Raw genomic sequence first — 72,089 nt, forward strand, 5'->3', positions numbered from 1 at the left:
GGAAGGGAGGTCATTGATTATGTATCTGACAGTTCTTGAAGACTCAATGGGTTGTGTCCTTGGTCAGCAAGAGGAATCAGGAAAGAAAGAATATGATATTTACTACCTGAGTAAGAAGTTCACTGATTATGAGTCTCGATACTCAATGCTTGAGAAGACATGTTGTGTTTTGGCTTGGGCTGCTAAGCACTTACGCCAGTATATGTTGAATCATACAACTTGGTTGATATCCAAAATGGATCCAATCAAGTATATCTTTGAGAAGTTTGCTTTAACTGGGAGGATTTCCCGTTGGCAGATGTTGTTATCTGAGTATGATATTAAGTATCGAGCTCAGGAAGCTATTAAAGGTAGTATCTTGGCTGACCACTTGGCACATCAACCAATTGAGGATTATCAGTCAGTATAATATGACTTCCCATATGATGAGATTCTATATTTGAAAATGAAAGATTGCGATGAACCTACGCTCGATGAAGGGCCAGAGCCTGGTTCCCGATGGAGCATGGTGTTTGATGGCGCTATAAATCAATATGGAAATGGTATTGGGGCAGTCATTATTACTCCTCAGGGCACACATTTTCCTTTTACAGCAAGGGTAACTTTCAAATGCACGAATAATATGGCTGAGTATGAGGCCTGTATTATGGGATTGGAAGAATGTATTGATCTTAGGATCAAGCATCTTGACGTTTATGGTGATTCGGCCCTTGTTGTTAATTAGATTAAGGGTGAATGAGAGACAAATCAGCCTGGCCTCATCCCATATAGAGATTATGCGAGGAGGATTTCAACGTTCTTTATTGAAGTTGACTTCCATCATATTCCTCGAGATGAGAATCGGATGCCAGATGCTCTCGCTACACTTGCTTCAATGATTGTGGTTAGACTTTGGAATGAAGTTCCCAATATCACTTTGATGCGCTTGGACAGACCAGCTCATGTATTTGCAGTAGAGGAGGTGCAAGATGACAAGCCATGGTATTATGATATCAAGTGCTTTCTTCAGAGCCAGATTTACCCGCCTGGGGCATCTGTGAAAGATAGAAAGACTTTGAGGAGACTATCAGGCAGTTTCTACCTTAATGGCGATGTGCTTTACAAGAGGAATTTTGACATGGTTCTGCTCAGATGCGTGGATAGACACGAAGCAGACCTGTTAATGACTGAGGTCCATGAGGGTTCTTTTGGTACTCATTCCAATGGACATGCCATGGCTAGAAAGATGTTGAGAGCAGGCTACTATTGGCTGACAATGGAGTCTGACTGCTGCAAATATGTGAAGAAATGTCATAAGTGTCAGATTTATGCGGATAAGATTCATATTCCCCCGACACTTCTGAATGTGATTTCATCACCATGGCCTTTTTCCATGTGGGGGATTGACATGATTGGCATGATAGAGCCGAAAGCGTCCAACGGTCACAGGTTTATTCTTGTAGCAATTGATTACTTCACCAAGTGGGTTGAAGCGGCGTCATATGCAAATGTAACCAGGTAGGTTGTTGTGAAGTTTATCAAAAATCAACTCATATGCCGTTATGGTGTGCCGGACAAGATCATTACTGACAATGGATCTAACTTGAACAACAAGATGATGAAAGAGCTGTGTAGCGAGTTCAAGATAGCACATCATAATTCTTCTCCTTACAGACCCAAGATGAATGGGGCTGTTGAAGCTGCTAATAAGAATATCAAGAAGATCGTCCAAAAGATGGTTGTTACGTACAAAGATTGGCATGAGATGCTGCCATTTGCTTTGCATGGATATCGTACATCTGTCCGCACTTCAACAGGGGCAACCCCTTTCTCTCTTGTTTACTGGATGGAGGTTGTGCTCCCAGTAGAGGTGGAGATCCCATCAATGAGAGTCTTGATGGAAGCCAAGTTGACTGATGCTGAATGGGTTCAGAGTCGTTATGACCAACTGAATTTGATAGAAGAAAAGAGATTGACTGCCATGTGCCATGGTCAGTTATATCAGCATAGGATGAAGAAAGCCTTTGATAAAAAGGTCAAGCCTCGTGTGTTCCGAGAAGGTGACCTTGTGCTCAATAAAGTTTTGTCTTTCGCGCCCGATTCCAGGGGCAAGTGGACTCCAAACTATGAAGGTCCATATGTTGTTAAGAGAGGCTTTTCAGGCGGTGCTTTGATACTTACAACTATGGATAGGGAGGATTTCACTCGTCCTGTGAATTCAGATGCAGTCAAGAAATACTTCGCCTAAAAATAAAAACAGAATAGCTCGCTAAGTTGAAAACCTGAAAGGGCGACTTAGGCAAAAATGAGCGTCTCGGTGGATTTGAAAACCCGAAAGGGCGATCCAGGCAAAAGTTAAAGACATAAAAATTAATATGTATCCCGCTAGATTGAATACCTCACCCTGGGGAAATCTAGGCAAAAATTAGGGATTTGGCAAGTAATTGCATCCTGACAAGACTTTGTTCTACAAGCTGTCATCTATCAAAGATTCTCGCTCAGTCATCGTCAACTGAAGCTTCAAATACATCGGATTCAGAGTTGGTGGAGAAATGGTCATTATGTTCAATGTAGCCCTTTTCCAATATATATCACCAATTTCAAATTTGTAAAAATCTATTGAGTCTTGCCATTTGCAGACTACCATTCCATCAAATAAATTTGAGCCTTTATCCAAATGTCTTGCCATTTGCAGAAAAGTCATTGTTTTAAAATAAATTTTTCATAAAATGTTTTAAACAAAGTGAACATTCACAATGACAAAAGGATACTTGGGATGTCTTCAGTGCTCTCCCAAAGATGGTATGATTCCTAAAAGGGTAAGACATTTGTCCATATTCTCAGCATGCTTGTATCCTCTTCTTTTGCCTTTCAGGTTGTTTCCTCCGTTGGCACAAAAGAAAGTTGTACTCCCACCAAATCCCAGGAGGTTTGGGAGTTCTGAGTGTGATCTCAATCTTCTAGTTCCCCCATTGAGTCTGGATTTAGCATTTGTGTTATCAATCATATGGTTGTCATCCCTTATGTGGATTGACCTAAAATCCCTTATAGATTGATAAATTGAATATGCTAATCTTTCTGACGGAGTCAATTCCCCACTTCGAGTGAGAAATTCCCCTCCAGCAATTTCTCTCCTCGACCATCCTCAACAGGGTTAATCCCACTCTTACTCACCAGTATGGTTATCATCAGAGTATCTCCAGCATTTGCCTGGTCAGAGCCTGTTTGCGGTTTCCTCCCGAGCAGAGTGGTTGATGAAATGTTTATCTTTCCTTCAGCAAAGTAATGTCCCTTCCTCTTCAGCAGATGTGATTTCTTCAGTAGTACAATATAGGGTGACACGGGAACCTTTTGATTGTTGGTTGTTCCCCACAAAGTTCCATCTTCCCCTCTGATAATTTCCCTAGTAAATTTGTTTCCTACGGCGGATCTTATCCGTGTGTTGATCATGTCCCCAGCTGGAGTGGCTCATTCTCCTTACATACAGAGATCTTTGTTTCCTGGTATCTCTTGCCCCCATCAGATTGGATGTTCTTCAGCGGGCCTGGCTTTCTCTCTCGAGATGTAGTACCAGATGTTTGTCCTTTGATTTCTGGACTAGTTTGTGTTAGATATGTCTGTTTTGTCAGCATTCGTCATACATAAACCACGCATATATGCATAATTTTTAACATTCAAATATTCATGTCGCATTATTTGCCATAAATACCTTTGTTTGATGTCTCCTTCCATTCGGTGATACATATTTCACCTAGCAGATGTTTGTGTCTGATCTCCCCATGTAGAGTCAGCCCCATAACCAGAAAGTGTTTAATCTTTCCTCCATATTCCCCACTGAGTTATGTCCTCGTGGATGATTGTTGTTTCTGTTTCCTCCCAACACATATATTGGGATGGAGTCCCCCCTGAGTTATATCCTCATAAGGATGAGTCTTGTTTCATCGTGTCCCTCTAGTTTATTCCTAGATTGGCTTCTTGTGTTTTTCCCTACACTTCCCCGTAGTTTAGATGAATGATTGCTTAGTAACCAGTAATTGTCCATCTTTTCCCCGACGGAGTCTGTGGTTTTCTACCCTTATACCAGTAGTTGTAAACCCCATTTTTATCCCTTTGCAGAGTTAATCTTATTTTGTTCATCCTAACCGATGACGGACTCTTCCGTGGTTTTCTACCTAGTATTGGTAGATTTAATCCCCTCTTGGACGGTTATCTTTATCCAATATTCGGTATGGACAATCCTTCACCTTTTGAGTATATCTCCCAATAGCCGAGGATATATCTCTTGGGTAATTGCTCTGATAAAGAAATTTATCCCTAGCGAGTCATCTTTCATTTACCCCCTTGGTTGGTAATGATTGTTTCTCCCTTTGATTGGTCATCATTTTATACCTAGTATTCGGTATTCCATGCGAGTATGTTATCTACATTCTGACGGTAATAGATAATATATCTCATGCGCTCTTTGGTCGAAGTCTTTTGCTCTTCCCCAGTCGAGTAAGATTCGTACCCCCTTTTTTTTGTGGAGTCGAATGCCCATCCTGTAATTGAGTTTGCTTTTTAGCCCTCCTTTCGGATGATGAGTGTCTTGGAAATATTCCCCAATTCACGTTTGGTTGGTCACTTTTTATATGCCCAGTAACGGGTATCCCTGGTGTTCCTTCCCTTCTGCTCCCTATTATGACTTTTGTCCCCTGTGGAGTCAGATTTCCTGAGTCGAAATACACCTTTTCAGGTCTTCCTCAGATGTTTTGGATGTTTGATATCTCTCACCCTTAGACCGATCTTAGATATTCGTTCTCCCTGAGCGTGTTGTTCTCTCACCCTTATACTAGTGTTGCGATCACATGTCTCCTTGAGCTTATTACCTAGTAGTCGGTAATACCTCATCCTGTTGTTTCCTCATATGAGTCCTGTTGGTACACTCCCCAGCGAAATCCCTTAGTGGATTTTCCCCATCTGAGTCCGGATTGTCATCCGAAGTATCCTTTGTGGATAGTTTTACTGTATTGGCGTTCTCCCCGATACATGCATCTTTATTGTCAACTCGAGTCCTTCCATTGATTTATTTTCATGGAATTTTTCTCGTGTCTCCCACCAAGCCTTAAGTCGTTACCTGCTCACACATTTTATTCCCTTTCTTATCCCCACTAGAGTCCCCAGAGTCTCTGTCCCATGGAGTGTATTACTCATATGGATTGTCAGTTTCTCCTGATTTCTTTTCTCGTTGTGGACACATATCTCCACAGAATATTACCTTTTGAATACATACATTTGCATCATGAGGTCTCTTAGGGACCAAAATTCGTCTCTTTGTTATTATTTAAGCCCATTCTACCTCGTCGAGACGAAGATTTTAACCTTCATATCTCCGGCTAGAATGACCTTAAATAGGGGCATCTGTAAGACCCCAATTTTGACCCTAAGATCCCTCATGGCATCATAACATTGCATTTACATTGCCTCAAGGATCATAAGCATCTTAGCTCCTTACCTTTGGGGTGGGATCTCTTGTGAGTTGGTTTGAGATCACCAAGCATACTTGAATTGTATATTATTGCTTTTCTAACCAAAAGCACAAAATATGTCTCTAACATCTCTTGTTTGTAGTTTGAGCAATCACAAGGTCTAAAGCTTCTAGGAGATCCTATGTGCATTGATATGGCCAAGAGAAGATGAAAGCAAGCATGGAAATGGTTCCCAAATATCTCATCCATCAAATAGGCCTCCCAAGTATCTCAATTCATCATTTTGATCAAAGCAAATCAAAGGGCTTGAGGCTTGTTTCCCAAGGAAACTCTAATTCATCTGTTCATCAATTGTGCCTTGCTCATGAAGCAACCTCAACCCATGGTCAAATACAATCAAGGGAAGCTCTTTCAATCATAATTTCATGCATATTTCAACTTATTTGAGTGTCCTCAATCATCAATTCATCAAGATATGAGGGTTGAACTTGAGAAGTTGATCAGTCAATTCATCTGACTATTTTGAAATACACTGAAACCTAACATTTTATATGTTTGGCAAATGGAGGTGACCCCAAGAGAAAACATGTTCTTAAGGACTATATGAACAACTTTAATGTTCATCAAAAATTTATTTGAAGCTTGGAAGGTCATCATCCATTCCAAGACATTATAGGTCATTTTAACTGAAACCCTAATTTTGGGTCAACTTCCCAAGGACATAACTCCTTCATTTTTCATAATTTTGAGGTGAGATTAAATGCATTGGAAATCTTAAGATGTCTACTTCAAATGTTATGTTGAGAAAAATTTCAAAATCTCAAAATAAATACATGTGATAATGCAAAACATTATAGTTCACTTTGGACCAAATGCATTGAAATGTGAAAAAGTCCAACTTCAAGTGCCCATAACGTCTTCATCAAAAATCCAAATGATGCAAAATTTGAGTCAAAATTGATTGTCTTGAAAAGATATACAACTTTTATGTTGAATATTTTGTCATTTGGAGCTTGTGTCATTGACACAGAAGGGCTTGAACTTTGGCCAATTTTGAAAATCTCACATATGCATGTTTTGTACCATACACTTCATGACCAATTTTCATCAATTTCCAAGGCCCAAATGGAGTTTTGATCAACATAACAAATGATCCTTATGCAATAAGCTTTCCAACCATTACTCATGAGGTGGTGATCCTATTTTTAGCATGGCATTTTCGAAGGCTTGAATATTATAGTGCATTTTTTTAAAATCATTTAAATTGCCTTGCATGAGCTGCTACTACTAAATTTGCACGTCCATTTTGCTTGCATTATGCATTAGCTTTCAATTCCAGTTGGAATTGGGCCCTCCATGCGCCTGTACAAGCCCATGCATGGAGGCCCTTTCCATTCATGCAAACTTTTGTTCATGCATATCAGGTGATTTCTCCTATAAATACCATGCATATGCTCTTCATTTCTTCAACCTTAAGGCGCCTCAATTGCTGCTAAACTGAAATCCTAGCCATCACTAAAGGAACTAATTCATTTTTCTTCAAATTTTTCAGATCTGAATTTTGATTTCATTGATCAATTTTCAGATCTCAAAGATCCTAAACCTTCTCTCTTTGATCTATAGTATCAACTGTAAGCATTAGCATCCAGGATTGTGACTCAAAGCCTTGCAAATCAAAGGTTTACTTCAACTGTTATTTGCTTCGAATCAGCTTGCGTAGTGTTTGATTTTCATTATTGTTGTGTGATCTGAAGTCCTCTGCATAAAGGCAACATGGATATGCTTTCAATTTTTAAAAATCATGAAGTTCATATGAACACCAAAGATTTTCGACTTCTGATTTCTCTCAACATAGAGATCTAGAATGGATTTGAGTGGTACAGGGGTGATGTACATCACCCCAGCTTTCGATTGATGCTTGGATCGTGCCTTTTGGTTACCTTTTTTTCTCTGCAATTTTTGGACATGGCCAGAAGTTGGCGGGGAAGACGGTGGCGCTGGCCACCGTCTGGTCTCCAGATCAGATCAGAACCATCCATTGCTTTTTCCAGATTCAATCATACACGTCCATTGTTATGACTTATTTAATGGCTTGGTGTGTCACGTTTGACCAGCGTGTATGGTGAACACACACTTCTTAGTCGTGTGATGATCCACGTCAATTAATGAATCACCATCAGACGGCTCACGCTTTTTCCAATTTCTATTTTCTGTTTTTATTTTCATTTTTATTATTTTAATTGCATTTCATTTTAAAAATTCACATCTCTCTCATTATTGGTCCAAAAATTATGGGATCAATTTCATTCTTCTCGTTTTAATTTTTACTTTCTAAAAATGATTTTTAATTTTTTTAATTTTGTTATTTGATATTTTTTAGTAATTTTCTCTTTTCTGGTTATTTTTAATTCATTTAAAATAGTTTTTGATATTCAAAAAATACAAAAATATTTTTCTAACCTCTTTGAATGATGATAGATCTATGAAAATTATTCTCATTAATTTATTAATTGATTTGAGATTTATTTGAGATTTTAACTCAAGTAGGTTATTTTATTGCATTTTTAATTGATTTAAAATAGTTTCTGACTTTTAAAAATGCTGAAAATTTTTGTCAAACTTTGTTTGACCTTGTTGAACTTGTGATAATTCACTTGGACTTTTCAAAGTTAATTTGAAGTGAGTTTGAAGTTTGACCTTTCTTTATTATTTTAATTCAAGTTTTATTTTAATATTAAAAAATGTCAAAAATATTTTATTTGTTTCTTGACTTCTAATTTTCATTTTGCTTCTGTTTTCTATTGTTTGACCTTGATCTTCTCTATCTTTGGTCAATACTTGTTGATTAGTACATACCATTTCCATTAATGCACTTTAATTCTTCATCTTCTTCTTCTTCTTTTCTCTTTTTGATCAATGAGTTAAAGATTGGTGGTTAGCATTGATACATGGAGGTTTAATCTTCTTTGATTCAAATATAATTCATCTTGATCATGGATCAAGTGAATGGCTTTGCATTAAGGATAGGTTGCTGCCTTGCATCCCTAACCTTTCATAACTACCCATTTCACCAAAATAACACTTACATCCCCAGCAGCTGCCTTGCACGAAAGCTACTTTGTTCACCCTATATCTCAGTGAAGAATTTCTTCGTGACCTATCTTCAAATTTCATTTGTTCCCGGTGGGCAAATTTTTCGATATTTTAGTATTTAATCCTCTCCTAGCTTGAACGTCGGGAAGTTGTTACTATTCATACATTCAGGTTTAAGGAGATTAAATAGGGGCAGTTGTCATACCCCAAAATCCACCCTACCTGTCACAAGTTCATCTAGGTCACTAACCCTAAGCATTTGCATATCCTGATCATAACACACTCCATTTGCATTTGAAAAAGTATAATCATGATTCAAGGGTTTTTTATAACACATGGCATCAAATAGGTGGTATACATTTAAGATCGAGATTCATCTGGTCATTCATGGAGCTTCATCGGTTCGCCCAATTCATCAGAAGTCTACTGGTTCATCGGTTAAGACTCATTCAAGATGTAACAACTGCTTGATTAAGTATCATTTGGTTGACTTTAAATGATTGGACTTCAAGTCTTGGAACTTGGCATGTTTTATTTGGTTTAAGAACGTTGGGCTTCTCAGTCATATCCATATTCATTCCACAATAAAACCAACATTTCGACCTAAGTTGATTTTTGATCAACTGTTGACTTTTTGGTCAACCAATTGACCAAAGTCAACCTTCTAACCAAGATTCGTTTTTCATCATCTTCCTATTTTTTACGCCAATTCCTCTTTTTTGGTTTAAGCCCAATAGTCATTCAATTGTCCAATCTAATTTCAAACCCATTTGTTTCTAAACCCAATTAAATCCACATTTTAAATCTAATCAAGTTTTAATCCACATCCATAACAATTTTCCATTTTTTATCCACATCCATGTAGATATCCAATTGATATCCCATATCCGCATTGTAAATACCATATTTAATCCAATCCATACAAAATCCACTTCTAATTCATAACTAAATTACCCAAATCCAATCTTATTCATTTAAATCATTCACCATTCTAAACCTTGGTCATTAAGTTATTAGTCTCATATTTCCGTCTCATGCCTAAATCAATAAATCATCCATGTTCATTTTCAATACAAAAAAACCATTTTTAATACAAAACCATTTTGATACATAACTATTTGAAACCAATTTCCAAAACTCTCATTCCGTACATAAATCATACACCTAAAAAAGGTTCATTTCAAATTACATTGTTACGATCATTTTTAAACCAATATTGCATTTCAATTCCAACTTAATCATTTCATTTCCAGTTTATATACCCCAATTCCAAGCTACAATAAAATTACAACATTCATTCTCCCAAGGAATTCATCTCACGTACGCTTAATTGGGATACATAGGCAAATGATCTTGTTCTCAAATCTTCAATACAAACCATTAGTACATGAGTGTTACCACAAGAAATTAGTAAGGCATGTTGAAGGCGTAATTAATGAAAGAGCCTTATGGATTTAAGGATTATACCTCATCAAGGGGATGTTTGAAAGAAAAATTGAGTCCAAGATAAGCCAGAGTTGGGAAAACCACAAGTTACCAGAAGAGGAAATCGACGGAAGAAGCAAATTGGGTCAAAATCCGTTCTGTCGAGTAAACCAGAGATTGGGACTTAAGAAGTTCTTGATTGTATCGGACACATAGGGGATGGTGTCGACATAAGTACCTGAGGGGGATAAGTTTGAAATTCAAAATGACTAGCAGTTATAAGGAGAACGAGTGCCAAAGATATGGAGCGGTTTTTAGATCGTGTAGCACGACGTCTGTCTACAGACAGTTATTTTTGGAGTAGTTTTGCCTGTAGACAGTCTCTTTAGTTCATTATAAATAGGGGATCCCACAGAGGACTCCGGTGTGTTCACTTTGTACCAAAATCACTTGTAAAAAACTTCACATTCCAAGCGTGAGGAAGCAAGAGTTTTGAAGGGTGCTATGTACGTGAATCACCACATTTACTTCAATGCAATTTCCCTATTTTTCCATTGTTCCTGTTGAACGCTTTGTTTTAATTTCGTTTACGTTTGAATTGTCCTTTTATGTTGTCGTCTACGCCATCGACACTTATTCTATCACGATAATAGAATTCACCAAAAGCGTGTTCGTTGTGTATGTCTTTTGAAGGTTATAGTGTTGTCGGTCACGAATCACCCAGAGTCTATAGCATCATCATTTTGTGTGGAAAAACCTTTGCTTGTTCAATATTTTATCAGAAGCCGTTTCTCACAAAGTTAATAGTCCCCCGAATTGAACGAGTTACCTAATTACATTAGCACATATCTTAGGATCAACTGGTCGAGATCCTGCAAGTAACCCTTAGTTTTAGGCTTAGGGAGGACCAGCGATTGTTTACCAATTTCCACGGTAAATAATGAGCAAATGATACAACTTAAGGCAAAAAGTATGTACTTATTACTGGCTTGATTCAATTCTTGTGTGCTTATCATTGATTACATCGCAGGCCAAAATAGCACCATCCTAGTAATTTATCTAACAAGTGTTCTAGCTCACCACAAACAAAAGCAAGTTTTGCAAAATATAAGCCATATTTTGTCCAACATCTATAAAACTAATATTTCTATTCAAAATTACATACACCAACACATTCAATAACTACAAAATCACAATCACTTCACATTAGAGACAGATGGACATTCTTCTAACTCTGGACCTAAAGAGCCGGCGCCTGCTGCCAATTAAGCAATTAAGAATTTGTCCGATGAGTTTTTCCTCAATTAACATTGACAAAAGTACCTCAATTGAAAACCTGATATAGCCAAGCCATCAAAACCAAATAAGGAATTAATCCAATTGACTTTAACAGAAACTAACAATTTTTACTATAACAAACCAAATACACTTCCTACTAACTATAACTAATAATCATAACAGAATTAATAACCACCTGATTTGGCTTCTCCCAAAAGCATAACAGAACTATTTCTAACCGGCAACTGAGACATTTCCACGAACTGTTATAACAAAACTCCTCCAACCGAATTTTCAACTCCATTAAACTCTCTAAGAACCTTCACTTCATAACACAACCGGAATGAAGGAACTTCGACCTCCATATAACGAGTTCCATTCTTTCCTAGCAAGAACATAACAGAGTTTTCTAACTTCCTAAACCACCTTCCAAAACCGACATGGAACCGTAATGGAACTGGAACTGAGATCTTCGAATCGTCATCTCCAACAGAACCTTGATCAAAACCTTGAATCCAATCTCACCTAAAGAACTTCAAGAAGGACTTCCATCAACGGACTTCAATTCTGAACCACCCCTTTATAACCTTCAGACCCAACTCCTCAATCGATAACAGAATGGGAACCGGGATCCAATTTTCTAAGGCTGACAGTCACTAGCAGAACCGTCCAACAGAATCTTCCCCGAAACGGAATTCCCTTAACCACCCCAACTTCAACCTCATAAGAACTTCTCCCATCAACTCAATACCAAACCTGCATAGAAAGCTAGCATGTAACAGAAATCAGTTAGGAAGGATCCCAAAGCCTCCATCAGAATGAATATCCAACTTTCTAATAGAATTTTCTTAACAAACTCTAACTGAATAACTAACCTATAACAGAAAGGTAACAAACCTGACAGGATTTTCCCTCTAGCAGCATAACGGTAATAGGATGGAACCGAAACCACCATATGAGAACCATCCATAATCTTCAGGATTTCCTTCCAATCGCTTTTTTCACTCTGCATAAGAAATAACTTCTTCAACACCCTTCTTCGCTCTGCAACCTATATAAAGACCTGCAGAAAACCAACAAAGAGGATTTTTACTCAACCTTTCTCCACCCTCCTCTTCGTCCATAACAACCTTATTCACCCTTCATCACCTTTCACCCTGCAGAAAGGAATCTCCAACCATTAGCCCCAACCAGCATTCAACCACAATCACAACACATCAGCACAAAGAAAAATAAGAACACAGAAAGAGAAGCAGAGAAAGCTGCAAGTAGGACGCAGAAGGGAAGGAAGAAGAGGAAACACACCGGATTTCCAAGGAGAGGGTTCCGCGCGTCACCGTCGGTCATCACCGATACTTCGACGAACGCGATGTCTTCACGCCTCACCAGAGAACAACAACGACCATTCAATACTCCTCACGCATCAATAATAATCCGGCTCTCTTCAACCTTGAACACACGAACGAGTCAAGAACGCAACACCACACGACTCACGAAACTGGTAGGCCATTTCTTCCTTCTTGATTCTTTTTCATTTCACGCGCAAGCAAAATAGCATCGTTGAATTCTATTTATGTACCGATCACATCTCGATGTTGGATTTCTCTGTGGAGTCGGTTGCGTTTTTGGTTCTTCGATGAAGGGAGAAACCGAGGTCTTGGATTCTTCTTTGAGGTTCACGGTAGTGGGCGCGAAACTGAAGAGTGCGGGATCGAAATTCTTCGTGAGCTAATTTTCCGTTTTGACCTAAGGATTTTAATTGAGGGAGAAAGCATGGAGTCAGGCTTCGCTCATAGTCGCACGCGTATGGTTTTTGGTATCGGCATAACCGACGGAAACATGTGGAACCCGGTGGGCTCCGATTGATCCCAAAGAAAACGTTTGACCCAGTTTGCCAGAGACATCATTGTGGAGCTTGGGCCCATGGCCCAAGCGTTCCTCACCCTGTACCTCCCTTCAATCCGTTTTACCCCCAAGCTGGCCCATGTTCTTGCTAATTCCATTAAACTTTGATTAATCAGTACCTAATTATTTTTAAATCTAGTTTTTTGTTAACCTTAGCGTTGTTTGTTGATCTTGATAGAATTAGGATTGATTCTTAGTTATAGAGATTTAGGAACCAACATTTTAGTGATTAGTAGATTAACCCATGGTTAATTGTAGTTTAATTAGATTTAGAAATTAGCCTAATCTTCATTTAGATTTTAATTTCTTAATTTTTCAGAATTATTTCATGATCGATTAACCATACCATGATTAGAATTTTAGTCGTTAGGTTTTGATATTTCTTTTGTAGATTTTATGCAGATTTTATATGTTTAATGGTTGATTTTGCCATGATTAGACCTTAGGTTGAATTTTCATTCGATTGGACTATTGTGTGGTGATTTGTATGAACATAATCATTAGATTCGATTCTTGACTTAGATTGTGAATTTTCCATTTGATTGATTAGTAATTCCTAATTCGTGTTTAGGTAGCTTTTAGTGCTTAGAATTAATACTCACTTTAATTGTCCATTTAATCGTTTCTTTGGTTTATGATCATATTGTAAATTGAAAATCCTATTTCAATTAAGGGGATGAATACTTTGTATGTTTAATTTCATTTGCCATGATCATAGGATAGATCTTTGATTATTTTTCATTGATCGATCCATTACCTTTTGAATCAATTCTAACCATTGTATGTAATGACATATTGTCGCATCGTTGCATCGTTGCATCATTCGACTTTATCTCATGCTAATTCGTTTGTTACCTTGTGTTGCCACATATGACTTGGATATGCAAGCTCACTCTTAGCTAGCCATGCTACTAACCATTTCATTTTATTCAATAGCTTTGTATTGTTTGAAGTACCATGTCACTTGTATGCCTTAGGCATGGTACATAGCTCATAGTTTGTAACTTGTATTTTCCTTTCATGCCTTTAGGTTATATTGTGTAGGTCCCCCCACTATGGGTTAAATGTTCCCCCTCCCTTAACCATGTAATAACTTAGATTTATTGCTTTCTAGCTAGTTTAATATGCATGTTAATAACCAAGATAAAATACAAAACGATAAACAAAGTATTTCAAAAGAAACAAAAGATACTTGATTCAACGTCAAGTTGTTTTCCGAGTAACATTCACACCATTGCAACGTGGATACTTGATCAAATGTTAAGCATCCCCCATCCACTCCAAGATCCATTATCCACACCTCTTCCCCATTACCTCCTCAATCTTAATTCTATTTCTCACCTCCATTCTTCACTCACTATTTTCATAATCAATTCAAACGCTTGATCCAACGTCAAGTACCTTTTTCAAACATTTTCATAACAAATTGGAATGCAAATGGGGTGTATGTGTTTGTACACAACATTCAAGTAATTGGATTGTCGGTCGTACCTAGCCTGAGGACCCGACACTTGACTTTCCTTCTTAAAACATCTAATGATTCAAAAAAGTTAGATCTAGGTTCTAGGAGGATGAACAAGAATAGTTAGGACTTCATTATTCTCTCAATTCCCAAGTACTTTGATCGTTGACCGTACTTAGTCAAGGGTTAGAGACTTGTCTCCCTCTAAGTTCCAACAATTAAACTTGCCAAATTCCTTTCATAATTCAAATCTCTTTTGGACGAAAAAGAGTGGTTAGGATAATTTATCCTCTCAACTCCCGAGTTATTTGACCATTGACTGTATCTAGCAAAGGGTCTAATGCTTGTCTCCATGCAAAAAATCGACCCTAATAAATCAAATCATCTTTTGCCTTAGCGCACTCTCTTCAAAACCTTTCAATAAGGACGTGTTACTTCCGTTATACCGTGAACGAAGCTTAAGCCTCCATGTGCGAGCAAGTAATGTTTAACTGCTAGAGTGCGAACCAAGCGTATCCACTTTACCGCAAATTAGCAAATACTTTCCGCTCCCATGACAGAGTATACAAGCAAGTGAACAATAGCGCGCAAACATCAATACTGTTCATTAAAAACAACCAAACAAATACGTCATTTTTGAGCCGAACTACGAAGCTCTGATTTCCCTATTGCACGTATGGGGATACGTAGGCACAAGGGCCCAAATCCTTGGCGAGCACACTAAAGTAAAACTTATTTTCTCTCCCATCTTATTCTTTCATCTCATTCCCGATAGCAAGCAATTTACAGATAAATAAACATCCATACGCATTTGATACGAGCAAGTGGTTCCCATGGAGTACCATGCATGTGAGGGGTGCTAATATCTTCCCCTTGCATAATCAACTTCCGAATCCGCTCTTGGTTGTGAGATTGTTTCTCTCATTTGGGGTTTTATCGCTATTTTCCCTTCCTTTGGAATATATAAAATCCGGTGGCGACTTTGTATTTTTCGTGGCGCTTCAGGGAGATGGAATGTACAGTCCATCAATCCCCTAAATCCAATGATCTTAACCTAACAAAGTCAAATCAACCTTGACCAAGGCCCAATAACACAAGTAAAACTTATACAAACAATCAAAATGGCTCAACACAATTATTTGGAATTTATTCAATTTAAAAATACTAAAAATAATGCATTAAATTAAATATGGTTTATCAAATTCCTAAAATCTCATCAAAACACCAAAGAAATGGCCATGACATTTATCATAGGTCAAACAAGGTCAAAGGATCTTGGAGAAAAAATTTCAGAATTTTTGGAGACTTAAAAGTATTTTTGAACAATTAAAAATATTCACAAAATCAATTAAATCATGAAAAATATTAATAATGAACCAAAAAATAATTTTAATTCAAAATATGAAAGTGGATTTTATTTAAATTTTTTTGGTGAAACTCTCATTTTTTTTGGATCAATATTTAAATTAATATGAATTAATGAAAATAAAAAAAATTAAATGAAATTCAAATAATCAGAAAAAACGCGGACCACTTGATCTCCCTCATTAATTGAGATGGCAAATCAAGTGGTCTAAAACGCGTGTTCCACCAAACACACGAGTCAGCGCACCACATCAATGGTATTCAAAAGCAACGCTCAAGATTAAAACGATTTGAACTAATCATGTGGCTCAAAACCTATCCAGCACCCGACTGGTGCTGAAACTCCGGTCACCTTCTCAGGCGAGGCTCACCGGACTGGTTCAGTCATCACCATCACATAAATGAAAAAGGAGGACATGATCTGAAAGAAAAATTAGCGTAGAGCACGAATCTGACCTCAAATTTAACTAACTCCACATATATAGAAAGATATGAGGAGTTGAATTTTGAGGTGTGTCAACTGAGTTTCTTCGATTTGACCTCAAAGCAACTCAATCTTCTTGCCTACATTGGTAGGACTTCAGACAACCAAAGATCCAAGAGAATTGATGAGAATTGAGTGAGAATCGAAGAGAAGAAAATTTCTGGAAAATACCTTCAATGTTGTGCAGAACTGGATCTTGCTTGCTTCAAAATTTGCTTGATCACCTTCAGGAACCTTGTAGAAGTGGCTTGGCAATGGAACAAAGCTTTGGATCCTGGAGTTTTTGAATCTCCAAATAGTGAGATTCAAACTCAATTTTCAGATTGAAAATTCTTAGATTTTCCTTTGAATTATGAGGGTTTGAAAAGCGGGGGCAAAGCTGGCGCGCAAGGGATCCTTCAAATGAGCTCAAAGGCCTTGTATTTATAGCAATTGGGAATGATATTAACACACTTGAAAATGTTTCCAATTTTGGCAATTGCATGACGCAAGCTTGCATGGGTGTGTACAGGCCTATGAAGCAATCCATTTAGGTCCAAATGTATCTGAAATGAGATTGAAATGAAGCTTGAATAACAAGGCAATGTGAAATGGTGTTTTGGACATTTGATCTTTCCACTTGATGCACACCTGTTAAGACCATGCGCAACTCTAACAAACCTCATCAAAAATGCACGAAATAGGACCCTTTGGAAAGCTTAGATCAAGGGGAACAACTTTGATGTTGAACACTTTTCCATTTGGAACTTGGATCGAGGTGAATTTTGAGGTGGATGTTTGGAAATTTCAACATGTTGAAATTTTTCTAAGTGTCAAGTCATATACCTCAATGTTCCACCTTACTTAACTTTTCATGTGAGCTCCAAATGAAAAACGTGTATTCATAAAAGTTGTAGATATTTCAAAGACCTTAAAAATGGTCACCAATTTAATGTCATTTGGATTTATAATGATAGAGTTATGCATTTTTGAAGTTGAGGAAAATCACTTATTCAATGGTATTGTTCCAAAATGACCTATAATGTATCCTCATATCACATGCTCATAAAAGTCGAATTAGATCTTACTCCAAACATAAAAGTTGAAGTAGACATCTTGAATTTTATTTTTCAACTTGGAAATCTTTCATATCATAAAAATGGAGCAAGTTATGGCGTTGGGAAGTTGACTTTCAAATTAGGGTTTAGACAAAATGACCTATAATGTTTCCACATAAAAAATGATTTTCCAAGAAAAACTAGCTCTAGGCCTCAACATGAAAGTTGTTTGGAATGTCCTTTAGAGTAACTTTGATCTTAGAAATGGTGCAAATGATAGGATATAGGGTCTAAGGAGACCGAGTTTTGATTAGATGAATTCATCTGGCCAACCACCATCAACCATCTTGCTAAATTTCAATTCTCTTGACTTTTTTGGCTCATGGTAGATCATATATGCATAAGATGATTAAATGTGAAGTTCCCCTTGAGAAAATTTGATCAATTGGTGAGGTAGCTTGTTGAAGAAGTTACTCAAGATACCTAGATAAACCAGGGTTTCCAAGGCAAACTACCTCCAAACTCTTGAAGAAAACATGATCAAAGTAACATATGAAGATCATGGGGACTCATATATGGTATATTGAGACATTGTGGATTAATCCTTGGTTGTGCTTTTAGCCATGGGGGTCTTAAACCCTAGATATGAGCTTGCTAGATCAATGGGGATCATGCCCTACCTACAAAAGAGTTAGGCAAATGTAAAGACATATTTTTGGTATTTGGGTTAGTAAAAATGATAATATAAAAGGATGATACAATCACACGGTGCTTGGTGATCTCTCCCAAAACAAAGCCAATGAAAGAGGGGTGAGGAGGATGCCAAGGTATGATCCCAATGCTAATGCATATGATGAAGTTGCAGGAGGGATCTTAGGGTCAAAATTGGGGTCTTAAAGCAGCAACGACGCTTTAAATCTTCCCACTCTTTAGGAAACTCTCAATTCTTTCACCATCGACCACCAAATCAGAAAACCCTGACGATGCACTTCCAACCATTCGATCCAGGTAGGGGCCTTGAAAGGTAATCATAAATATATATACCAATTCTTTCTCCAAGAGAGGAGGTTGAACCCATGCAGCCAGATCCCTCCACCTCTAAGCATATTCTTTAAAAGATTCTTCCGTATTCTGGGTCAGATTTTGAAGTTGAGTTCTATTAGGCACCATATATGTATTATACTGATACTACTTCAAGAATGCTTCAACGAGTTCTCTCCAGGTTCATATATGTGTGCGCTCGAGCTGCATATACCACTCTAGGGATGCCCCGCTAAGGTTGTCCAGAAAAAAGGGTATTAAGAGCTTTTCATCATCAGAATATTCTGCCATCTTTCTACAATAAGATCAAACATGAGTCATTAGGCAGTTGACCCCCTTATACTTCTCAAAAGATGAAACCTTGAACTTGGTTGGAGTCTTCACCCCAGGCACTAGGCACATATCAGCAGCTTCTAAACCGAAGGTACCAAATCCTTCCATAGCTTTCATCTTTTTTCCTAGGACACAGAACTTTTTATCCACCTCAACTGGTGAAGGTCCGTAAGCATCATAAACATAATCAACTTTAGGGATGTAGAAAGCGTCTTGGTGGTCATCAATCTAAATTTGATCCCCTCCTAGGATAGAGATAACAAAGGTATGAGCAACATTTTGGTGAACGAGACCACCCTTAGGTGGTGGCTGAGCCACAACATGAATGTTTCCTCCTAATGGGTTCACTAGCATAGTCAAAACTAGACTAGCAGCGACAACTCTTAGGTTTTCTTGACGAATCTCCTCCTGGCCTCTGGCCATATCTTGCATGACTTCCATGAGTTGACCCATCTGGGCCTTCATGTGGGTCATATCCTCTCTTAACGCAGTCTGGTTCTGCTGCAACTGGTCCATGATTAACTTTTGATTGGTGCAACTATTATACAGATGTCGAGAAGTCAGTTTGACGACAGTAATGATTCTGTGAAGGTTGAGGAAATAATGAGTTCATTGGTCTCAAATTTATGAAATGCACCATGATATGTGAATGATGCATGCATGCAAAAGTTTATTTTTTATTATCATATTTTTTTTATTTCCAGGGAATTATGAGTTTCGTTTATTGTCGTGAGCAATCATAGAGTATAAAATAGAGATAGAAGATAGTGACCAAATAAAAGGAAATACGCATTTTATTCATATGGAAGAAATAAAGGGTACAAATACAAATCAACAATATATTCATCGAGCTACAACATGATTAGCCTAAAATCTCTTAAATACAATTCTACAGACAGAGACAAAATGAAATACATCCCAAGGCGTGTCATGTGGAAATATAACATCATAAGCTTCTTCCAACAACTTGGGCAGATCTTCTGTTGCGTGAACAACAAACTGAGCCATAGGAGCATCCCTATCACTCCAGTATTGCGCATCCTTGAGAAGGTTGTGTAACAACATATGATTAGGTCCATTCAGAAGATATGGAGGCAGCCTATGAGAGAGAGGTGAAGAGGCTCCGTGCAGCTTATCTTCCGTTCTCGAGAGCTTTGGACGAGGAAGTATGATCGACTCGCCAAGGAGAAAGCAGATATGGAGGCAGCCTATGAGAGAGAGGTGAAGAGGCTCCGTGCAGCTTATCTTCCGTTCTCGAGAGCTTTGGACGATTGTTTCTAGGGTTCCATAGGATGTTCATTTTCCTTCTCTCTTGTATTGTATTTGGTTACCAAGATTGTACTTCTTTGGTGCAAATTTCTTTCCAAATATTATTTGATATGAATATTCCATTATATGTCTAAAAGATCAATATTTCCAAATATTTGCAAGTAGATATCTATAAAGTTCCTCTGGTAAAAATAAAATCATATGCATAAACATTGCATGCATCATATGCATAAGCAGGTTTTGTTCAGAGTTTCTTGATCAGTGGTCTAACTCTGTGTTCTTCATTTATTTTGAAGACAAGCTGACGCACCAGTATAACACCAGGGCCAATCTACCAAAGCTGATGGATCATCTTGAATAAGAGAATCATGAATTGAAGGAGGAAGTAGCTAGGTTGACTACCATGATGGAGTCACTCCTGGTTGCTCAGAGCCAGTCTTCTCCAACACCTGCAACTCCTCCCGCGAGGACGGTCATCTCAAAGGTAGCTTCCTTTACTATGCCTGCCGCCACTACTCACTTCGCGCCGACTATACCTGTCGGGTTTCCCTAGGGTATTCCCGCAAACTTTGTGCTTGAGGGTCTTGCTCCGACCTTTGCTTCTCCACCGACATCTAGCCTGGTCCTTGCTGTGCCACCTACTGTTGTGCACATGTTACCGAGAGTCGAAGACACCATTTATCATTCTGAGCCATCTGAAGGCCCAGACGTTTATGAGAAAATACATGCTATGAATGACCAATTCCTTGAGCTGCACAAGGAACTGAAGACTCTAAAAGGGAAGGACCTTTTCGGTAAATCTGCTGCTGAGTTGTGCCTTGTGCCCAATGTCAAGATCCCTATCAAGTTCAAAGCGTCTGACTTTGAAAAATATAAGGGAAACACTTGCCCTCTCAGCCATCTTGTGATGTACGCACGCAAGATATCAACTCAAACCGAGAATGATCAACTCCTCATCCACTATTTCCAGGACAGCCTATCCGGTGCCGCACTCAGATGGTATATGGGTTTGGATAGTGCGAACATCCTCTCCTTCAACGACCTTGGCGAAGCTTTCGTCAAGCAGTACAAGTACAATGTTGATATGGCTCCCGATAGGGACCAGCCGAGGGCTATGTCCCAGAAGGAGAAGGAAACGTTCAAGGAGTACGCCCAGAGGTGGCGTGAATTGGCCGCACAGATTGTGCCCCCACTCGAAGAGAAGGAAATGATCAAGATCTTTCTGAAGACCTTGAGTTCATTTTATTACGAGAGGATAATAGCTAGTGCTCCCTCGGACTTCACCGAAATGGTGAACATGGGGATAAGGCTAGAGGAAGGAGTCCGGGAAGGACGTCTGACCCGGGATGAAGGCTCTTCTGCAAAATGTTATGGGGGTTTTACAGAGAAGAAGGAGGGAGAGGCACATGTTGTGTCTTCCCATATCAAACGAAGACCCTCTATAAAGAGGAAGACTGTTCGTCCTGCCAGTAATTAGCACCAGGTGGCTCATATAGCAGTTGCCTTTAGGGAAGCTTAACAGTATCAACAACAACATCAATAACATCAACAACAACAGCATCGTCCGCAACAGCAGGCGTACCAGCCTCGAAACAACAACAATACCAGCACCAGCTACGATAGGAAGAGGATCACTTTTGATCCAATTCCAATGACCTATGCTGAACTCTATCCTTCATCGATAGACAAAAAGTTGATTACTCCACGCGACCCACCTGTTGTACCTACCAACCCTCAGTGGTGGTACAAGCCTGAGCTACACTGTGTATATCATTCCGGTGCTCCCGGACATGATGTGGAGAACTGTTATCCCTTGAAGACCAAGGTACAAGACCTTGTGAGGAGTGGGATTTTGTTTTTCGAGGACGTAGGTCCGAATATTAAGAAGAACTCATTGCCCGAGCATGGGAAATCTGCTGTGAACATGGTCCAGGGTTGCCCTAACAAGTACAAAGTCCTGTATGTCGGTCATATCAGGCAATCGTTGGTCGAGATGCACAGACTGTTATGTGGATACAGTTATTATGAGCATGACCATGACAGATGTCGGGTGTGCACTATCAACGAGAGAGGATGCCGCCAAGTCAGGAAGGACATTCAAGAGATGCTGGATCAGGGTGTGATCGAAATACTTCAGAATCATGATGAGGACGAAATGAATGTTATATCCCCTATTTTTAGAATTCTAGAACCTGTTGTTGTCAGATATGATGGCAGCAAGAAGAAGGTTTCTCCATCTCTTATTATCAAGCCAGCGGGTCCTGTCCCGTATTCATCAGACAAAGTTGTTCCCTACAGATATAACGCAATTGGGTTAGAAGATGGGAAGGAGGTGTCGTTGCCCTCCACTTCTGTTGTAAGTATATCTGATGTCAGTGGTGTCACCCGCAGTGGTCGTGCTTTCTCAGTGCCGCCGAAACCCCAAGATGACATGAGAAGAGCTACTGTTGATAATTCTGCCAATCCGGTGGGTACTTCTTCTTCTCTGAATCCGACACTTGCTGTGAAGGGTGTTGACCCTACTGTTGTTGTGAAAGCTCCTGTCCCTATTGGCCAACAGGGCATTCTGAAAGAGGATTGTGATGAGATTCTGAGGCTCATCAAGAGGAGCGAGTATAACGTTGTTGATCAGGTGCTTCAAACTCCATCAAATATATCTGTCCTATCTTTGCTGATGAATTCTGAGCCACACCGCGAAGCTTTGCAGAGGGTGTTAGATGTGGCATACGTGAATCACGATGTCACAATTGAACAGTTTGATATCATTGTTGCAAACATAACCGCTTGTAACAATTTGAGCTTTTGCGATGCTGATCTTCCCGAGAAGGGAAAAAACCACAATTTGGCTCTACACATTTCCATGAACTGCAAGGATGATGCCTTGTCTAATGTGCTGGTAGACACAGGACCATCGCTAAATGTGTTGCCAAAATCCACTCTGGAGAAACATTCTTATTAGGGGCCTCCCATGAGGCAGCGTGGAGTGGTAGTTAAAGCTTTTGATGGATCGAGGAAAACTGTGATTGGCGAGGTTGAGCTCCTAATCAAGATTGGACCTAGTGATTTCCAGATCACTTTCCAGGTCATGGATATTCACCCATCATATAGCTGCTTGCTTGGCAGACCATGAATTCACGAGGCAGGCGCCGTGACATCCACCCTACACAAAAAGTTAAAATTCGTCAAGAATAAGAAGTTGGTAGTGATAGGGGGAGAGAAGGCTCTCTTGGTAAGCCATTTGTCTTCCTTTTCCTACATAGATGCTGAGGATGAGGTTGGAACTCTATTCCAAGCCTTGTCTATTGCTGAGCCTTTAAGGAAAGGACCTTCTTCATTTGCTTCCTACAATGATGCGAAGTTGGCCATTGAGCATGGCGCAACTACTGGTTTAGGACAAATGATTGAGCTGGAAGATAATAAATCACGGGCTGGCATAGGGTATTCTTCAGGCATTTCCAATGAGCGTGGGCTGTTCCAGAGTGGAGGTTTCATCCACACTGTCGAAGACCAAGAAGCTGCTGCCATAGTGGAAGATGATGCAGAGGAAGATCTGGGCAACTTTGTCATCCCTGGAGGAATCTGTAATAATTGGGTCGTTGTTGATGTTCCAATAGTTGTCCATAAGTCCACGTAATGTGTTCACTTTTATGAACTTTGCTGACACATTAATACAATGATTCATTCAATAATTAGATGTTAAATAATTGTTTTTCCAAATTATTTTCCCTTTTTGCTTTTTGCATGAAATTGGTGATCACCGTAAAACCCTAAAAAGAGAATAAAATCAATCTTTTCATCTGCATAATGATTTGCTTTATTTGAAGTCTGAAATCTCTTTTATATCTCAAAATCATTATGCAGGTTGATCAAACCCATTGAACATAATGATCCAACGACATCTCCCAACTTTGAGTTCCCTGTATTTGAGGCCGAAGAAGATGATGTTGAAAAGATTCCAGATGAGATTATCTGTCTGCTTGAGCACCAAGAGAAGATCATTCAGCCACATCTTGAGAATCTGGAAACAGTTAACTTGGGGTCTAAAGATTGTGTTCGCGAAGTGAAGATTGGGGCACTCCTGGAAGAGTCTGTTAAGAAGGGGTTGATTGAGTTGCTACGAGAATATGTCGACGTCTTTGCCTGGTCATATGAAGACATGCCTGGTCTGGATACTGATATCGTGAAACATTTCCTGCCTTTGAAGCCTGAGTGTGTGCCTATGAAGCAGAAGCTCAGAAGAACTCATCCTGATATGGCAGTGAAGATTAAAGAAGAAGTTCAGAAGTAAATTGATGCGGGGTTTCTGGTGACTTCTACATATCCTCAATGGGTGGCCAATATTGTGCCCGTGCCTAAGAAAGATGGAAAAGTTCGAATGTGTGTGGACTATCGAGACTTGAATAAAGCTAGTCCGAAAGATGATTTTCCTTTGCCACATATTGATATGTTGGTAGATAATACAACTAAATTCAATGTCTTCTCATTTGTGGACGGATTTTATGGTTATAATCATATTAAAATGGCACTCGAGGATATGGAGAAGACAACATTCATCACACCTTGAGGAACATTCTGTTATCGAGTGATTCCCTTCGGTTTGAAGAATGCCAGAGCCACGTATCAACGTGCTATGACTACCTTGTTTCATGATATGATGCACAAGGAGATTGAGGTGTATGTTGATGATATGATTGCAAAGTCGAGAACGGAAGTTGAACATGTAGAGGACTTGTTGAAACTTTTTCAGCGTTTGAGGAAGTACAAACTCCGTCTGAATCCGAACAAGTGTACATTTGGAGCCCGTTCCGGCAAGTTATTGGGCTTTATTATCAGTGAAAGAGGTATTGAAGTTGATCCTACCAAGGTCAAAGTAATACAAGAGATGCCTGCGCCAAAAACTGAGAAGCAAGTCCGAGGTTTTCTTGGTCGCTTGAATTATATTTCCAGATTTATATCCCACATGACTGCCACATGTGTGCCTATATTCAAGCTCCTCCGAAAAGATCAGCGTCATGATTGGACCGAGGATTGCCAGAAGGCCTTTGACAGTATCAAAGAGTATCTGTACGAGCCTCCGATTTTGTCTCCACCTGTTGAAGGGAGACCATTGATTATGTACTTAACTGTGCTTGATGACTCCATGGGTTGTGTATTGGGTCTGCAAGATGAATCAGGGAAGAAAGAGTATGCTATATACTATCTGAGTAAGAAGTTCATTGATTGTGAGTCTCGGTACTCAATGCTTGAGAAAACATGTTATGCTTTGGCTTGGGCCGCTAAGCGCTTACGCCAGTATATGTTGAATCATACAACTTGGTTGATATCCAAAATGGATCCAATCAAGTATATCTTTTAGAAGCCTGCTTTAACTGGGAGGATTTCCCGTTGGCAGATGCTGTTGCCTGAGTATGATATTGAGTATCGAGCTCAAAAAGCTATTAAAGGTAGTATCTTGGCTGACCACTTGGCACATCAACCAATCAAGGATTATCAGTTTGTTCAGTACGACTTCCCTGATGAGGAGATTCTGTATTTGAAAATGAAAGATTACGATGAGCCTACGCTTGATGAAGGGCCAGAGCCTGGTTCTCAATGGGGCATGGTGTTCGATGGTAGAATATGAGGCCTGTATTATGGGATTGGAAAAGTGCATTGATCTTAGGATCAAGCATCTTGATGTTTATGGTGATTCGGCCCTTATTGTTAATTAGATTAAGGGTGAATGGGAGACGAATCATCCTGGCCTCATTCCATACAGAGATTATGCGAGGAGGATTTCAACTTTCTTTACTGAGGTTGACTTCCATCATATTCCTCGAGATGAGAATCGGATGGCAGATGCTCTTGCTATACTTGCTTCGATGATTATGGTGAAATATTGGAATGAAGTTCCCAATATCACTATGATGCGCTTGGATAGACCAGCTCATGTATTTGTAGTTGAAGAAGTAAAAGATGATAATCCATGGTATTATGATATCAAGTGTTTTCTTCAGAGTTAGATTTATCCGCCTGGGGCATTTGTTAAAGATAAGAAGACTTTGAGGAGATTATCTGGCAATTTCTACCTCAATGGTGATGTGCTTTATAAGAGAAACTTTGACATGGTTCTGCTCAGATGCGTGGATAGACACGAAGCAGACCTATTAATGACTGAGATCTGTGAGGGTTCATTTGGTACTCATTCCAATGGACATGTCATGGCAAAGAAGATGCTGAGAGCAGGCTACTATTGGCTGACAATGGAGTTTGACTGCTGCAAATATGTGAAGAAATGCCACAAGTGTCAGATTTATGCGGATAAGATTCATATTCCCCTGACACTTCTGAATGTTATTTCATCACCATGGTCTTTCTCTATGTGGGGAATTGACATGATTGGCATGATAGAGCCAAAGGCGTCTAACGGTCACCGTTTTATTCTCACAACAATTGATTACTTCACCAAGTGGATTGAAGCGGCGTCGTATGCGAATGTGACCAGGCAGGTAGTTGTGAAGTTTATCAAGAATCAACTCATATGCCGTTATGGTGTTCCAGACAAGATCATTACTGATAATGGATCTAACTTGAACAATAAGATGATGAAAGAGTTATGTAGCGAGTTCAAGATTGCACATCATAGTTCTTCTCCCTATAGACCTAAGCTGAATGGGGTTGTTGAAGCTGCTAACAAGAACATTAAGAAGATTATCCAGAAGATGGTTGTTACGTACAAGGATTGGCATGAGATGTTGCCATTTGCTTTACATGGCTATCGTACATCTGTCCGCACTTCAACAGGGGCAACCCCTTTCTCTCTTGTGTATGGCATGGGGGTTGTGCTCCCCGTGGAGGTCGAGATCCCATCAATGAGAGTCTTGATGGAAGCCAAGTTGGCTGAGGCTGAATGGGTCCAGAGTCGTTATGACAAGTTGAATTTGATTGAAGAGAAGAGATTAACTTCCATGTGCCATGGTCAGTTATATCAACAAAGGATGAAGAAAGCCTTTGATAAGAAGGTCAAGCCTCGTGTGTTTCAAGAAGGTGACCTCGTGCTCAAGAAAGTTTTGTCTTTCGCGCCCGATTCCAGGGGCAAGTGGACTCCAAACTATGAAGGTCCAAATGTTGTTAAGAGAGCCTTTTCAGGTGGTGCTTTGATACTTACGACTATGGATGGGGAGGATTTCACTCGTCCTGTGAATTCAGATGCAGTCAAGAAATACTTTGCCTAAAATAGAAACAGAATAGCTCGCTAAGTTGAAAACCCGAAAGGGCGGCTTAGGCAAAAATGAGCGTCTCAGTGGATTGAAAACCCGAAAGGGCGATCCAGGCAAAAGTTAGAGACATAAAAAATGAATATATATATCCCGCTAGATTGAGTACCTCACCATGGGGTAATCTAGGAAAAAATTAAGGATTTGGCAAGTAACTGCATCTTGACAAGACTTTGTTCTTCAAGCCGTCTTCAGTCAAAGATTCTCGCTCAGTCATCGTCAACTGAAGCTTTGAATACACTGGATTCAGAGTTGGTGGAGAAATGATCATTATGTTCAATGTAGCCCTTTTTCCAATATATATCGCCAATTTCAAATTTGTAAAGATCCATGGAGTCTCGCCATTTGCGGACTACCATTCTATCAAATAAATTTGAGCCTTTATCCAATTCTTTACACTCTTATTTGTTTCTGTTTAACAAATGTTTGCATGTTTTAATTGATAAATATCATTGTTTTAAATAAATAAAGTTTTATAAACTATTTTAAACAAAGTGAACATTCGCAATGACTGAAAGGATAAATGGAATATCCTCAGTGCTCTCCCAAGGATAGTATGATCTCCAAAAGGGTAAGGCATTTGTTCATATGTCTGGCATATTTGTATCCTCTTTCATCATCTTTCAGGTTGTCTTCTCAGCAAGCGCAGAGAAAGGTGATACATCATCAAGTCCCTAGGGAATCTAGAGTTTTGGCCTTGATCTTTTGGGAGATATGTATACCTCTGTCCTCAGATCCCCAGAGAGTCTGAGTCTAGCATTTGTGTTTTATCAATTATAGGGTTGTCATCCCTTGCGTGGACTGACCTAAAATCCCTTATAGATTGATAAAAAATTGAATGCTATCTATTTTCGAGGAAGTTGGTCTTTCCCTCAGCATAAATGGAAATCTCCCGCAGTGTGAGCAGGAATTCCCATCATGAGTGGAAATCCCCAACAGGTGGACTTGTAGCTTCTCCCCAGAAGGTTGGCTTGCAACTCATCCCCAGTAGGGTTGCTCACAGTAGACTTTCCCTAGTTGGATCGCCTTCAGTCTTCCCCGGTGGAGTTGCCTGATCAAAACTTGATATTAGTTTCCTCCTAGCAGAGCTGGTGTTGAAGACGTTTGTTTCCTTCCCCAGAGGAGCAGTGTTTCTCTTTCCTCCTAGCAGAGATGTCTCTCCAGCATATAATGGTGTTGAAGACGTTTGTTTCCTTCCCCAGAGGAGCAGTGTTTCTCTTTCCTCCTAGCAGAGATGTCTCTCCAGCATATAAGAGGAAATGTGTTGATTATTGCAACTTCTGTTTGGTGGATGTTCCCCATAGAGTTTCATATCTTTCCTTGATAAGTTCCCCAGTAGAGTTTCTTCTACGACAGAATCTTATCTGTGTTAAGCTCCCTAGTAGAGTTTCCTCTACGATGGACCTTTTGTCTATTCAACAGCAAATCCTTGGCGGTGACTCTGTAGCTTCCCCGACAGTGTGATTTGATCCTTCTCCCGGTGGCAGAGATGTCTCCTCAATGGTTAGAAGAGAATGCTGGATTAATGTGTTTCTATTGGTGGTTGTTCCCCACAAAATTTCATATTGTTGCCTGATAAGATCCCCTGAAGAGTTCTTCTCTGACAGATCTTATCAATATCTCTTCATGTTCCCGAGAACTGTTGGAAAATCCCCAGCAGTTGGTAGCTGTGACCTTTTGGTTGATCCCTAACAGCGGTCTTTGATCCCTAGCGGTGGTCTTGGTCCCCGGTAGCGACTCTGCTTGATCCCCAGCCGTAGTCTGTGCCTCCTGGCATTTGACATTCCCCACTAGAGTGGATTTCCTCCTGTGGGCCTGGCTTTTCTCTTTTGAGATTGTTATACCGGATGTCTGTCTATTATTTCTTGGACCTGTTTGTGTTAAATATGACTGTTTGTGTTAAATATGACTGTTTGTTAGCATTAATCATACATAAACCACGCATATACATGCATAATTATAGCATTTAAATATTCATGTTTAATTCTTTGCCATATATCTTTGCTTGATATCTCCTGCTATTGGTGAAATATTCTTCCCCAAGCAGATGTTTGTGTCTGATCTCTCCATATAAGAGTCAGCCCTATAGGTAGAAAGTGTCTATCTTTCCTTCTAATATTCCCCACTGAGATATGTCCTCGTGGATGATTTTTGTTTCAGTTTCCTCCCTAGTTGTGTATCTGGATGGAATTACTCCCCTGAGTTATATCCTCATTGGGTTGAGTCTTGTTTGATTGTGTCTTCTAGCTTGTTCCTAGATTGACTCCTGTCTTGTTATTTCCCCTGCAGTTCCTTGTGGTTTAGTTGTTCAACTGCTCAGTAACCAGTAATTGTTCATCCTTTCCCTAGTGAACTTTGTGGCCTTCTACCTAGTAACCGGTAGTTGTAAGTCCTATTTCTGTGGTTTTCAACCCAGTAACCGGTAGATGTAATCCCCTATTTGTTGGTTATCTTTATCCAATATTCGGTATTGATATTCCTTCATTTTTTTTGAGTATACCACCCAATAACCGGTGATATATCTCCGAGATCATTGCTCTTGTCAATGTATCCCCAACGAGTCATCTTTCATTTACCTTTGATTGGTAATGATTGTCTCTCTTTTGCATTGGTCGTCATTATATACCCAGTAACCGGTATCCCGATGTCCTTTCCTTTCGGTTGATTTATCCTTTATTAAGCCAGTAACCGGTTGTGGATAATTTTCCATGTGAGTACGTTATCTATGTTCTGACGATAATAGATAATATATCTCATGCGCTCTTCAGTCGAAGTCTCTTTTCTTCCCCAGTTGAGTAAGATTTGCATTTCTTTACGGAATCGAATGTCCATCCTGTAAATCGAATTTGCTTTTTCAGCATTCCTTTTTGGATGATGAGTGTCTTGGATATGTTCCCAGTTCACGCCTGGTTGGTCACCTATTATATGCCCAGTAACTGGTATCCTTGGTGTTCCTTCCTTCTGCTCCCTATTATGAATTTTTGTCCCCTGTGGAGTCAGATTTTCCTGAGTTGAAATTTGCCCTTTTAGGTTTTCCTCAGATGTTTCAGATGATTGATATCTCTCACCCTTATACTGGTCTTAGATATTCTTTCTCCCTGAGCGCGTTGTTCTCTCACCCTTATACCGGTGTGCGATCACATGTCTCTTTTCGAGTTTTATTACCCAGTAACCGGTAATACCTCATTTGTTGCTCCCTCAGCTGAGTCCATTAGTGGATTTCCCCACCTGAGTCCGAATGTTTATCCGAAGTATCCTTTGTGGATAGTTTTGCTGTATTGGCATATTCCCCAATACATGCATCTTTGCGTCAACTCGAGTCTTTCCATCGATTTATTTTTGTGGAATCCCTTCGTATCTCCCAGCAAGTTTCATGTCGTGGCCTGCTCACGCATTTTATTCCCTTTATCCCCTCAGAGTCTCTGTCTCCCAGTGAGTTTTCCTTATGGAATGTATTATACTCCCGCAGACTTTCAGTTTCTCCTGATTTGTTTTCCTTTGTGGCCATATTTCCCCACAGAGTATTAACTTTTGCATGCATACATTTGCATCATGAGGTCTCTTTGGGACCAAAATTCGTCTCTTTGTTATTATTTAAGCCCATTCTACCTCGTCGAGACGAAGATTTTAACCTTCATATCTCCGGCTAGAATGACCTTATATAGAGGCATCTGTAAGACCCTAATTTTGACCCTAAGATCCCTCATGGCACCATATCATTGCTCATTGCATTGCCTCAAGGATTATAGTATCTTGGTTCCTTACCCTAGGGTTGAGACTTGTGTGAGTTGGTTTGAGACCACCAAGCATGCTTCAATTGTATATTATTGCTTTTCTTATTTTGTCTACTAACCAAAAGCACAAAATATGTCACTAACCTCTTTTATTTTGAAGCTTAAGCAGTCATGTGATCCAAGGCTCCTAGGAGGCTTCTATGCTCAAAGAAGTGGCAAGATGAAGATGAGAGCAAGCATGAAAATGGTCCACAAGGTTTCTAATCATCATATATGTCTCTCAAGTATCTCAATTTTCCATTTTGATCAAGATAAACCAAAGGGCTTGAGGCTTGTTTCCTAAGGAAACCCTAATTCATCTGTGCATTGACTGTTCCTTGCTCATGAAGCAACCTCAACCTATGATAAAATTAAATCAAGGTAAGTTCTTTCATTCATCATTTTATGCATATATGAGCTTATGTGAGTATCCTCAATCATTCATTCATCAAGATTTGAAGTTTAGACTTGAGAAGTTGACCGCTCAAGTCATCTGACTATTTTGAAATCCACCGGGACCTAACTTTTGATGTGTTTGTCAAATGAAGATGACCCCAAGAGAAAAAACGTTTTTAGAGACCATATGAACAACTTTTATGTTCATCAAAAATCCATTTGAAACTTGGAAGATCATCATTCATTTCAAAACATTATAGGTCATTTTGACTAAAACCCTAATTTTGGGTCAACTTCCCAAGGACCTAACTCCTTCATTTTTTATGATTTTGAGGTTAAACCAATTGGATTGAAAATATTAAGATGTCTATTTAAAATTTTATATTGGACAAAATTTCATAATCCTAAAAGAAACACATGTGATAATACAAAACATTATAGGTCACTTTGGACCAAAGCCATTGAATCTTGAAAAAGTCCAACTTCAAGTGCCCATAACTGTCTCATAAAAAATCCAAATGATGCAAAATTTAAGTCAAAATTGATGATCTTGAAAAGATATACAACTTTTATGTTGGAGGTGTTTTCATTTGAGGCTTGAATTATTGAAACAAAAGGAATTGAAGTTGGTCATTTTTGGAAAAAAATTCAAAGACATGTTTTGTACATCAAACTTCATGGCCAGTTTTCACAATTTTCCAAACTCCAAATGGATTTTTGTCCAACATAACTTTTGCTCCTTCTTTCAAGACCTTTCCTACCATTACCCACATGCCTATGTTTGGATTTTCCATATGGGACTTTCAAAGAGGGGAATATTTGTGACCATTTATGCATTTCACATGAAATCTTCTTACACAAGCATTTACCATTCAAATCACACGTCCATTTCCATTTGATATGTGTTCAGCATTCAAAACCATCAGCTTTTGGGCCTCACATGCGCCTGTACAGGCCCATGCATGGAGGACCCAAAGCTTCATGCACACAGATTCCATTCACCTTGCCTTGCATTTTCAGCTATAAATAGCATGCTTGCTTCATTCAATAATCAACCTGAAGGCGCCTAAAGCTCTGCAGAAATTGAATCCTAACCTCACAGCAAAGGAATTTTGAATTTTCATTTCTCTTTTCAAGTTTGAATTTCAACAAAATCAGTTGATCTTCAACACTTATTCCTTAGCCTTGCACTCATACCATACCTCAAGATCAAGCTGCAAGCAAGAACTGGAGTGGATCGTGCTCATCAAAGCTGCACTTCAAAGGTTTACATCTCAACTGTTTTGATTCGAATCTCCTCATATATTATGCTCTGCTTGTGTTTGTTTGGTTTTCTGAAGTCCTCGTGTGAGAGGCAAGCCAATGGTGGTTTTAATTTCATGAATTGATGCATTTCAGATTGAACACCTGGATTTTCCATCTCAAATTTCTCCTTCCATAGGGATCTTGAGAGAAATCCAAGGTTACAAGGGTGATGTACATCACCCCAACTTTAGTTTGGTATAAGGCACGCGTGGTTTGGTTAAGGTTGCAAAATCTGCAACTGGTGGCCAGTTTCTGTTTGTTCGCCGGAGAAGACGGTGGTTTCCACCACCGTCCCCACGTGGAACTCTCTTTGGCCGTTGGATCCAATTGCATTGATCTAATCTGAGCCCTTGTTTCATTTGACTTGTTTTAAAACATTTTGCAACGCGTTTGACTGAGGATCACAATGAGCGCGCGCCTCAGAGCCACAGGTTGGTCCATGTCAATTAATGAATGTGGATCCAACGCTTCCTGATTTTCCTATTTTCTAATTTTTGTTTTATTTTTATATTATTCCATTTATTTTCAAAAATTCATAACTCTTTTATTTGGAATCACAAAAATATGGGACCAATTGCAAAATTTTTCTTTTAAAATCTAGTTTCATAATCTAATTTTTAATTATTTTTGTGATTCCATTTAATATTTTTTGTGAATTATTTTGTTTTTAATAGTTTTTAATTCATGTTAATTACTTTTTGATATTTAAAAATGCCAAAAATATTTTTTTAACACATATGGATGATGATAAGTCAATGAAAAATATTCTCATCAATTTCTTAATTGATTTGCGATTTATTTGAGATTTTAATTCATTTGTGTTATTTTTAATGCTTTTAATTGATTTTAAAATAGTTACTGTTTTCTAAAAATGTTGAGAAAATTTGTCAAACCTAGTTTGACCATGTTAGACTTATGACGATCCAATTGGACTTATCCAAGTTGATTTGAATTGGACTTGAAGTTTGACCTTACTTTGTTCATTTTATTTTATGTATTATTTTAATTCCAAAAAATACCAAAAATATGTTTGACCTTTCTTGACTTCTAATCTTCATTTCACTTCTGTTTACCATTGATTGGTGTTGATTCCATTCACATTTGATCATTGTGTTTTGGTTATGTCATTTGAATTTTCATTTTGTACATTTCATCTTCATCCCTTTTCTTCTTCTTTTTCTTTTGACCAATGAGTTAATGATTTGTGGTTAGCCTTGACATATGAGAGGCTTAACCTTCTTTGATCCAAATCAAATTCAACTTGATCAAAGATCAAGAGAATTGCTTTATGTCCAAGATAGGTTGCTTCTTGGTCAAGCAAAAAACCTAAAATCCATACAAGGTCATTCTTCTTTTCTTTTGGCATGGCAAGTTGTAGGAGCTTGACTTACTAGTCATGATCTCTAACTTGTGTTTATTTGCCTATAGTTTTATTGACCGGCCTCAGATAGGTGTGACTACTACATTAGTCCTCTTACGATTGCTTAACATAACGCTAAATTGCCTTATGGCACACTAACATTAACTACTAACACTAACTTTAATTCAAGCCTTTAATTCTTGCATTTTACTTTAATGCAATTTAATTTCTTGCTCATTTATTCATATTGCCTTTTCACTTTGCTCATTTGAGCTCATGTTTATGTTTATGCCATTTTCCTTTTGCTCACTTGAGCACATTTTTGTGTAAATATATTGTTGCTTTGTGTTTGTTTTTTCTGATTGTTTGTGTGAACCCAATGCAAAAAGGAGAAAGGACTTAGAATTAGGACCTCACCTATGCTTAATGTAGGTCAAGAGCAACTAGGCCTCATGCCTTTAGAATGCTAAAATTGATTGAAGAGCAACTAGGCCTCATGCCTTTAGAATGCTTAATCTTGAAGTTGACTTGAAAGGATCTCTAATCTAAACTCACTCTTTGCCCATTCCTCTTATTGCATTGTGAACTTTTTGATTGTTTGTTCTTGTGTGATAGAGATTCCAAACTTGAGATAGTTAGAAGGACCATTGTCATGAGCATCCAAGTTAAGAGAGACAAGCCAAATGGAGATCCTAGGAGCTTGATTGAATATTTGTTTGATTGCTTGAGTTAACTGCTAAGTCCAAAGGAAAGGAGCATCTTGAATCATCTTTATGATCTCAAGGAAGGAACTCCAAGGGTTTTATCTCTTCTCTCATCTTTGCATGTTTAGGACTAGCCCTTCTCTTCTTCTATCCACTCTAACCCAAGCCAAACTCATTTTGTGCAAACATTGACATTGCTTTCAAAACTAGAAACCTAGGCCATATGCCTTTGATTTTTTCAAACTCTTTTCATTAATACTTATGTTGAATGAACCTTAAGTCAACTTTGACTTCATTTTTATGAATACTTTTAACTTGTAAATACAACTTACTTCAAATTGTTTTTGTAGTTCCAATGGCCACCTTTGTTAAAAACTTTTCATAAATATTAGCCATAGGTTTGCGTTATCATAGTGGTTGATGTAAACCTCACCTTATCCTTAGTGATTGGACTATAAGTCTTCCATACTTATTATAGGGTGGATCCCTCACTAGTATGTTGAAGCTCTCCTCACATGGTGGATTGTTGGTTTAGGTTGAGTTTTCTCCCTTTGATAACAAAAGACCTTAAGGCTTTTGACAAATCAATTCACCAACTTCTTTTGAGATTTTTACCCGAACTACGAGGTTTTGATCCTACCTTTGTGATGGTACGTAGGCAATGGGTTTATCCATTCAAACACCAAATTGTAAATAATTTGTATATGCTTTTCTCATCCCCCCAATCTTGTTTGCACAAATATTTTCACAAATACCAACCTACGATACACTTTGCAAAAAGGTCTCCCTTAGAATACTAAGGATGTTTTGGGTGCTTAAAACCTTCCCATTGCATAACCAACCCCCTTACCCAGATCTCTGACATTTTTATGAGTTTTTGATTTGATAAAACTTCTCAATTTTTGTTCGCTTTCTAACCTTTCCTTTGGATAAATAGAAGTGCGGTGGCGACTCGAGTTTTATGATTTAATTTTGATTTAGTCAATAAATCTAAAGGTAACGAATACCCCGTTACACTTATGCTTTGCTAACCCCACAAAAATACAAAAAATATATGTCTTGCTTTGCTTTTTTTGCAAGTTAGGGTTTTGGCATCAAGAAGTTGAAGGGATGGATCAGTCAAGGCTTAGTGTGATCATTAATATATCAAGGTTATCAAGAGTCTCCCTTCATCAACAATCAAAGTTTATACTCACCTCAATTCAAGTTCATCAAGCCACAATTCATCTGACACTCCAAATTAGGGTTTTTTTGGTCAAAGTCAACTTAATATTGACTCTTTGACCAAAGCATGATCTTATGGCTTGAGGCATGATACAAGTTCCTAAAATGTGTCCTCATACCCCACTCATATAATTCAAATGACTCGAGGAGTTAGGTTTAGAAGCAAATGACACTTTTGAACACAATTGATGAAAAGTCAACAAATGCCTAAAGTCAAAGTTTGACTTTTAAGATTTTTGGTCAACTATGGACTTTTCAAGTTGAGGAGCATGAAAATATGATCAATAAAGTCATTTTATCAAGTTTAATAAAGAAAATCAAGATTACTTGCAAAAGGGGCAAAGATGCAGAATTTGGAATTTTCACAAAGTCCCTAAAAATCATGTCCAAGTACCCAACTTTCCAAGGCCGTAACTTGTGATCCAAGCTACCACTTTCTTTGCTCCAATGATCAAATTAAAGGTTTTAGTTCATAATTCAACTTTGTTATAGGTGATGAAACCCCAAAAAATGCATGGATGAGGATATTTGGGGCCATGAAGTGGATGGTTTATTTGCTTTTAAAGTGATAAAACAGTTGGTGAAATTTTCAGCATGTTGTAGCGGTAAACTCATGATCATCAAGCTATGGATAAGCTAGAGATCAAATAACAAGAGTCGTCGCCGCGCTTTTATTGTTTCCAAAGGAAAAGGGAAAAAGTACGAACAAAACCCAAAAAGTAAGAAGTTTTCAAATCAAAACTAATAAAATGTCAGAGATTACAGGTAAGGGGGTTGGTTACACAGAGGGAAGGTGTTAGCACCCAAAGTGTCCTAGGTACTCCTAGGGAGCCCTTTTTGCGTGCTTATGTACTTGGTATAAACTCATATTTACAAACAAATAGAATGGGGGGATGAGAAAAGAATTTATTAATTATATTTTTGTGTTTGACAAGACCTTCGATCTTGTGCCTACATACCAACATAAAAATGAGGGATCAAAATCTTATAGTTCGTAATACAAATTTCAAAGTGAATACATTACTTTTAACGAAATTTAAGTTTGAAAGGCACAAAGGCCTAAAATGGTTTGAATGAGTTAGTTCTTTTTGGCTTTTTGAAAGTTTAGGTCAAGTATAGTTAAGTTTATTTACAAGTTTGATTTAAGAAAAGAAGTTTGAAAATGCAATGGCATAAGGCCAAAGTTTCTATCTTTTTGCAAAGTGGTCAAAGTTTAGAACAAAGGTAGTTCACACAAAGAAGATTTTAAAAAATGGAGAAAGCGATTTTGAAATTAAAGAAATGGGGAGAAGATGAAGAGACTACCCTATGTATAAAATTTAAAAGTTTAGAGTTGAAAAGATCTGACCAAGTGGGTAGTAATCCAATAGACAAGAATGTCAATAGAAACCCATAATTCCCTTGGACTTTTAGAATCAAACAACACAATGCACAATTTCATTATCTTGAAGAGTAAGGCATCAAATAAAGATAGCCACATCCAAGCTTATCCATTCCATGATCTTCTCCAAAATAGCCCATGTAACAGATGAATTCCACAAGTCACAGGTTCAAAATAACGGCTTCACAATGATCATGTTGCAGATGAACTCAAAAGGATCTTGAATGATGTATCAGATGAAGTTTCAAATTGCAAGCACTTGGTTTCTCGATAAGTTGACATTGACCAAGTCCTTTAGCATAGGAATGTTGCCTAGATTCTAAGTCCATTTATCCAAGACCAAACCAACACTCCACACAAAAGTTTTTAGGGTTTCTGTTGTTATTATGTACATTAATGGTCAAAGACCAAACAAACAAGCAAAGTATACACAAACAAAATATATCACACAATATGGTCCAAATGGACAAAGTGAAAATTGCATTAACATAAACAATTAGAATGATATGAACAATGGAAAATGAAATAAAATGCTAAAAGTAAATTGCATTAAGGTAAATGGCTTGAATTTAAATGTTAGTAGTTAATAGGTTAGAAGTTAGTATTGCTTTGCTTTTTCTTTTTAATTGAAGTCATTCTTTGGAGAACACTCAACCCACTTATCACAAGCATGGATCCTTGAACCAAGACATCTTCCAAAGGAAGGAAAAAAGGCCAAGTTTCCACACAATACCATGAAGGAGAGGAGACTTACAAACTCACTAACTAGAATGCTTTTGCCTTTTATGTCACAAATTTAGCGTTATGTTAAGCAATCGTAATTGGACTTATGTAGAAGTCACAACTATTTGAGGTCGGGCAAATAAAATTTTGGTGTTAATGCATGTTAGAGACATAGTATAGTAGACTATGCTCATGAAATATACCACACACAAAAAGAATATGCAAAAGGGGTGGCCTAATCTCATCCATACTCATGTCAATTTTTCAATCAACTAGCCTTAGGATTTTGAGATATAATAGGCCAAATGGAATGAATGAATGAAGAAATGGAATAAGAAGAAGTGGGAGAAAAATGGAGGACTTTTACCAAATTAATATCATCCATTCATTTTGGGAGATGGAATGTACCTTCCATCAATCCCCTAAATCCAATGATATTAATTTGACAAAGTCAAATCAACCTTGACCAAGGCCTCACAACAAGAGTCAAACATAAACAAGTCATCACAATTGGTCATCAAATTTATTTGGCAATTATTCAAATTAAAAATACTAAAATAATGCATTTAAATTAAATATGGTTTGTCCAATTTCTAAAATCTCATCAAAACACCTAAGGAATGGCCATGAGATTTATCATAGGTCAAACAAGGTCAAAGGACCTTGGATAAAAAAATTCATAATTTTTGGACATTTAAAAATATTTTTAAACAATTAAAAACAAATGCAAAATCAATTAATTCATGAAAAATATTAATAATGATCCAAAGAATAATTTTAATTCAGAATATGAAAGAGGAAAATATTTGAAATTTTTTGGTGAAAGTCCCATATTTTTTGGATCAATATTAAATTTAATATGAATTATTGAAAATAAAGCAATTAAAATGAAAATTAAAATATTAGAAAAAACGTGGACCACTTGATCTCCCTCACTAATTGAGGTGGCAGATCAAGTGGCCATCAACACGCGTTCCCTCGTGCACTTAAGTCAACGCGCCACACAGTTGGTATTCAAAAGGAACGCTCATGATTAGATCATTTTAAAAGGATCATATGGCTCAGAACCATCCAACACACCACCGGCGGTCAAGGACCGGTTGTCTTCTCAGGCGAACCTCGCCGGACTGGTTCAGTCATAACCATCACCAAAATTAAAAACAAGGACATGATTTCAAAGTAAAAATGGCACTGAGTTCGAATCTAGCCTCAATTCACTCTAACTCCAAGTATATTGAGAGATGCATGGAGTTGAAATTTGAGGTACATGAATTGAGTTGCTTCGATTTGGCCTCTAAGCAACTTAATCTTCTTGCCTACATTGGTAAGACTTCAGACAACCAAAGAATCAATAGAATTGAGCAAGAATTCAAGAGAATCAAAGAGATCAAAATTTCTGAAAAATACCTTCAATGGAGGTTTGGATTTAACTGATCTTTCTCTTGCTCATGCTTGATCTCACTCCAAATGCTTGCAGAAGAAGGATTAAATGCTCAAAAGGTTGTGGATCCCTGGAGTTTTGAATTTCAAAACAGTGGAAATTCAAACTCAAATTCAAGTGAATTTTTCAGGATTATCCTTTGCAGTGTGAGGGTTAGAGATTGGGGATCAAAGCTGGCGCCAATGTGTGTCCAATGCTGAGCATATGAGGCTCTATTTATAGCTGAAACCATTGCTTTTTGCACACTTGAAATCCACTTTCCAAATTTGGTATTGATGATGCATGGGTGCATGGGCGCGCATAGGCCCATAAAATCATTGCCCTAAATCCAAAAATAAGTGTGAGATAGTCTGAATTCAACTTGGGTTGCAAGGAAAGTGTACATGAAGATTTGAAGTTTGATCCTTGCCAAGTGATGACACCATGTTCATGCCATGCGCAACCTATGCATTCCTTATCCAAAATGGATGAATTTGAGCTCTTTAGAAAGGTGAGATTGAGAGGAAAAACTTTTAGGTTAAACACTTTTCCATTTGGAGTTTGTATCATGAAGAAATTTGAGGTGGAAGTTTGGAAATTTTTGACATATCAAAATTTTTCTAAGTGTCAAGCCATATGTCTCAGTGTTCCACCTTGCTTAACTTTTCATATGAGCTTCAAATGAGAAACGTGTATTCATAAAAGTTGTATATATTTCAAAGAAATTCACAATGGTCACCAATTTCATGTCATTTGGATTTGAAATTATAGAGTTATGCATTTTTGAAGTTTGGAAAAATCACTTGATCAATGGTATAGGTCAAAAGTGACCTATAATGTAACCTCATATCACATGCTCAAAAAGGTTGAATTAGCTCCCACTCCAAACATCAAAGTTGAATTAGACACATTGAATTTGATTGTGAAACTTGGAAACCTTTCATCTCATAAAAATTGAGCAAGTTATGGCCTTGGGAAGTTGACCTTCAAATTAGGGTTTAGACAAAATGACCTATAATGTTTCAACATAGAAAATGATTTTCCAAGAAAAACAAGCTCTAGGTATAAACATGAACGTTGTTTGGAATGTCATTTAGAGTATGTTTTCTCTTGGAATCATTTTTATATGGTGAAAAGTGTAGGAGATAGGGTCTAGGGAGACCCAGTTTTGATCAGATTAATTCATCTGGCCAACCACCTACAACCAACTTGCTAACTTCCAATTCTCTTGACTTTCTTGGTTCATGGTAGATAATATATGCATAAGATGATGAATTTTTAAGTGTCCCTTTATAAATTTGATCAATTGGTAAGATAGCTTGTTGGAGAAGTTACTCAAGATACCCAGTCAAACTAGGGTTTCCAAGGCAAATCACCCTCAAACTCTTGAAGAAAACTTGGTCAATATAACATGTAGAGATCAATAGGACTCATATATGATGCTCATAACCATTATTGTATCAATTCATGGTTGTGCTCTTTGTCATGAGGGTCTCAAACCCTAGATGTGAACTTGATGAATCAACGGGATCATGCCTTTCCTACAAAAGAGTTAGGCAAATACCTAGACATATTTTGGGTATTTTGGTTAGTGAAATGATAAAATACAAGTATGATACAATCATAAAGTATTTGGTGATCTATTCCAAAACAAACCCAATGAAAAAGGGGGAAGGAGGATGCCAAGGTATGATCCCATGCTAATGCCTATTGTAACACCCCAATAAAAATAAGATAATTATTTAATTTAAGTTAATATTATAATTATTAATTTAATTAAGTAATTGGAATTATTGGATTATTATTATTATTATTATTGGAATAATAATTATTGGAAAGTATATAAGTGGGAAATAAGAAAAGAGTTCATTTTTGGTAAAGAGGGTTTTTACGTGAAAAGCAGAGAAGCGGCTGAAAGGTGGAGAAAGGGCAAAGAGGAAGAGCAAGAGAGCAAAGGTTGGAGAATAGAAGAGCTTGAAGCTAAAGAATTGCCGGATTAATTCAGGTAAGGGGGGTTTATCGTCGTTTAATGGGTATTATGGGTTAACATGTAATGGGTAGTGATAAACCGTTGATTTGACCCTAATTGGGATGTTGAATGCTGAGAAATTGTGTTGGATAAGTTGTGTTAAAACTGTAATTGAATCGGTAATTGTGTGAGTCGTGATTCCCCGAACGTATCGCTTCTTACGGAATTGGAATCGGAGGTCCGGAAGTCCTCCAACGGCGGAAAAATGCGGAGAATTCTGCATTCTGCTTCGTGTTAGCGCAGGAACAGCTTTCTGTCTTGCGTTAACCGGTTAACCCAGGGTGTTAACCGGTTAACACTGTGTTGAATTGTGAAATAATTGCTGTTTTGTCTGCGTTAACCGGTTAACCCAGGGTGTTAACCGGTTAACACTGTTATGATGTCTGAGAAATTGCTGTTCTGTCTGCGTTAACCGGTTAACCCAGGGCGTTAACCGGTTAACACTGTTGTAAATGGCCAGAAAGCGTGTTCTGTCCTGCGTTAACCGGTTAACCCAGGGCGTTAACCGGTTAACACTGTTGGAAATTGGAAAAAAATTGGTATTTTAATGTTGTGAACATAATTAGTGATTGGCCGATAGCGGTGTGTGACATAGTAGGGATTGGGGTATGTTATGAAGTAATATTATAGTTAAGTTAATGAGTAATTTGTTGGGTTTATGTTATGAAGTGTCGTTACAAGTATGACTGAGTTGTTAAGTTGTCCCGTGTACGGAAAGTTGTTGAAAATACTGAGTTGTAGGCTTGGTGAGCCAAAGTTGATTATAAGTTGATTATGTTGAAAACATTGTTGTGTTGCTATTATTATTATGTTGTCGGAATTTTAAAGTCGTGTATGCCATATACATTCATATGCATTAAGTCGGAGCTTTGCTCACACCACGTTGGCCTGGATTGGCAAATTTTAAGTTGAAAGTTGAAGGCTTATGCCTTGATGCCCAATAAAATGGCAATGATTTTAAGTTGGGAGTTTTACTCCGAATGGTACCACATGCATGACGAGTCGAGTCTCATTTGAGTTGCATTTTGTTGGTATTGAGTATGATATTTGAGTTGATGTGCCGTTACTGAATGCGTGATAAGATTAGGGTGATTAACGTGTGAATTTACTTAGCATTACATGATGATTTATAATGCTTATTATATCGATTGAGGAACTCACCCTTACAACTATTTTTCAGGTAACGAGCAGTGATTGAGTAGAAGCTAATGCTTGGAGTCTAGTGTAGTCGCCTTAGTGGGTCATGCTCTGATAGATGTAACATCGGGACGGGATGTTTTAATTGTTTAATTGTTGGTTGTTGAACCATTTTACATGTAATATGTTATATGTTTTGAATGGTTGGTTGATTTCTATCCGCTGCGAATTATGCAAAAAATGTTATTTTGATTAAATAAAGAGCATGACAGTTATTATGGTGTGAAGTAGTTGTGTGACACCCTTGATTGCATATTTACTCTGATTGATATGTTGTTATTTTAATTATATATTCGGGGTATTTTAGAAGGGTGTTACATTAGTGGTATCAGAGCAGGTCGGTCTGTCCGGCCAGTTGTCGTGTCGTTACTGTCTAACAATTGTGTATTGTTACTAATCTAACTTTAAGTTGTGTTGTAATGATAAGTTGAAATGGCTGGAAGGAATGACGCTGCAATGGCTGCCGCAATGCAAGCAATGGCACAAGTTGTGCAGAACTTGCCAAATACTGGTGGAGATGCTGGATCACGTAGCTTGGCGACTTTTCAAAGAGAGAATCCGCCGGTGTTTAAAGGGAAGCATGATCTAGATGCAGCCTTGGGATGGTTGGAAGAGATTGAGAGAATCTTCCGTGTTATGGATTGCACTCCAGCTCAGAGGGTTCGGTATGGTACTCACATGCTAGCAGTCGAAGCTGATGACTGGTGGCTAGAGACTCACGAGAGGTTGACCGTGGCAGGTGAAGTCATTACTTGGGATGTATTCCGTAGGGAATTCCTGAGAAAGTATTATCCGGAAGATGTCCGTGGTAAGAAGGAAATCGAGTTCCTTGAGCTGAAGCAAGGAAACATGTCTGTCACTGATTATGCTGCAAAATTTGTGGAGCTGTCCAAATTTTATCCTCATTACACTGGTGCTGGTGCTGAATTTTCAAAGTGCATCAAGTTTGAAAACGGACTGCGCTCTGAAATTAAGAAGGCTGTTGGGTATCAGAAGATACGCATTTTTACTGAATTGGTTGATAGCTGCAGAATATTCGAAGAAGACAATAATGCTCATTACAAGATTGTCAATGACCGCAGGGGCAAGCAACATCAAAACCGTGGCAAGCCGTATGATGCCCCAGTGGGAAAAGGGAAACAAGGAGCTGCTCCGGCTCAGAGGACTAGTAGGGGAGGTGCTCCTGCTGGTATAGTTTGCTTCAAATGTGGTCAGGCTGGTCATAAGAGTAATGTATGCACTGCTGAAGTAAAGAGGTGTTTTCGCTGTGGTAAGACTGGCCATGCAATAGCTGATTGCAAGCACAAGGAAATGATTTGTTTTAATTGTGGCGAAGAGGGGCATATTGGAAGTCAGTGTCAGGAGCCAAAGAAATCTCAAACTGGAAAGGTGTTCGCTTTGACCGGAACTCAAACATCCAGTGAGGACAGACTTATCCGAGGTACATGTTTCATAAATGGTACTCCTTTAATTACTATTATTGATACCGGTGCTACACACTGTTTTATTTCTGCTAACTGTGCTCGAAGACTGGGTTTAAAATTGTCCGCTTTGGATGGTGAATTGATTGTTGAGACCCCAGCTAAGGGATCAATAACTACTTCGTTGGTATGTTTAAAATGTCCGTTGTCGATCTTCGATAAAGATTTCTATGTTGATTTAGTATGTTTGCCGTTGGATGGGATGGATGTAATTCTTGGTATGAACTGGTTAGAGTATAATTATGTTCATATAAATTGTCATCATAAGTCGGTGAGGTTTTCCACTCCTGAAGAGGAAGGAGTTGACTTATTACCTTTCAGAGAATTGCGAAAATTGATGAAAGAGGGAGCTCAGATGTTTTCTTTGATGGCGACGTTGTCGGTTGAGAGTAAAGCTAAGATTGAGGAACTGTTAGTGGTGAAAGAATTCCCTGAATGTTTTCCTGATGAAATTCCTAGTGTGCCGCCAGAGAGGGAAGTTAAATTTACTATTGATCTGGTACCTGGTACTAGGCCTATTTCGATGGCACCGTATAGAATGTCGGCATCTGAATTGTATGAATTAAAGAAGCAATTGGAAGACTTACTTGAGAAGAAGTTTATAAGACCAAGTGTGTCACCGTGGGGAGCCCCAGTGTTACTAGTAAAGAAGAAAGATGGTAGTATGAGGCTTTGTATTGATTATAGACAATTGAATAAAGTAACGATCAAGAATAAGTATCCACTACCGAGAATAAATGATTTGATGGATCAATTAGTGGGTGCTTGTGTGTTCAGTAAAATTGATTTGAGATCGGGCTATCATCAGATCAAAGTGAAAGATGAAGACATCCAGAAGACAGCGTTCAGAACTCGGTATGGACATTATGAATATTCTGTGATGCCTTTCGGTGTGACTAATGCGCCGGGAGTATTTATGGAATACATGAATCGTATTTTCCATACTTATCTGGACCATTTTGTGGTAGTATTTATTGATGATATTTTGATTTACTCTAAGTCCGAAGAAGAGCACAAGGAACATTTGAGATTAGTGTTGGATGTTTTGAAAGATAAGAAATTGTATGCGAAGCTGTCCAAGTGTGAGTTTTGGTTAAGAGAAGTCAGTTTTCTCGGCCATGTAATTTCAGGAAAAGGTATTGCTGTAGATCCTTCCAAGGTAGAAGCTGTGTTGCAATGGGAGACTCCTAAGTCGGCTACCGAGATTAGAAGCTTTTTGGGATTAGCTGGATATTATAGAAGGTTTATTGAAGGATTTTCTAAGTTAGCACTTCCGTTAACTAAACTAACTGGTAAAGGTAAAGCTTTCGTGTGGGATGTTCAGTGCGAAGAGAGTTTTAATGAATTAAAAAGGAGATTGACGTCGGCGCCGGTTTTGACTTTGCCAAATCCGGAGGAACCGTTTATAATTTACTGTGATGCTTCACTGATGGGTTTGGGAGGTGTGCTCATGCAAAATAATAAAGTAATTGCTTATGCGTCTCGACAGTTAAGAATTCATGAAAAGAACTATCCTACGCATGATCTTGAACTTGCTGCTGTGGTGTTTGTGCTAAAAATCTGGAGGCATTACCTTTATGGTTCCAGATTTGAAGTTTTCAGCGATCATAAAAGTTTAAAGTATCTATTTGATCAGAAAGAGCTGAACATGAGACAACGTAGGTGGTTAGAATTGCTTAAGGATTATGATTTCGGTTTGAATTATCATCCAGGAAAAGCAAATGTTGTGGCCGATGCTTTAAGCAGAAAGACCTTGCATGTGTCAGCAATGATGATTAAGGAGTTGGAATTGATTGAGCAATTTCGTGATATGAGTTTGGTTTGCGAAGTAAACCCGCAGAGTGTAATGCTAGGAATGCTAAAGATTAATAATGATTTTATGGATAGTATCCGAGAAGCACAGAAATTGGATGTGAAATTAGTAGATATCCTTAATCGTTGTGGCCAATCAGAGAAGAGTGACTTTAAGATTGATGCAAGAGGTGTGTTGAAATTAGGGGAAAGAATTTGTATTCCTGATGACGCAATTTTGAAAAGAAGCATTCTAGAAGAGGGTCATAGAAGTAGTTTGAGTATTCATCCAGGAGCTACTAAAATGTATCAGGATTTAAAGAAAATATTTTGGTGGCCCGGAATGAAAGAAGATGTGGCTCGTTTTGTGTATGCGTGCTTAACTTGTCAGAAGTCAAAGATTGAGCATCAGAAGCCGTCTGGGCTATGCAACCGTTGGCTATTCCAGAGTGGAAGTGGGATAGTATCAGTATGGATTTTGTTTCTGGTTTGCCGAGGACAAGTAAGAATTTTGAAGCTATTTGAGTGATTGTTGATAGATTGACGAAATCGGCTCATTTCATTCCGATCAGAATGGATTATCCGTTAGAGAGATTAGCTGAGTTGTATATTGAGAAGATTGTAAGTTTGCATGGTATTCCGTTGAATATTGTTTCGGACAGAGATCCTAGATTTACATCGAAGTTCTGGGAAGGTTTGCAGAGGGCTTTGGGAACTAAGCTGAGATTGAGTTCTGCATATCATCCGCAGACTGATGGTCAGACTGAGAGGACGATTCAGTCATTAGAGGATCTTTTGAGAGCTTGTGTTTTGGAAAAGGGAGGTACTTGGGATTGCTATTTACCTTTGATTGAGTTTACCTACAACAATAGTTTTCATTCGAGCATTGGTATGGCGCCGTTTGAAGCTTTGTATGGTAGGAGATGTCGGACACCTTTATGTTGGTATGAGTCCGGTGAGAGTGCTGTGGTGGGACCGGAGATTGTTCAACAAACTACGGAAAAGATTAAGATGATTCAGGAGAAGATGAGGATTGCTCAGAGTCGTCAGAAGAGTTATCATGACAAGAGGAGGAAGTCACTTGAGTTCCAGGAGGGAGATCATGTGTTTCTTCGTGTTACTCCGATAACTGGGGTTGGTCGAGCTTTGAAGTCGAAGAAGTTGACACCTCGATTTATTGGTCCTTATCAGATTCTAGAGAGGATAGGAGAGGTAGCCTATCGTATCGCTTTACCACCGTCACTTGCGAATTTGCATGAAGTTTTTCATGTGTCTCAGTTGAGAAGGTACATTCCTGATCCGTCGCATGTAGTCCAAGTGGATGATGTACAGGTGAGAGATAACCTGACTGTTGAAACATCACCTATGAGGATCGAGGATCGAGAGTTGAAGCAGTTGCGGGGTAAAGAGATTGCCTTGGTGAAGGTAGCTTGGGAAGGACCAGCAGGTGGCAATGTGACTTGGGAACTTGAGAGTCAAATGAAGGAGTCTTATCCTGAGTTATTCGCTTGAGGTATGTTTTCGAGGACGAAAACTCTTTTAGTAGGGGAGAGTTGTAACACCCCAATAAAAATAAGATAATTATTTAATTTAAGTTAATATTATAATTATTAATTTAATTAAGTAATTGGAATTATTGGATTATTATTATTATTATTATTGGAATAATAATTATTGGAAAGTATATAAGTGGGAAATAAGAAAAGAGTTCATTTTTGGTAAAGAGGGTTTTTACGTGAAAAGCAGAGAAGCGGCTGAAAGGTGGAGAAAGGGCAAAGAGGAAGAGCAAGAGAGCAAAGGTTGGAGAATAGAAGAGCTTGAAGCTAAAGAATTGCCGGATTAATTCAGGTAAGGGGGGTTTATCGTCGTTTAATGGGTATTATGGGTTAACATGTAATGGGTAGTGATAAACCGTTGATTTGACCCTAATTGGGATGTTGAATGCTGAGAAATTGTGTTGGATAAGTTGTGTTAAAACTGTAATTGAATCGGTAATTGTGTGAGTCGTGATTCCCCGAACGTATCGCTTCTTACGGAATTGGAATCGGAGGTCCGGAAGTCCTCCAACGGCGGAAAAATGCGGAGAATTCTGCATTTTGCTTCGTGTTAGCGCAGGAACAGCTTTCTGTCTTGCGTTAACCGGTTAACCCAGGGTGTTAACCGGTTAACACTGTGTTGAATTGTGAAATAATTGCTGTTTGTCTGCGTTAACCGGTTAACCCAGGGTGTTAACCGGTTAACACTGTTATGATGTCTGAGAAATTGCTGTTCTGTCTGCGTTAACCGGTTAACCCAGGGCGTTAACCGGTTAACACTGTTGTAAATGGCCAGAAAGCGTGTTCTGTCCTGCGTTAACCGGTTAACCCAGGGCGTTAACCGGTTAACACTGTTGGAAATTGGAAAAAAATTGGTATTTTAATGTTGTGAACATAATTAGTGATTGGCCGATAGCGGTGTGTGACATAGTAGGGATTGGGGTATGTTATGAAGTAATATTATAGTTAAGTTAATGAGTAATTTGTTGGGTTTATGTTATGAAGTGTCGTTACAAGTATGACTGAGTTGTTAAGTTGTCCCGTGTACGGAAAGTTGTTGAAAATACTGAGTTGTAGGCTTGGTGAGCCAAAGTTGATTATAAGTTGATTATGTTGAAAACATTGTTGTGTTGCTATTATTATTATGTTGTCGGAATTTTAAAGTCGTGTATGCCATATACATTCATATGCATTAAGTCGGAGCTTTGCTCACACCACGTTGGCCTGGATTGGCAAATTTTAAGTTGAAAGTTGAAGGCTTATGCCTTGATGCCCAATAAAATGGCAATGATTTTAAGTTGGGAGTTTTACTCCGAATGGTACCACATGCATGACGAGTCGAGTCTCATTTGAGTTGCATTTTGTTGGTATTGAGTATGATATTTGAGTTGATGTGCCGTTACTGAATGCGTGATAAGATTAGGGTGATTAACGTGTGAATTTACTTAGCATTACATGATGATTTATAATGCTTATTATATCGATTGAGGAACTCACCCTTACAACTATTTTTCAGGTAACGAGCAGTGATTGAGTAGAAGCTAATGCTTGGAGTCTAGTGTAGTCGCCTTAGTGGGTCATGCTCTGATAGATGTAACATCGGGACGGGATGTTTTAATTGTTTAATTGTTGGTTGTTGAACCATTTTACATGTAATATGTTATATGTTTTGAATGGTTGGTTGATTTCTATCCACTGCGAATTATGCAAAAAATGTTATTTTGATTAAATAAAGAGCATGACAGTTATTATGGTGTGAAGTAGTTGTGTGACACCCTTGATTGCATATTTACTCTGATTGATATGTTGTTATTTTAATTATATATTCGGGGTATTTTAGAAGGGTGTTACACCTATGATGAAGTTACATGAGGGATCTTAGGGTCAAAATTGGGGTCTTACAGCAGCCCTTATTTAAGGATATTCTAACTGAGGAGGTGAAGGTTAAAATCTTTGGCTCGACTCAGTAGAATGAGCTTAAATAACAACATAGAGAAACAAATTTTGGTCCTTAAGAGACCTCTTGATGCATATGATATGAATGCAAAAGTTAATGCTCTGTGGGCAAATATTTCCACAAAGGAAAAAGAAATCAGAGAGACCGAAAATCCACAGGAGCACAATGCATTCCGTAAGGAAAACTCACTGGGGAGACAGAGAGTCTGGGGGGTAAAAGGGGTTATGCATAGGCCAGGTTACGACTTAAAACTGCCGGGGGACTCGAGGACATCCATATAAAATGGAAAGACGGGGAAAAACAACATCTGCAGGGAATACAAGTAGATCAGAATAACACTGAAGTACTTGAATCATGCAGGGGAAAAGTGATTTCACTAAGGAAATACACACTCAACTCAACTGGGGAAGATAAACTTCAACACAGAAGGAGCAGAAATCTATTATCCACTACCTGTTACCGGGTAAAGAGATAATAAAGATCTGATAGAGACAACATCCGTCATCGGTTAGGATGAACATGTCAAGGATGACTTGCTGAGGATTCTAGGAGAGGAAATTCATTACCGGTTACTGGGTAAGAATAACCTTGTTGGGGAAACTTCAGAAAAGATAGGATTTACAACTACCAGTTACTGGGCAGAAGACTAAGGGTGAGAGTATCCGTCATCGGTTATGATGAACATATAAAGGATAAACTCGACAGGGAAGAAAATCCGTCACCGGTTAAGATGAACATATCAAGGATAAACTTGCCTGGAAATGTCAAGGAGGATACCCGTCATCGATTAGGATGAACATATCAAGGATATACCAACTGAACAAAAAGGGTAGGAATTACATCTATCGAAAGCTGGAAAGAAAATCGTCAGAGAGAAAATCCGTCACCGGTTAGGATGAACATATCAAGGATAAACTCTGAATAGGGGACAAAGTAGGATTTACAACTACCAGTTACTGGGTAGAAAACCAATCACAGAGAAGACCCGTCATCGGTTAGGATGAACATATCAAGGACCGACTCTGATGAGGAGCAAAAATAGGGATTATATCTATCAGTTACTGGATAGAATACCATAGAAGAGAAAATCCGTCACCGGTTAGGATGAACATATCAAGGATAGACTCCGCACAGGGGAAAAGTAGGATTTACAACTACCGGTTACTGGGTAGAAAACCACAAGGGGAGGAAAACCCGTCATCAGCTAAGATGAACATATCAAGAATAAACTCTCTGGAGGACAAAATAGGGATTACGACTACCTTTTTACTGGGTAGAATACCAAAAGAATGAGAATACCCGTCATCGGTTAAAGTGAACATATCAAGGATAGACTTAGGCAGGGGAAAGAAAGATATTTGTCACCGGTTAGGATGAACATATCAAGGATATACTTCCTGGGGAATAGATCCACTAGGGACTCTATTGAGGAGAAAAAAAAGGGGTACTTTTGCCGGGTAGTGGGCCATAAGTAACAAACTGCAAACTAAGAAGAATATTATCAGTTATTGGGTAATAGACTCTCAGGGGACCAAAGCATCTATCTAGGTAAGAGCTAGAAAGAAAAACAGTCAATCAAGACTCAACCCAATGAGGACATAACTCAAGGGGAGTAATTCCATCCAGAAAATCAACTAGGGAAGAAACTGAAATAATAATCATCCACGAGGAAACAAACTCAGTGGGGAAAAGGAGAAAGGTTAAAGTCTTTCTGCTTAAGGGGATGGCACTCTACAATTGAAGGAGGACAAACACCAGATTTGGTATGGGGATAAAATACCTCCATAAGAATCTCAAACAAATCAAATATGAAGATGCAAGGTATGCAATTATGAAATTATATGATTGTATATGTATATGTATATATGACGACTATGCTGACAAAACAATCACAAAGGAAACAAAGGTGTCGCAAAGAATTTGAACCATCGGTACAATCCTTGGTCAATCCACAAAATATGGAGACAACTGCTGGAGAACGAAGAGATCAACATCCCAAAGGTTCAAACCTAGCTGGGGAAGGATGAGATCTGCTGAGGACAGAACATCCAATCTGTGGGGAATTTTAGGTCAACACCATAAAAATGGGAGACAACCCTACAAAGAATAATCATAACAAGAGCTGCTCAGAAATCCGGAGGAAACTCTGTCTGGGAGCAAGTTGAATGGCGATTGGTGGGGAAACCAATATGATCTACTAGGAAAGATCAACCACCTCTGAAGATCAACCCTGCTGAGTAAATATGAACTTCGTTGTGGATGTACAAATTCCGCTGGGGAAGGAAGAAACTTTGTCGGGGAAAACAACACGCCGCAGGGTATCTGAATCAACCAACTCAGCTGGGGACGAGGAAAGGAATTCCACTGAGAATCAAACACTCCGCCGAGGAACTAAATCAACACAAGTGTCTAGGGATACCCAAAGGATTAACTGCTTGGGGAACCTCTGATGTTTCACACTTAAGGACTTGTTATCCATTGAAATGCTGTTGATATTCCTTTTACTTGATTTGGAAAAGTTCTTGCTTTTATATATTTAAGAAAAAACTTGATTTTGATTTAAAAATTTAATTTCTAATTGATCATAATAAAATTTAAAACTATTGGCTGAAGTAAATAAGAGTAGAAACAATTTGGATAAAAACTCAACTTTATTTAATGGAATGGTAGTCTGTAAATGACAAGATCCATGGATTTTTACAAAGTTGAGAATGGTAATTTACATGGAAAAAGGGGTACATTGAATACAAATGATCCTTAATCCTTCTACCAGCTCTTGATATCCACTATGCTTTTGACCGCTGCTGGGGATGAACTGATGTCAACCCTTGTGCTCAAACAAGTCTTCAAAATATGAAGATCAGCAGAATGTAGTTACTTTCCATAATCCCTAATTTTTGCATAAGTTGCCCCAAGGTGGGGTACTCAACTTATCGGGAAATTCTTTCTGTTTTATGTCTCTAATTTTTTCCTGGATCGCCCTTTCGGGTTTTCAATCTACTGAGACGCTCATTTTTGCCTAAGCCACCCTTTCGGGTTTTCAACTTAGCGAGCCGTTCTTTTATTTTTTTTAGGCGAAGTATTTCTTGAATGCATCTGCGTTCATAAGACGAGTGAAGTCTTCACCATCCATAGTTGTAAGAATCAATGCGCCGCCTGAAAAGGCTCTCTTAACAACATATGGGCCTTCATAATTAGGAGTCCATTTTCCTCTGGAATCTGGCTTGAACGTCAAATTATTCTTCAGCATAAGGTCACCTTCTCTGAACAGTCGAGGTCTAACCTTTTTATCAAAAGCTTTCTTCATCCTTTGCTGATACAACTGACCATGACACATGGCAGTCAATCTCTTCTCTTCAATCAAATTCAACTTATCAAACCTGGTCTAACACCATTCAACCTCAGTCAACTTGGCTTCCATGAGCACACGTAATGAAGGAATCTCAACCTCTACGGGGAGCACTGCTTCCATACCATAAACAAGAGATAAAGGGGTTGCCCCTGTTGAAGTGCGGATGGATGTACGATACCCATACAAAGCAAAATGGAGCATCTCATGCCAATCCTTATATGTGACAACCATCTTCTGGATAATCTTCTTGATGTTCTTGTTCGCAACTTCAACAACCCCATTCATCTTGGGTTTGTAGGGAGAAGAATTATGATGTGCAATCTTGAAGTCCTTGCAAAGAGCTTCCACCATATTGTTATTCAAGTTTGATCCATTGTCAGTAATAATCTTACTTGGCACATCATAACGGCATATAATCTGATTTTTGATAAACCTTACAACAACTTGCTTGGTCATATTTGCATACGATGTCGCTTCAACCCATTTTGTGAAGTAGTCAATTGCCACTAAAATGAAACGATGTCCATTTGAAGCTTTGGGCTCAATCATCCCAATCATATCAACTCCCCACATAGATAAGGGCCATGGGGAAGAGATAACATTCAATAATGTCGGAGGAACATGAATCTTATCAGCATAAATTTGACACTTGTGGCACTTCTTCACAAATTTGCAACAGTCATATTCCATTGTCAGCCAATAGTAACCTGGTCGCAACATCTTCTTCGCCATTGCATGTCCATTGGAATGAGTACCAAAGGAACCTTTATGCACTTTAGTCATCAACAAGTCTACTTCGTGTCTATCCACGCATTTGAGCAAAATCATGTCGAAGTTTCTCTTGTATAGTATATCACCATTCAAGTAAAAATTGCCGACTAATCTTCTCAAAGTCTTCTTATCTTTCAAAGATGCCCCAAGCGGGTAAATCTGACATTGGAGGAAACATTTGATGTCTTAATACCACAACTTATCGTCTTTGATTTCTTCAACAACAAACACATGAGCTGGCCTATCAAGACGCATCACAGATAAATTGGGAACTTCATTCCAATACTTCACTACAATCATCGATGCCAACGTTGCAAGAGCATCTGCCATTCGGTTCTCATCTCGAGGAATATGATGAAACTCAACCTTTGTAAAGAAAGTTGAAATCCTCCTCGCATAATCTCTATATGGTATCAAACCGGGTTGATTTTTCTCCCATTCTCCTTTGATTTGATTCACAACCAAAGCCGAATCACCGAAGACATCCAAATACTTAATTCTGAGATTCATGGCCTCTTCAAGCCCCATAATGCAAGCTTCATACTCTACCCTGTTATTTGTACACTTGAAAGTCAACCTAGCTGTAAATGATAGATGCGTGCCTTGAGGAGTAATAATCACTGCCCCAATGCCATTTCCATATTGATTAACAACTACATCAAATACCATGCCCCAACGGGAACCAGGTTCTGGCCCTTCTTCAAGCAATGGTTCATCACAATCTTTCACTTCCAAGTACAAAATCTCTTCATCAGGAAAATCATACTGCACTGACTGATAATCTTCAATTGGTTGGTGAGCCAAATGGTCAGCCAAGATACTACCTTTGATCGTTTTCTGAGATTGGTATTCAATATCATACTCTAATAACAACATCTGCCAACGGGAAATCCTCCCAGTTAAAGCAGGCTTCTCAAATATATACTTGATTGGATCCATTTTGGATATCAACCAAGTGGTATGATTCAACATATACTGGCACAGACGCTTAGCAGCCCAAGCCAATGCGTAACAAGTCTTCTCAAGCATCGAATACCGAGTCTCATAGTCGGTGAACTTCTTACTGAGGTAGTAAATTGCAAATTCTTTCTTTCCAGTCTCATCTTGATGACCAAGAACTCAACCCATACTATCTTCGAGTACAGTCAAATAGATGATCAACGGTCTTCCTTCAACAGGGGGAGACAAAATTGGAGGCTCAAGCAAATACTCCTTAATACTGTCAAAAGCTTTCTGGCAGTCTTCGGTCTAATCACAAGACTGATCTTTCCGAAGAAGATTGAATATGGGCGCACATGTGGCAGTCATGTGGGAAATGAATCTGTAAATATAATTCAAGCGGTCGAGAAAACCTCTAACTTGCTTCTCAGTTTTGGGCGCAAGCATTTCTTGTATTGCTTTGACCTTGGCAGGATCAACTTCAATACCCTTCTCGCTGACAAGTAAGCCCAACAACTTACCAGAACGAACACCAAAAGTACACTTATTGGGATTCAAGCGGAGTTTTATACTTCCTCAAACGCTCGAATATCTTCAACAAATGCTCAACATGTTCCTCTTCATCAATTGATTTAGCAATCATGTCACCGACATAAACTTCAATCTCTTTATGCATCATATCATGAAAAAGAGTAGTCATTGATCTTGGGTAAGTCGCACCAGCATTTTTTAGATCGAAAGGCATCACTCTATAACCTAATGTTCTCCAGGGTGTAATGAATGTGGTCTTCTCCATATCTTCGGGTGCCATCTTGATCTGATTATATCAGAAAAATCCATCCATAAACGAAAAGACTTTGAATTTAGCAGTTATGTCTACCAACATATCAATGTGTGGCAGAGGGAAATCATCTTTCGGACTGGCTTTATTCAAATCTCGATAGTTAACACACATGCAGACTTTTCCATCTTTCTTCGGCACAGGCACAATATTGGCCACCCATTGCGGATACTCAACTGTTACAAGGAAACCGACATCAATCTGCTTTTGCACTTCTTCCTTGATCTTCACAGCCATATCAGGATGCATTCTACTCAATTTATGATTGACTGGCGGGAATTCTGGCTTCAACGGCAATCTATGCTCCACAATCTCAGAATCCAAACCAGGCATCTGTTTATAGGACAAAGAAAACACATATGAATACTCCCGAAGAAGATTAATCAACCCCTTCTTAACATCTGGACACAGTCGAGACCCAATCTTGACTTCCTTCACATCATCTTCGGAACCCAAGTTGACTAGCTCAATCTACTCTTCAAACGGCTGAATAATCTTTTCATCTTGCTCAAGAAGACGAGTCAATTTATCACTCACCTCTACATCACTTTCCTCTCTGGCCTCAAACACAGGGAATTCAAAATTTGGAGAAGGAGAAGGATCATTGTATTCAATGGGGTTAGAAACCAACCTACATAATGATTTGATATTTTGATTTTAGAAAAGTGAATTTGTGACCAAATATTATGGAGATGGACAATTATATTGTTTATTTATGTTTTTTTGTGACTACCATTTTCAGAATAAAGCAAAAAGTAAAAACAAACATCAAAGATGTGGATGAATAGAATTAATTTTATTAATGATCAAATTGAAATGCCCAAACAATGTTTACTTCTCCCTTAGGCATAGGAGGAGGATTTTAAAATATAAAAGCAATTACTTAGATCGATGCAAAATAACAGGAATATCAACAGCAGTCCAATTGTTGCACGTCTTTCCATATGTTACAAAGTTGGTGCAGTCTTCCTCTTCGTCATCCTCTAGCACAATAACTAAGTGTTGTTCATTGCCATGAATGAATCCTCCGCTACGGAAGCTGAGTTGCATATCTTCAGATCTTACAATTGATGAGCCTTTTTGGAACCCCAAACCGGTTCTGCCTTTGTTGTCAGAGACTTCTACCATGCGCCCCCACTGATCAACAGTACCTTCTACAACAATCTTCCGAGCATCTTTTAATGAGGACATGGGTGCCAAAACTCTCTTTTCAACAGCAATAGACAAGGCTTGGAACAGATTTCCAACCTCATCCTCAGCTTCAACATAAGAGAAAGATGACAGGTGGCTAACCAACAACCCCTTCTCTCCTCCAACAATCACAAACTTGCCATTCTTGACAAATTTCAATTTCTGATGTAAAGTGGAAGTAACAGCTCCCGCCTCATGAATCCATGGCCTTCCCAATAAAAAACTATAGGCCGAGTGGATATCCATTACTTGAAAATTAATCTGAAAATCACTCGGACCTATCTTGACTGGAAGGTCCACTTCACCAATTACTGTCTTGCGCGAACCGTCAAAAGCATTGACAATTACACCACTATACCTCATAGGCGCTCCTTGGTAAGATAGCTTTTACAAAGTTGACTTCGGAAGCACATTCAGTGACGAACCGGTGTCAACAAGCACATTTGACAAAGCATCCTCTTTGCAATTCATAGAAATGTGCAAAGCTAGATTATGGTTTTTGCCCTCCTCGGGGAGTTCTTCTTCGCAAAAGCTGAGATTGTTGCAAGAAGTGATGTTAACCATAATGTGATCAAATTGATCCACTGTAATATCATGCTCTACGTATGCTTGTTCAAGAACTCTCTGTAGTGCTTCTCTGTGCGCTTCGGAATTCACCAACAGAGACAACACTGAGATTTTTGAGGGGTTTTGGAGTAGCTGCTCCACCATATTAAACTCGCCCCTCTTTATCAATCGGAGTACCTCATCATCATCATTGGCTTTCAATTTGCTGGATTCGCCAGACTTATCTTTTGAAACGCCAATCTTATCTACATTAGGCACCTCCGCCTTCTTACAAACAATTGTTTCTTCTTTATTTTTTGGGAACATCGGCCCAAACACTCGACCACTACGGGTCACCTTCATTACATCAGCAATGCTCACTACTGAACTAGTCGTAGGTAACGAGACCTCTTGACCATTCTTTATCATTGTAGCATGGTACTGGTACGGTACAGCCTTATCAGATGAATACGGGACTAGGCCCGCTAACCATATTACCAACGGCGATACTGATCTTTGACTGACATTATTATTGTTTCTGTTGTCATATTGAATTACCAACTGCTCTTGTTGTTTGAAAATGGACACTATGACATTGACGTCGTCATCTACATGACGGGATTGAACAATTTGGATCATTCCTTCATCCATCAGACGTTGGATGTCCCTTTTCACTACAACGCACCCTCTTGGGTTCACACTACAAACAACACAACCATCATGGTCATGTTCACAATCACTCACCAAATAGATATCCTTGTGCATCTGCACCAAGGATATTTGGATAAATCGGACGTCATAAATCTTATACTCCCCAAGAAAACCGTCCACCATATTCACTGAAGAATTCCCATGAGCGGGCAAAGGGTTCGCTTTCACATTTGGCGCGCGGTCTTCAAAGGACACCATACCACTCTTCATAAGCTTTTGAACCTCATACTTAAATGGATAGCAATTTTCAATGTCGTGTCCGGGTGCTCCTTGATGAAAAGCACAACAGAGCTCAAGTTTATACAACCAGGGAAGTGGTTCTGGGATCTGCAATGGGTTCCTCGGTTGAATTAAGTTCTTAAGAACTAACGAAGGATACAACTCTGCATATGACATAGGAATCGGGTCAAAAGAGATCTTCTTCCTCTCAAAGTTCTGCTGATGATGATTGTTGTTGGTATTGTTGTTGTTGTAGGTGTTCGTTCTTTGTTGCGGTTGTTGTTGTTGACGTTCATGTTGTTGTTGTTGTTGAATTGGTGTTGCTTGTTGATTAGAAAATACAGGAATTACTGATGACACTTGATGATGATGATGTTGACGGGTTGGTGGATTCCTTCTAATCTGAGGCCTCCTCTGCCTCCCATCGATTACTGCATTCGTCTCACTGTCTTTCTTCTTACCAAAGTTGCTACCATATTTCTTGCTTGTTGACGCCTCATCTCTTGACAACCGTCCCTCACGGACTCCTTCCTCAAGTCTCATCCCCATGTTTACCATTTCGGTAAAGTCATTAGGGGCACTAGCGATCATGCGTTCATAATAAAATGAACTCAGAGTTTTCAAGAAGATTTTTGTCTTCTCTTTCTCTCCAAAGGAGGAGTGATCTGGGCATCCAACTCCCACTATCTTTGTGCGTATTCTTTAAATGTCTCTTTGTCTTTCTGAGACATAGACCTCAGCTGGTCTCTGTCAGGAAGCATGTCCACATTATACCTGTATTGCTTCATAAAAGCCTTTCCCAAGTCGTTGAAAGTGCGAATGCTTTCACTATCCAACCTCATGTACCAACGGAGTGCAGCACCAGTCAGACTATCTTGGAAGTAGTGAATAAGCAATTGATCACTGTCGGTCTGAGTAGATATCTTGCAGGCATACATCACAAGATGACTGAGCGGACAAGAGTTCCCCTTATACTTTTCAAAGTCAGGCACTTTGAAATTCACCAGGATCTTGACGTTGGGCACTAAGCACAACTCAGCAGCACTCTTTCCAAACAAGTCTTTACCTCTAAGCGTCTTCAATTCCTTGCGCAGCTCAAGAAACTAATCTTTCATCTCGTCCATCTTCTCATACACATCCGGACCCTCAGACGGCTCAGAATGATAGATGGTATCCTCTACACGAGGCAAGGTGTGCATAACGGGAGGTGGCACAGACGTGACCGGGCTAGATGCCGGCATGAAAGAAAATGTAGGCGCAAAGCCTTCGGGCACAAAGTTGGGAGGCATTCCCCACGGGAATCCGGCAGGCATATTCGGCGCGAAATGAGCGGTAGCAGCAGGCATGATAGAGGTAGTCACCTCTGAAGTAACAGTCCTCGCGGGAGGAGTTGAAGGCGTTGGAGAAGCTTGATTCTGAGCAGCAAGAAATGACTCCATCATGGCAGTCAGGCGGGCGATCTCGTCCTTGGCTAAAGCATATAAGAAACACCAATCAGACATCTGGCGAAAACCTGCTTGTGCAAATGATGCATGAAATGTAATGCTTGATTAATTTTATTTTCAAGGAACTTACTATATCATTTGCAAATATATATATTTAAATAGAAATTGCAACAATTTTGATATGACCAAAAATCTCTTTTTATTTATATAAATTGGGAGGATTACACTGAGTACAATTTCAGAAACCAAAATAAAAAATACAAGAGAAAAAGAGACTCGTCATCCTAAGGATCCCTAACATCGTCAAAAGATCTGGCTGTAGGCGCGTACTTCCTTCGAATGCGACGGATCTCGGTCTCAAAAGAAGCCTTCATCTGAGTCTTCTCGAGGACAAGCTGATCAACAATCTTCTTCCAAGAAATGGAAGGCTGAGGCATGCTAGAAGATGAAACCTCTGGCTCTCTCTGTCTCTTCGTCACTCGGTCTTCAAGTAGCTCAATAAGTGCATCTTTGTCCTTAGACTCCAACTGAAACTCTTCATGCTTCTTGCTCAAAGCATGGAAACGCTCTTCCCACAAATCCTTCTCATGCTTCATCTTGGAGAGCGCGTCTTCCAACTCCTCTACATCTTGGTTAGGGAGAGTTAATGGCTCAACCACAACCATAGACATAGGTCTTTCACAAGGATAAGGCATCTTCAACTCCATAGCTCTCTTCTTCACCCAAAGAGTGTAAGCTTCCAAAGCTACACAATTGCGCAGACCAAGCTCGGATCTTCCTTTCCCATTCACATTATGCCAAGCATGCATAATCTTCTGCTTCAAATGTTGAGAATCTTTACCCTCTTGATAGAAAAGACCTTCTAACAAAGTGTTATTAGGCTTGTCTCTCAAGGGGAACCCAAGTTGACGACGAGCCAAAGCAGAGTTGTAGTTGATTCCTCCTTATGTACCAATGAGAGGCACACTAGAGAATTCACCACAACTATCAATAATCTCCAAACTTCTCAAAGACGAATCATACCAAACTATATCATCATTAGTGAGAGACATAAGTGTCTGATACCACTTTAGACATTGTTTGTTCTCCACAAAAGCAGGTGTCTAAGGCAAGTGTGAAATAAACCACTTGTACAGAAGAGGAATGCAACATACAATCGTTCCACCATCTTTAGAATTCCTTAGATGCAAAGAGAAATACATATCACCCAACAAAGTAGGCACATGATTCCCAATCAAGAATAGGCTAATGGCGTTAACATCAACAAAATAGTCAATGTTAGGGAACAAAGCTAATCCATAAATGAGCAATACGAAGATAGCTTCAAAAGCATCCACACTACCGGCTTGAGCAAAGACAGTAGCTTCCTTGATGAGGAAAACAGATGGCAACCCAAATAACCCTCCTTTCTTCACCCAATGAGCCTCTATCTCAGACTTCTTCAAGTGAAGAGCTTCAACAATAATACTAGATCGGGGAATCTCCTCCAATACACTAAAAGGCACTCTACTAGAAATAGGTATCCCCAAAAGATGAGAATACTCCTCCAAGGTAGGCACAAGCTGAAAATCTGGGAAAGTGAAACAATGGTAGAGAGGATCATAGAACTGCACCAACACACTCAGAAGTCCTTCAACCACACCAGTAGACAAGATAGATAGAAGTTTCCCATGACGTTGTTTGAAGTCTAAGGGATCTAATACAAAAGATGCTAGCTTCCTTAACTCTTTCAAGTCGGGACATCTGAAACTGTACTTCTTAGTGTTCCTTCGTCCATAATCCATGGTCTGAAAATATTTGCAAATAATACCTCAGTTCCTTGAAATTTTCGTGTGATGAATGTTATGATGCGCATGAATATATGAATGCAACAATCACAAATAAGGGATCACACACAAGGAAAACAAACAAAGGTCAAGGGATGAATCAAGTCTTTGTCAAGATTAATCATCCATTTTGGTGGATTATGGTTTACACCTTATCAACACCCAAGTTCCATTGATATTGACAAGACTTGATTGGATCAACCAAGAATCAAGGGTTTGTTGTAAGTCACGAGCATGGAGTCTAGGTAAGAACCATCCCAAAGGAGTGAACTAAGGATAAAAACATGTAGATCATGTTCTAAAAAGTTCCTAAAGTCTTAATTCCGTCTATCACATATTACAGGTTAAGATGACTGACTCATCGACCCATAATATTCTCAAGAGAAACTCGTTTGAGTGTAGTATCGCGTAACAACTATTATCAAGTCTACACTTGAACAGTTTCTGCACTATGTCCTAAATAGGCCAAGAGGGGGTAAATGTTCTAAGGTCCTCAGCTTCTCGGACCCAATTAGAAATAGTAATGCCTAACCACAAATACTTGTGTGACATTTCCAAATCAAAAGGAGTCTCCACTGAGCGGATGGATCTCAAGCCAACTTGTTAAGGACTACTCCGTACAAGTCGAACATGACTATACCATCCTCTTATCTTAATTGCACTCAAGTTCGGGTTAGAGCTTACCTCACCACTCAGAGATCACCAAGCATAACAAGCAGATTATATCACACATACATATATACAACCATCACATATATAAAAATATATACACATAAAAAGTAGGCTAAACCCACTAGAGACTACTCCACAGCAGAGTCGTCACTTAATTTCTGTAGCGGTAAATTCATGATCATCAAGCTATGGATAAGCTAGAGATCAAATAACAAGAGTCGCCACCGCGCTTTTATTATTTCCAAAGGAAAAGGGAAAAAGTACGAACAAAACCCAAAAAGTAAGAAGTTTTCAAATCAAAACTAATAAAATGTCAGAGATTACAGGTAAGGGGGTTGGTTACAGAGAGGGAAGGTGTTAGCACCCAAAGTGTCCTAGGTACTCCTAGGGAGCCTTTTTTGTGTGCATATGTACTTGGTATAAAGTGATGTTTACAAACAAATAGAATTGGGGGATGAGAAAAGAATTCATTAATTATATTTTTGTGTTTGACAAGACCTTCAGTCTTGTGCCTACGTACCAACAGAAAAATGAGGGATCAAAACCTCGTAGTTCGTAATACAAATTTCAAAGTGGATGCATTACTTTTAACAAAATTTAAGTTTGAAAGGCACAAAGGCCTAAAATGGTTTGAATGAGTTAGTTCTTTTTGGCTTTTTGAAAGTTTAGGTCAAGTATAGTTAAGTTTATTTACAAGTTTGATTTAAGAAAAGTAGTTTGAAAATGCAATGGTATAAGGCCAAAGTTTCAATCTTTTGGCAAAGTGGTCAAAGTTTAGAACAAAAGTAGTTCACACAAAGAAGATTTTGACAAATGGAGAAAGAGATTTTGAAATTAAGGAAATGGGGAGAAGATGAAGAGACTACCCTATGTACAAAATTTAAAAGCTTAGAGTTGAAAAGATCTGACCAAGTGGGTAGCAATCCAATAGACAAGAATGTCAATAGAAACCCAGAATTCCCTTGGACTTTTAGAATCAAACGACACAATGCACAATTATATTATCTTGAAGAGTAAGGCATCAAATAAAGATAGCCACATCCAAGCTTATCCATTCCATGATCTTCTCCAAAATAGCCCATGTAACAGATGAATTCCACAAGTCACAGGTTCAAAATAACAGCTTCACAATGATCATGTTGCAGATGAACTCAAAAGGATCTTGAATGATGTATCAGATGAAGTTTCAAATTGCAAGCACTTGGTTTTTCAATAAGTTGTCATTGGCCAAGTCCTTTAGCATAGGAATGTTGCCTAGATTCTAAGTCCATTTATCCAAGATCAAACCAACAGTCCACACAAAAGTTTTTAGGGTTTATGTTGCTATTATGTACATTAATGGTCAAAAACCACACAAACAAGCAAAGTATACACAAACAAAATATATCACACAATATGGTCCAAATAGACAAAGTGAAAATTGCATTAACATAAACAATTAGAATAATATGAACAATGGAAAATGAAATAAAATGCTAAAAGTAAATTGCATTAAGGTAAATGGCTTGAATTTAAATGTTAGTAGTTAATAGGTTAGAAGTTAGTATTTCTTTGCTTTTGCTTTTTAATTGAAGTCATTCTTTGGAGAACACTCAACCCACTTATCACAAGCATGGATCCTTGAACCAAGACATCATCCAAAGGAAGGAAAAAAGGCCAAGTTTCCACATAATACCATGAAAGAGGGGAGATTTACAATCTCACTAACTAGAATGCTTATGCCTTTTATGTCACAAATTTAGCGCTATGTTAAGCAATTATAATTGGACTTATGTAGAAGTCACAACTATTTGAGGCCAGGCAAATAAAATTTTGGTGTTAATGCATGTTAGAGACATAATATAGTAGACTATGCTCATGAAATATACCACACACAAAAAGCATATGCAAAAGGGGTGACCTAATCTCATCCATACTCATGTCAATTTTTCAATCAACTAGCCTTAGGATTTTGGGATATCCTAGGCCAAATGGAATGAATGAATGAAGAAAAGGAATAAGAAGAAGTGGGAGGGAAATGGATCAAAACACAAATTGGTCAAAGGAGGACTTTTACCAAATTAATATCATCCATTGATTTTGGGAGATGGAATGTACATTCCATCAATCCCCTAAATCCAATGATATTAATTTGAAAAAGTCAAATCAACCTTGACCAAGGCCCAACAACAAGAGTCAAACATAAACAAGTCATCACAATTGGTCAACAAATTTATTTGGCATTTATTCAAATTAAAAATACTAAAATAGTGCATTTAAATTAAATATGGTTTGTCCAATTCCTAAAATCTCATCAAAACACCAAATAAATGGCCATGAGATTTATCATAGGTCAAACAAGGTCAAAGGACCTTGGAGAAAAAATTTCATAATTTTGGACATTTAAAAATATTTTTAAACAACTAAAAACTAATGCAAAATCAATTAATTCATGAAAAATATTAATAATTCAGAAAATGAAAGAGGAAAATATTTGAAATTTTTTGGTGAAAGTCTCATATTTTTTGGATCAATATTAAATTTAATATGAACTATTGAAAATAAAGGAATTAAAATATCAGAAAAAACGTGGACCACTTGATCTCCCTCATTAATTGAGGTGGCAGATCGAGTGGCCATCAACGCGCGTTCCCTCGTGCACATAAGTCAGCGCGCCACACAATTGTTATTCAAAAGGAACGCTCATGATTAGATCATTTTAAAAGGATCCTATGGCTCAGAACCATCCAGCACACCACCGGCGGTCAAGGGCCGGTTGTCTTGTCCGGCGAACCTCGCCAGACTGGTTCAGTCATAACCATCACCAAAATTAAAAATAAGGACATGATTTCAAAGTAAAAATGGCACTGAGTTCGAATCTAGCCTCAATTCACTCTAACTCCAAGTATATTGAGAGATACATGGAGTTGAAATTTGAGGTACATGAACTGAGTTGCTTCGATTTGGCCTCTAAGCAACTCAATCTTCTTGCCTACATTGATAAGACTTCAGACAACCAAAGAATCAATAGAATTGAGTAAGAATTAAAGAGAATCAAAGAGATCAAAATTTCTGAAAAATACCTTCAATGGAGGTCTGGATTCAACTGATCTTGCTCTTGCTCATGCTTGATCTCACTCCAAATGCTTGCAGAAGAAGGATTAAATGCTCAAAAGGTTGTGGATCCCTGGAGTTTTGAATTTCAAAACAGTGGAAATTCAAACTCAAATTCAAGTGAATTTTTCAGGATTATCCTTTGCAATGTGAGGGTTAGATATTTGGGGATCAAAGCTGGCGCCAATGTGTGTCCAATGCTGAGCATATGAGGCTCTATTTATAGCTAAAACCATTGCTTTTTGCACACTTGAAATCCACTTTCCAAATTTGGTATTGATAATGCATGGGTGCATGGGCATGCATAGGCCCATAAAATCATTGCCCTAAGTCCACAAATGAGTGTGAGATAGTCTGAATTCAACTTGGGTTGCAAGGCAAGTGTTCATGAAGATTTGAAGTTTGATCCTTGCCAAGTGATGACACCATGTTCATGCCATGCGCACCCTATGCATTCCTTGTCCAAAATGGATAAATTTGAGCTCTTTGGAAAGGTGAGATTGAGAGGAATAACTTTTATGTTCAACACTTTTCCATTTGGAGTTTTTATCATGAAGAAATTTGAGGTGGAAGTTTGGAAATTTTTGATATATCAAATTTTTTCTAAGTGTCAAGCCATATGTCTCAATGTTCCACCTTGCTTAACTTTTCATATGAGCTTCAAATGAGAAAAGTGTCTTCATAAAAGTTGTATCTCTTTCAAAGACCTTCAAAATTATCACCAATTTCATGTCATTTGGATTTGAAATGATAGAGTTATACATTTTTGAAGTTTGGAAAAATCACTTGATCAATGGTATAGGTCAAAAGTGACCTATAATGTAACCTCATATCAATGGTATAGGTCAAAAAAGTTGAATTAGCTCTCAATCTAAACATAAACGTTGAATTAGACACAGTGAATTTGATTGTGCAACTTGGAAACCTTTCATCTCATAAAAATTGAGCAAGTTATGGCCTTGGGAAGTTGACTTTCAAATTAGGGTTTAGACAAAATGACCTATAATGTTTCAACATAGAAAATGATTTTCCAAGAAAAACTAGCTCTAAGTCTCAACATGAACGTTATTTGGAATGTCATTTAGAGTAAGTTTTATCTTGGAATCATTTTCATATGGTGAAAATTGTAGGAGATAGGGTCTAGGGAGACCCAGTTTTGATCAGATGAATTCATCTGGCCAACCACCATCAACCAACTTGCTAACTTCCAATTCTCTTGACTTTCTTGATTCATGGTAGATCATATATGCATAAGATGATTAATTTTGAAGTGTCCCTTAAGAAATTTGATCAATTGGTGACATAGCTTGTTGGAGAAGTTACTCAAGATACACAGTCAAACTAGGGTTTCCAAGGCAAATCACCCTCAAACTCTTGAAGAAAACTTGATCAATATAACATGTAGAGATCAATAGGACTCATATATGATGCTCATAACTATTCTTGTATAAATTCATGGTTGTGCTATTTGTCATGAGGGTCTCAAACCCTAGATGTGAACTTGATGAATCAACGGGATCATGCCTTTCCTACAAAAGAGTCAGGCAAATACAAAGACATATTTTGGGTATTTTGGTTAGTGAAATGATAAAATACAAGTATGATACAATCACAAAGTTTTTGGTGATCTCTCCCAAAACAAACCCAATGAAATAGGGGGAATGAGGATGCCATGGTATGATCCCATGCTAATGCCTATAATGAAGTTACATGAGGGATCTTAGGGTCAAAGTTGGGGTCTTACACATGCTGGCCTAGTCAAATGACTAACTTTATGCCAATTTTTTTACCAAGATCCCAATTGATTCAAGTAAAACTTAAAACATGAAAGTTGTAGAGGTTGTTTCCAACTTTCCAAAATGTCCAAACAAATTTATCACATTTGAGATTTGAGTTTCGAAGAGATGAACATAGCCTTCCAAAACTGAAATTTAGGTCATTCTTCATACAAGTCCTTGTGCAAATCCAAGCCAATGCTACATAATCTTTCTTTGCAGGCTACTTTGCTTCACAATTACACTCTAATCAGAAAGTTACACAAGTCCTTGGTGTATTAAACAATGAATTGAGCCATTAACCAAAACTTGATGCCATATTTGGAAAGATTTGCATAAAGCTCCATATACATTTTCATAAAGGGCAACTTTTCCAACAACTCTTGCTTGGAGCTTCCAAATTGTTTTCTACAGATCACGAGAAATCTTTAGAGGATAGAAGCAATCTCCAGAAGTCAGAAAAGCATGATTCATCTCCTCTTTACACTCCACCTTTCATCATGATCAATTTTTGTCTTTTGTGCAAAATGAAACCAAATGATCAAACTATCATTCCATATGAACCAAACTTGATTTCTGCAAGTTACTTAGACCATGTGGAGCCTCTATAAATAGAGAGCCAACACTCAAAGCATCACACACTATAACTTGCATAATAACACCTTTGTAGAAAATTCTCTCTACCTCAAAATCCCAAGTTCCATTTCTGTTGAAATTTCACTTAAACAATCATCTAAACATCTTCTAAACATCCATTAGAAGTTGCCTAAAAACTTAAACCACTTTTGTAACATCAATATCATCACTTTCCAAACCTCATTATCATCACTTACGAGAAGATTCAAACATAAACTTTGGAGCAGTTCCAGAACAAACCAAGCACTCTAACGCTCTCCTTAAGGTTGAACAAAGCTAAGGGGATCATTATCTTGCATCTGGAAGTTTGAGAAGAGGCATTGGACCTTGCTCCAATAGGTAAGGATTCTTGCACTTTGAAACTTATCATACATACATCATTACTGCTTGATTTTTAAAGTGAAAATGTAGACATTAATGTATTGATTGTGTTCCTTCAACGGTTTGCAATTTATCATGCTTGTGTTGGAAGTTGTTGATAGTTGAATAATTATGGTTTGTGACTGGTTTTGAGATTTGTGTGCATTATTATTTGCATTTCAGCTTGTGAAGTTTATACCATTGTATTCCTTGTGAAAAACTGAGCAAGTTTGGTTTTTACAACTTTGATTTTCATGGCAAAATGAGGGAGTTATGAGTGTTGGAAGTTTGGAAGAAAAATGTAAAAAAGAAAAATCGTGAATGAGGAAGAAGGAAGAAGGTGACACCATTTTTAATTTTTAAATGTTAATTTGATATATATTTTTTCGCTTCCAGTTAGTCCATGACTTGGGCATTACGTCGTAGTGGATGAAACATGTGTTCAGAGTGTGTTTGTGAGCCTTAGGTCTGGGGTTCAAATCCCCCTCGCCTCAGACCTTTTATTATTATTACCAAACTTATTTTTCTTATCTTTTTCACAACCTCAAATGTTTAGTTATACGAGTATTTTTAATCTTTTTGAGCCATTCTTTTTCACACTTCTTATTTGTCCTCCCTATTTAATGATTCCACAAAAAAATGCCAAAAATAATATTTATTCCATGTATTTTTAGTAGGTTGAAAATTGGTCATTTTAAGTGTTTTATGTTAGAACAAGATTTTGGTTCTACAATATATCTCTAAGTTTTGATGATAACAAAGAATGAAACAATGTGGTACCCTAATAATTTTGTCTAAGTATGCAGGTTTCTAAGGAAAAATGAATCTGAGGAAAACAATATCTGGCATCTAACAAAGTCCAGAATAATTGATCCAGAAATGAAGAAATCATATATGAATCTTAACAAGAACACTTCTGAAAGAATCACATACAAAATCTAACATTGAAGTTCATATCTGATGTCTAAAGACTCTACATGTGATGACTCTGCAAGACAACATCAGAAGAAACATCTATTTGAAGACTATTCAACAAACAACTATCTAAAGACTATTTATGAGAATATCTGAAGACTACAAGCTTCTGCTCAAGGACTCTGACTCCTCTCACTCTAATTCACGTTCAACAAATCATCTGACTCATCAAAATCAGAAACTTAAACAAGAAGTATTCTAAGAATGGTACAAAATCTCTATAAGGAAATTATGGATTATACTCCAAGACTACTATGGAAACGACAAGAAAATGAATATCATTAATTCAAATAATTGACAAGAAATCTCCATTAATTTCCCTCCAACGATATCATCTCAAAAGTTCTATATAAAGGCCTCATCATTATTATGCTGAAATAAGAAACAATATAAGAATTCTACATGTTACTTTAAACTACAATACTCAACCTTTCATTGTAATATTCAGTAATCACACAAGAGTTGTTGCTCATAGTGTGTGATCATTGATCTTTTCTCTTAATTGTGTTCATACAACTTACCTAGAAGCACTAAGGAAAACACTTGTAACTCTTTAAAGTTGTTGATCTTCCTCAAGTGACTTGTTGAAGTCTGTAGACTTGAGAGGGCTAAGAGATTGTTGAAGTCTTAGACGTTTTTTGTAATCTATGGAGATTATTGAATTAAGTCCTTATTGAAGGAGAAATCACCTTGGCCGGGTGGACTGGAGTAGCTTTGATTTTCAAGCGAACCGGGATAAATTTCTTATGTTGATAGCATTTACTTTCATGTGTATGGTGTTGCAAAAGTTTTTGACTACTGTGAAAATAATTCAAACCCCCCTTTCTTGTTTTTCTCTACCTTCAATTGGTATAAGAGCTTAGGCTCTATTATTGATTTTTGAATCAAACATTTAAAAGTGTAGAGAGATCCAGTGCAAGAAAAACATCATGGCTAACACAAATGAAAGAGATAATTACAATGCCAAACTTCCAGTTTTTGATGGAGAAACATTTGACTATTGGAAGGATAAAATTGAAATCTTCTTCCTAGGCTATGACGTTAATCTATGGGATATCATCACAAATGGTTACGAACCACCAATTTCTGCTATCGGTATCGCTATTCCAAGAAGTAGAATGAGTGATGATCAGAAGCTTGATTTCAAGAATCACCATAAAGCAAGAACCATTATGTTGAAGGTAATCTCCTACAATGAGTACGAGAAGATCAGCAACAGGGAAACAACCAAAGAAATCTTTGATTCTTTGAAGATGACTCATGAAGGCAACAATAAAGTTAAATAGACCAAGGCTCTGGCCTTAATCCAGAAGTATGAAGCCTTCAAAATGGAAGATGATGAAGCTGTTGAAGTAATGTTCTCAAGGTTCCAAACCTTAGTTGCACGACTCAAAGTTCTGTACAAAGGATATACTACAGAAGATCATGTCAAGAAGATAATCAGAAGTCTTCCAAAGAAGTGGAGACATATGGTTACTGCTCTGAAGTTATCCAAGGATCTGAACAACATAAGCCTCGAAGAACTTATCAGCTCCCTCAGGAGTCATGAGATAGAGCTAGAGGAAGATGATCCTCAAAAGGAAGCAAATCATTAGCTCTGAAGTTGATATCAGAAAGAAGAAAGCCAGAGAGAAACAAAGCCTCTCAAGCCGAAGAAGAAGATGATGATGACTTTGAGAATGAAAAGGTATTCTCTGACTTTTCTCATTCTGATCTGGAAGCTTGTTTATTACAATCTCGGAGCTTGTATCAAAAGCATTGACAGAAATTCAAAAAGTATAAAAGGGTTCATAAAGAGACTGTTGAAGAGTGTGATAAGCTTGAGAAAGAAGTTTCTGAACTTAAAGAAAACAATTTTATCCTTGAAAAATAAAATTATTTTTCAACCAAAAAATGTTCAAAACTTGAAGAAACTCTTTCTAAAGCTCCACCTACTTCTGACACCATCATATACAAATATGAAAAGGCTTTTCATAAATTTCTAAACAACGGACTTGAAAGAAGCACAATGGCTTCTATGATCTATGGTGTTAGTCATAATAAGAAAAGAGGAATTGGATATGACTCTAATGAAGATGATCTAAAAACTTATGTAGAAAACAAACTTAAATCTCCTTTCTCTTATCATAACACACCTGCACAAACTTAGAAATTTGATAATGCTAGAGAACCCAAAGTTTTTAGAAACTCTGGGAGAACTAATCCTAAAGGACCTAAAAGATTCTGGGTACCAAAAGATAAAATAGTATATGTTGTAGATATATTGTGCAGCAGGGTTTAAACTCCAATCATGGTACCTGGACTCTGAATGCTCGCGACACATGATGGGAAGAAAGCATATGTTCCAAAACCTGGAACTTAAAGATGTTGGTTTCGTAGGCTTTGAAGGAAATCAGAAAGGAAGAATCAGAGGATCTGGAACAGTTGGTAATGGATCTCTTCCCTCTATTTCTGATGTCCTTTTTGTTGAGGGATTAATGCATAACTTGTTATCCAAAAGTCAATTAAGTGATAACGGCTATGATATAATCTTTAATCAAAAAACGTGAAAAGCTGTTAATCAGAAAATGGCACAATCCTTTTCACTAGAAAAAGGAAGAACAACATTTACAAAATAAATCTTTCAGATTTAAAAGATCAAAACGTAGAATGTTTAATGTCTGTAAATGAAGAGCAATGGATGTGGCATAGATGCTTTGGTCACATTAGATTGAGGAGGATTTCTCAGCTAAATAAACTTGAGTTAGTCAGAGGCCTACCTAAGTTGAAGTTTTCTTCAGATGCTCTTTGTGAAGCATGTTAGAAAGGAAAATTTTCTAAAACAACTTTCAAAAACAAAAATGTTGTTTCTACCTCTAAGCCTCTGGAACTTGTACACATTGACCTGGTTGGACCTGTTAAGACATCGTCAGTCAATGGTAAGAAGTATGAGCTTGTCATTGTTGATGATTATAGTCGTTGGACATGGGAAAAATTCTTAAGGCACAAGAATGAGTCACATTCTATGTTCACTACCTTCTGTTCAAAAGTGCAAAACAATTTTGACTCTAAGATTATCAGAGTCAGAAG

The 72,089-nt window shown here is 38.2% G+C and overlaps 1 protein-coding gene and 1 long non-coding RNA gene across 4 annotated transcripts; one reads left to right on the forward strand and one right to left on the reverse strand.

Annotated features, from left to right (window-relative positions):
- Positions 1 to 10,920: 10,920 nt before the first annotated feature.
- On the reverse strand, positions 10,921 to 13,131 carry LOC127118954 (uncharacterized). Of its 3 annotated transcripts, none has more exons than XR_007802467.1 (4): positions 12,546 to 13,131; positions 12,116 to 12,397; positions 11,437 to 12,008; positions 10,921 to 11,298 (listed from the first exon to the last, which is right to left on the reverse strand). It is a non-coding gene; the product is annotated as an uncharacterized LOC127118954 (long non-coding RNA). The 3 variants fall into 3 exon arrangements; XR_007802466.1 differs by having other exon boundaries at positions 11,437 to 11,996; positions 12,138 to 12,397; positions 12,546 to 13,126; XR_007802465.1 differs by having other exon boundaries at positions 12,138 to 12,397; positions 12,546 to 13,125.
- A 30,539-nt stretch (positions 13,132 to 43,670) lies between these two features.
- LOC127121320 (uncharacterized) lies at positions 43,671 to 45,106 on the forward strand (the record flags this gene model as incomplete). The annotated part of the gene is made up of 2 exons (XM_051051848.1): positions 43,671 to 44,940; positions 44,992 to 45,106. Coding segments are annotated over exons 1-2 (1,302 nt in total), but the record flags the coding sequence as incomplete, so codon positions are not given.
- Positions 45,107 to 72,089: the final 26,983 nt, after the last annotated feature.

The sequence above is a fragment of the Lathyrus oleraceus genome, chromosome 2, assembly GCF_024323335.1.
Source record: "Lathyrus oleraceus cultivar Zhongwan6 chromosome 2, CAAS_Psat_ZW6_1.0, whole genome shotgun sequence".
In the NCBI taxonomy this organism is placed as follows: Eukaryota; Viridiplantae; Streptophyta; class Magnoliopsida; order Fabales; family Fabaceae; genus Lathyrus; species Lathyrus oleraceus.